We start from the raw sequence: 68,799 nt of genomic DNA on the forward strand, positions 1-68,799 counted from the left end.
GTCTAAAACCCATTATTTTCTGAAGACAAGACCTAAAAATGATTGAGTTATAAGTCAAGAAACCTGTATGATTAACTAATTGATTACTTGTATCATCAATGTACGATATTAAAAAGTAAAATAGTATACATGTATATACTTCAAAAGAATTCCTCGGAATAGTCTGCATATTATTTATTTTTTATTTTTCTTTTGTTTATGCTTATCTAAGTAAAGAGTGTTACGAATCACTTTTTGGAAGATATGATTCTTGTATGTTAGGATATTTTTATCCGACTTTTCTAAATTATTAAGCTGATAACGTGTAGATGCCTCGCTTTGGTTAATTGCCTTGTCAATAAATCTTCAACACGTGGTGTATCATTTTCATTTCTATATAAGCTTCCTTCTTTCTTGGCCTCTTCTCCTTCTTCTAAGAACCTGCATTGTTGCATGCAGCTCAAGTACCTTGAAGTTTGAGCAACTCAAAACACCTTGTTTTTTGTTTCTACCATTCTTGTTTCCTGTCAAAGTTTTGAGCATAATATTTGGAAAAGCTGAGAGAGATAAGGAAAGCTAAAGTAGTTGGTGGTGACTCAGTTTTGCTTTTCCTCTGCTTTTGATTAGTTGGTTGAGGTCGGTTTAGTTGAAACAGGAAAGTTGTAGAGAACGAGAGAATCCCAAGATTTCTTGAGGCTGAAATGAGTTGCCTCTGATCTAGGGAACTCAGGTTTCAGTGACTTTCCCTTCTGCTGGTTTTTCTGCATTTGTTTGTGTTTGGTTCATTTCATGTATTGGTTTCTCTGCTTTTCTCTTTCCTATGAATCACTGGGTTGGTGAAAAGGTAGAGAGATCACATAAAGAAGATTTTGGTTCTTATCCTATTCTGTTTCTGTGGGTGATAGAGAGTTGTAGAGGTTGAGAGTGATCTGGAGCTTTCTATTTATAGCATTTAGTTTCAGCATATTCTCTGATTTACCACTAAAGCATCAGATTCAACCTCCCATTTCCATTCAATTAGTACTTATAGGCATCTTAGTGCTTCCTATATGTGTCTCAGATAATAGGACATTGTTTTCTTACTGAAGAAAGAACTTGTTCTTTTTCATTGTCTTTGATTCTCTCTAGACTAATATATATTAGGGAGGGAGAAGTTAATTGAAGACTAATAGTTTTAAGAGGGTTTGGAAGGTTTAGGAAATCCATGGAAGACGTAGCTCAACCAGTTGCAGTTCCATATAGGCTAGGTAATTTGATTCATGAGGAATCAGCAGTGAAAACCCAAATGGAAATCACTGGTCTCAAGCTAATATCAAATACATCAACCTTGTTATCCAATACTTCTTCAAAACCAAGTCTGCCATGTGAGTCCATTTCTTGTGGAAATCAAAGTTACAGAAGCAAAAATCCACAGGACGAAAATAGAGATCTGATTTCTGGTGAAACCATTAATTGGGGAGGTAAGGAGTGCAAGTTCATGCCTTTATGCAATCGGGTTCTAGGTAGTTCATGCTTCCAATCTTTGGTTCATGATGAGGGTGAGATTTGCAATGGATCTAACACTTGTGATGCATCCACCACTTCGGTGAATCGGGCAAAGAAAATTTGTAGGACAAGCTCCAATGGGAAGGTTTTCGATTTGGATCGTGCACCCTTTTGGGGATACACCTCAATCCGTGGAGGGAGACCAGAGATGGAAGATGATGTTGCAGTTATTCCTAGACTTTTGCAGATTCCTATTCAAATGTTAGTGGATGATTCTGACATGAGCCAAAACCCAAGTCAATTAACTGCCCATTTCTTTGGAGTTTATGATGGACATGGGGGTTGTCAGGTACTTTGCTTATAATTTCTCTTGTTGTGTATTGATGAGTTTTTCAAGTTGGGTACTTTCTACTCAAAGTACTAATACTATTTCTCTAATAGGTTGCTAATTACTGTCGTGAACGAGTGCATTCAGCTTTGGTTGAAGAGATTGAAATTGCTAAAGCAGGCTTGAATGAAAACACTGGTGAGTCTTGGCAGGAGCAGTGGAAGGAGGCCTTCACCAATTGCTTCATAAAAGTTGATGCTGAGGTTGGAGGAGCTCCCAAAGGCACACATTCAAGCAACACTAGTGCTTCTGAGGATTCTCTTAAACCTATTGCTCCTGAAACTGTTGGTTCTACTGCTGTAGTCGTCGTTGTTTGTCCAACCCATATTATAGTAGCAAACTGTGGTGATTCGAGAGCAGTATTGTACCGCGGAAGAGTGGCGATGCCATTGTCAGTGGATCACAAAGTAAGGCCCTCACAATATGTCTATCTTTCCATTAAATCTTTATTTCTTTTTTTAAGCTCATAACTGATTGGCTTTGTTGTGGTGTTTTAGCCAGATAGAGAAGATGAATATGAAAGGATTGAGGCTGCTGGAGGCAAGGTCATACAGTGGGATGGTTCTCGTGTATTTGGTGTTCTTGCCATGTCACGGTCCATAGGTATGAGCTCCACTCTCACTGTTGCAATATATAGTTGTGTATTTGGTTTCATATCCAAAACTTTTGATGTACTCATGCTCATGAATATATTCAATCTATTTCTCAGGTGACAGATACTTGAAACCATCAATCATACCGGATCCAGAAATCATGTTTGTTTCTCGAGAGAAGGAAGACGATTGCCTAATCCTAGCCAGTGACGGCTTGTGGGATGTAATAACAAATGAGGAGGCCTGTGACATTGCGCGGAGGCGGATCCTTGTATGGCATAAGAAGTATGGTGATACAGTAGAACGGGGCGAGGGAGCTGATCCTGCAGCCGAAGCTGCAGCAGTGTACCTCTCAAGGCTTGCAATCCAAAAGGGGAGCAAAGACAACATAACTGTTGTAGTGGTAGACCTGAAAGCTTCAAGGAAGTTTAAGAAAAAAATTTAAACTCAAATTAAAGAGTGGAATTTACAGAGATATACTAGTATATTATTACATCATAAGATGATTATAAACACTAATTTGACTCACTCATCCCATTAGTTTTTCACATGGGTTTAGTGTGGTTCATGAATACTCTTTCTGCATAAAGAAAGTATAGCCTTACTAAGATTTTGGTTCACCTTTTGTTTATACAATATATTAATTTGTGCATAAATCAGAGAAGCTCTATAAATTTCACAAATGATAGATACTCTGCTCCTTTTGTAGTTCTTCTCCTTTGATTATCATCTGTCACCCCAAATTCTGATGTATAATCCCACTTAGAGATTCTAAGCTTGGCATAGCAACATACTATAAACAGCGATTTCTTTTGCTTTTAAGTCACAATGAGTCATCCAGTGGTTTTCTAGACTTCTGGTAGCTGTTAATCTTATATGCTACTTGTCCTTTTTAAGAAAAACGAAACTGTGTTTAAGGATAATAGAATTGAGAGAGATTGGTGAGAGAATTGTATATTCATTATTGAGAATAGGAGCCCTATATAGGGATTACAAAGTATATGTTCTAATGTTACAAGGAAAACTAATCCGAGTAGGACTAGGAATTCTAGAACATTCTCTCCTATTACAACCATGAAACTATTCCTAGTTTGATAAGGCACACTAAGTCGATTTTCCTTCAACACTCCCCCTTGTGCCGCTCAAACTTGGTGGTGACACTTCATCCGTTGCCTCGTTAAAAACCTTGCTCGAGTGAAAAACCCTGTGGGACAAAAATACACTCGAGGAGGAGAAAAAGAGTACAACACGTCCTCTACTCTTCGAGATCGAACATGTAGACATCATAACTCCCCCTGATGTCGATATCTCCCCCTGATTGCTACAATCGTGTGAGTTCGGATAACTTTCTCAATCCGATGCTCTTTACATGTTTCTCAAAGGTGGATTTAGGTAACGACTTAGTGAATAAGTCCGCTACATTATCCTCTGATCGGATTTGATTCACTTCAATCTTTAGAAGTGATTGTTGTTGCTGATTGTAAAAGAACTTAGGCGATATATGCTTGGTGTTGTCGCCCTTGATGAAACCTAACTTCATTTGTTCAATACAAGCTGCATTTCTCTCATAAATGCATGTAGGTTCATCTGTTGTAGACTTCAAACCACAACTTCCTTGAATATGTCTAATTACAGACTTTAGCCATATACATTCACGTACGGCTTCATGTAGAGCAATAATCTCTGCATGATTTGAGGAAGTAGCAACAAGGGTCTGTTTTGTAGACCTCCAAGATATCGCAGTGCTTCCCATGGTAAAGACATAACCCGTTTGGGAACGACCTTTGTGAGGGTCAGAGAGGTACCCTGCATCAGCAAAACCCATCAAAACATCATTGTCGTTTTGATGGAGGGGAGTAGGGAGACGCCGGCCACCATGGACAGCGCCGGCGACGGTAACATGGCCGGCGGTCAACTCTTGGACGGTGGCTTTTTGCCTTTTGGGGTCCGATCCTGAAATTCCGTCATTCCTTTTCTCTCTGTAGGGATAAAATAGGCCCATATCAATCGTACCTCTTAGGTATCGAAAGATTGTCTTTACACCAATCCAATGGCGGCGTGTTGGCGCAGAGCTATGTCGAGCTAACAAGTTCACTGCGAATGAGATGTTCGGTCTTGTGCATTGAGCTAAGTACAATAATGCGCCTATTGCACTTAAATAGGGCACTTCGGCCTCTAGTGATTCTTCGTCCTCATCCTTTGGGCGAAACAGATCTTTTCCGGGCTCAAGACTACGACCGATCGTGGGAGTACTCACAGGCTTTGCTTTATCTTCATTAAAGCGCCTTAGAATTTTCTGAGTATATGCAGACTGATGGATCAAAATTTCATCACTACGGTGCTCGAGTTCTAAACCGAGACAAAACCGTGTTTTCCCAAGATCTTTCATCTCAAATTTGGATTTCAAGTATTTAGCAGTTTCCTTTAACTCATCTACAGTTTCAATTAGATTCATGTCATCGACATAAACTGCTACGATTGCAAATCCGGAACTTGTTCTTTTAATGAACACTCATGGGCAGATTTCATTGTTAATATATCCCTTCCTAATCAAGTAGTCACTTAGACGGTTATACCACATCCGTCCGGATTGTTTTAATCCATATAGTGAGCGTTTTAATCTTATTGAAAACGCGCTCCGTGGTTTAGAGCCACTTGATTTGGGTAATTGAAGTCCATCTGGAACCTTCATATATATCTCTGAATCTAGATCCCCATAGAGATATGCTATAACCACATCCATAAGCTGCATGTCAAGTTTTTCGGAAACTACCAAACTGACAAGGTAGCGGAACGTTATAACGTCCATTACGGGAGAATATGTCTCCTCGTAGTCGATTTCAGGGCGTTGTGAGAAACCTTGCGCCACAAAGCGGGCTTTATATCTTACCACCTCATTTTTCTCATTACGCTTTCTAACAAAGACCCATTTATGGCCAACAGGTTTTACATCTGGGGGTGTCTGCGTTATAGGCCCAAATACCTGTCTCTTTGCTAGTGAATCCAATTCAGCCTGGATCGCATCTTTCCATTTAGGTCAATCCGCTCTTCGTTGACATTCTTCGACAGAGCGAGGTTCGATATCATCATATTCTATAATTCCTTTTGCAACGTGATATGCAAATGCATCATCAATTGCCATGGAATTTCTATCCATCATCTCATGTACACTAGTGTAATTCATGGAGATCTCTCTATTCTCTGGAGTTGGTTCTGACATTGGAGCGTCCCCCAATGATGTCTCTTTGACATAACCATAATCCGGAATATTCTCATGAGATGGATTATTTACATCGATGATTAATGGATTATTTTGTGCCAAACTCGCTTTCTTTCTTGGGCGAGAATCCATCGAACTTTGCATGTCATGAGAGATGATTTATGGGATTCTGACACATATAGCATTAGAAAAACATACAGCATATTTCGATATGATTAGTCCCCATACACATATTTATGGGATTTATGAGGTTACAATACCCTAGCTTTTGCGGTCATGCCCATGCAAAGTTGGGCAAATGGTCCCCATGCTCACTAACATTTATATGCAAGCAAGGATAAGGATGCCCCTGTGCACGCTCATGCAAGCGAGACTAACGGTGACATGCAAGTGAGACTAATCATATCGAAATATGCTGTATGTTTTTCTAATCTATTACTAATCCACCCCGGAGCTTTCGTGCTGATTACGTGTTTAAGGATAATAGAATTGAGAGAGATTGATGAGAGAATTGTATATTCATTATTGAGAATATGAACCCTATATATAGGGATTACAAAGTACATGTTCTAATGTTACAAGGAAAACTAATCCGAGTAGGATTAGGAATTCTAGAACCTTCTCTCCTATTACAACCATGAAACTATTCCTAGTTTGATAAGGCACACTAAGTCGATTTTCCTTCAACAAACTGATTGGTAATTAAAGAATACGAAACAGGGTACCCCGCCCCTTTTAACAGAGTTATCAGCCGTTGTTATATCTATAGTCCACAAGTGAGGCGCATGCTACTAACGGTGTCCAAATAAGTGAGGCTAAGCACATGGAAAATGCGATGACATCCCAGAATGATGTTCCAACTCAGTTGCAACCAATTTGGGAACTTTCTACCAAAAGAAAAAAAAAATTGCAAAATTATGATTTTCACCCAAAACCGTGGACTATAACATACATTTTTTTGACCAAAATCGAATGTTTTATTTTTTTTCACCAAAAACTTCTAATTCTTAAATTTTAAGCAATTCTATAACTGACGGAAATCAAAAATATTAACCCCACGAAAGCTCCGGGGTGGATTAGTAATAGATTAGAAAAACATACAGCATATTTCGATATGATTAGTCTCACTTGCATGTCACCGTTAGTCTCGCTTGCATGAGCGTGCACAGGGGCATCCTTATCCTTGCTTGCATATAAATGTTAGTGAGCATGGGGACCATTTGCCCAACTTTGCATGGGCATGACCGCAAAAGCTAGGGTATTGTAACCTCACTAGCCATAGATATCATAACCGTTAGAGCAAGTTCACCCGTTGAGGTCACTGGGTTAATACTATTTACTGCTTTTTGCCTTTCATTTCCACCATCTAAGTCGCTGGGTCAAATACTGTTCACAAAAGGTCACTCTGGGTCAATTTCGTGACCTGCAAACTGACATTCGGTGATCTTTGAGATCAGTATCTGACCCAGTGACCTAGATGTTGGAAAAGAAAAACAAAAAACAGTTAATAGTATCTGATCCAGTAACCTCAACAGGTGAACTTGCTCTTAGCCTCACTTACATAAATATTTTTAACCTCAATTGTTATTAGCATCATTGGCCTATCGGGGTTTCTTTGCAAAATGTGAAAAAGAATTGCATTTTTTTTCCGATCAATGAAGAGAATTGCTTTGTATTGTAGTATTTGTAAAAAACTATTACTCCAAACTGGCATAGTAGCTCAGCTGTCATCTAGAATCAGCTGCAAATGAAACTAGTTAACAAGTAGTGAAAAATCCAACATTCCAAGCATTAACAATAATTTGTCCATTACGGTATTCCCTCTCGCTACCAAAGGGAACTAACAATGAAAAGAAGTGATCAACAGCCTTCGGCAGCGCGTTTGATTTTCCGGCATTACCTTCTTGTCCCCAACACCTAGGCAGTCCCCATCCTGGAATAAGCAGCAAGAGAGCAGATGACTCCTATCATGATCCAATTATTCCCTGAATTTGCAAGGAAATAGAAGAATTTAGATATTGATGTACCCTGAAAGCAGATTTACTTGATGATATACACTGAAAGCAGTTGCACTTAATTTTTGTATTCCAAGTTCATATTTAGTCCAGGAATTGGAGTTAGCTCAACAATTGAACATACCAGATAGGTTTAAAAGGTTGCAAGTGGAGATCCTGCTTCAGTGAAGTAAGATGAAAGGTCGATATTCAAGTCGTCGTACATGCTGATAAAAGGATGCACCTGAATTCACACAAAGAGAAAGAAACAGTAAGAAAACCACATCAAGAAAGAAAATATCCACGATATCCTGCTAACTTGTACAATAAACGCTCAAAATGAAAAAGGATGTCATGGGCCTTACTAGGAGATCATGTGCTGACAATCTCTTTTTAGGATCTTTCTGTACACTGAGAAAAAGAAAAATTCCCCAAACTAGAATTAGTAACCTCAAACATTAATAAAACGAGAATAACCACTCGAGATAGGAAGAGACTACTCTCTTATGTGGACAAAGAAAAATTAGCCACCTCATCAACAGAGAATACAATAACATATAATATCAACCAGAGGCAGAGATAGATTGAATTAAAGGAAACTCAGTTCTTTTTATAATTCCAATCACTTTGGAATAGAAATGACCGATAAAACACATTGGATTAAGATAAAGTTCTATTTCAATATCAATAAAACCACAGGCAATGCAATGCACTACTATGTGTTTTTAAACAGAAGATGAGGACTCACAAGTATAAATGAAATTAAAAGTCAAGAACAACCTCACAGACAGATGCAGACCAAAAGCAAAGCATCACTAACTGGAGTCACTTAATCTATTCGAAATTTTGATAGTTGCACCAAGCAGTTCACATTTCAGAAGATCAATAACTTAGTATTGAAGCAGAAAGGTTAATCCTTACCATGCAGAAATAAATGAGCAGAACTCTGGAGAAAACTGATCGGAAGGTGCAGAAGGTGGTGGCAAGTCAACAACAGCACTCATAAGCTCAAAAAAGTTTTCCCATCCTTCACTTTGATCTGGTGGTGTATATGGGAATTTACCTGTTGCACACTCCAGTAGTACTAAGCCCAAGCTCCAAATGTCACTTTTGTAGCTATAGCTGTTACCTTGTATTCTCTCTGGCTACAAAACAAATTTAACATACTGTTAGTTCCCTGTTAGGGAAGAAAATACTTACAACCCAATAGCCATGAACAGGAGAGCACAAGATGTTTATTGAAGCAATATAATTAAGTTACTCACCGACATATAGTTGTATGTGCCAACAAAAGTATTTGCCTGTTCAGAGGTGTTTGCCTTTATTGCACTGACACCAAAGTCAGTTATCTTAATTTCTCCTCTATGATTTATTAACAAGTTCGAGGGTTTGAAGTCCCTGTGAATTATGTGTTTTTCATGATGAAGATACAACAAACCGCGCAGCACCTGCATCAATAACATGTTTTAATCAATATTTATCACAACGAACAACAGTTTCAAGGTTAATTTACACATTAATTTTTGGTGTGAAGGTGGTATGCATTAATGTTAGCCTTGTTAGGTAACTTACCTGCTTACACATAGCAGAAATATATGGCTCTGGAATTGATCTGACTTTTCTCAGAAGATCTGCTAAAGATCCACCATCCATGTACTCTAGGATAATTGAAATGCAACCATTATCATAGAAGGATTGGTAACATACAACAATATAGGGACATTGTGATGATTGATTAATTTTCAATTCTTGTGCAATCTGCTTGCGAATAGACTCCTGAATATTCATTTGGATTACCTGAATGTGGAAAAATGCAAAAGAAGTCACTGCTAAAGCAAAGGGAACAAGGAGTAAACAATAGATTATGCTAAGATATTCAACAACAGCATACTGTCAAAGAGCTCTAGACAAACAAGTCCAACCAGAAAACTAAATACCTGTTAATAGTTTAGATTTAAAACATGTAGTATTGAATCAAAGAAAATGCAAGTGAACTCTATTAACTTTGAGCATGGTATACAACTTAGATAGCTCTTAACAAGACCGTAACTAAACTCACCTCAACCACTTGAATTGCAACTTATAATGTAAGTTTTGAAAATCTATAAGAATTTGAGTGAAGGAAGAAGAAGATATTGCTCATAAGAGGACTACGAGAAGTCGATAAGGGCATGCAAACTTCTCAAGGAACTACACCATAAGCTATTTGACTAGAACAAATGAAGGGCAAATTATTCGAAGAGAAGGGACATGTATGATACCTTCAATGCAAAAAACTGGCCAGTCCATTTGTGCTGAACCAACTGCACAACCCCACCATTTCCTTTACCAATGACTTTAACCACGTAGAGATCTGCTAAAATCATCTGATTGTCTGCTGCTTGAATAGGGGCTGGCTGACCATTTCATTTCCATTTACAACAAAAACAGAACACTTCAAAACCCCTTCTTTTGACATGAAGCTTAAGATTTAAAGACTCGCAATGCATGAGCTTGAGTAACAATTCATAATCTTAACAATTCATATTCTATTGGAAACACTCAGTCTAGTTCACTTCCAAAATTCAATTTGAGACAAAAAATGAAACTAAATTTGCTGGAAACTTCGAAAATCTGACAGTTTATGAGTCAGAGACTCACAGTGCATGAGCTTGACTTATAAGTAAAACCCATTATCCTAATCTCAATAATGCTGAACCAATTCAATTCTAAATGGGATTTGCTGGAAAAATAAAAGGCTTCGAACTTTGAAACTCTTACAACTTCAACTTCTCTATGAGAGACGATCCGAACCCCTTCCCTATTCACCAGCAGATCCCCATCCATAAAGGTACCACTATGAGTCCTACAAAAAACCCATCACCAAACTCAAATAGAGACACAACACAAACACAAACACAAACACAAACACAAGCACATAAAGTAGATAGAAAACATAGAAAGAGATAAACTTACAGGAACTTCTTGATGGAATCTTCATCAGGAGGAGGAAGAGTAAGCTTGAGCTTAGAGCCTAAGCTTCCCTTGTTCATGATGATTGTTGGGTTTTGCTCTCTTTGCTCAAACAGCCCTTCAGAGTTGTTCACTTGTTTGTAGGCAGGAGCTCTTCCTTTATGGTCTTGCTATTGCTTTTGGTCCATAGTCGCTCGCAAAGGAAGGAAGTCTTTGGGATTTACCGAGTTTGATTCAATAATAGTAATTGGAGGTGGGACCTGACCAGTTGGACTAGTACTAGTGTTTGATGGGGAATTGGAGAAAACTTTAAAGAAGACGACTACTCAACCTTCTCAGAAATCAGGAGGAAGAAGATGGCACCGTTGAGTCGTTGACATTTCACTTATATAACCCCCATCTCACATCTTCTTCCTACAAATACATATACTTTTTTTTTTCGGCTCTTGACCAAAATTTAGATTTTTTTTTTTTTTTTTTTTTCCTGCAGCTACTACTCCATTTTTCTAATCGCGTTGGTGATTGACCCAGAAAAGAGACATGTCTATATAGCTAAGTAGCTAACCTAGCCATTCAAACAGGAATATATTTACATCCCATTTGGCAATATCCGTAATATTTGTAGAACAAAAGTCTAGAAAAAATCAAAGCACGTGAGAAAACGAAGGGCACTATTTCATCTCATATTCACACTTGGACTGTTTGCAATAGAAGGTGACAGATGTTCTTTCACACTTGCTGGTCATTTAGTTCAAGTTGATGAAGGAGAGCTGCTGTGAATATTATTATGCAAACTAAATGACGCAAGTTAGTGGCACCATCTGCAAATTTTTATGTCAAAATTTTCAACTAAATCGAATATCGCATGTGATTGAACTAATCAAAAATCTAACACGTCACGTTGTTCAAAACATAACGTAACTTTTGAGCATATACTACTTTTCAATTCCTAAACGAGAATTAAAGAGAAAAATCTAATGCCTTCACAGCAAGGAAAGCGAGAGTGGATAATGCTTGCCACAGTATATATGGACTTATTGTTTCTTCACTTCTTGTCTTGTTTCTTCATTACTAATTTCTGCAAATAATTGAATGGAAGAGAAAGAAAAAGCGCCATGGCCGCCATAACCCCACTTCCGATCCTGACATTGTTTTAATGGCCTCGACTTCTGGTAACCCTGATAGTGAGATCCAAGCCATCCAGATATCGTTTCTATATATGTCGGCAGATATGATATGAAGGTGACAAGAATTAATGACGGAACGTTATACGTATTGCTCCGACATATATACATATATATCTCTGTTTCAGTAAAAACAGTGATCTCCTCAACATATGTTGTCTTCTTTTGGATCATCAAATCAACTTAAAATTTCCTGAAAAAGTGTCAAATAAGTGCATGTTGTTGTCCAAATACTATTAAGAGAAGTTGATGTTAGTCAGAAAGATAAGCTAGATGTTTCCAATTGCGTTCCGGGACCATGTTAAAATTTTCCGCTGAGGAAATTTCATCGGTTATTGGATTTTCAATATAAACGACACTTTTACATATGAAATTTCTGTTGGAAAATTTAGTCAATGGATGCTACTTCCGTCACCAGATTTCACCTCATACAAGATCTCAAAAATATAATATATTAATAACAAATAATAATCATAATATTATTGTCATAATAGATTAAATAACAAGAATTATAGAACTGATCTCTTGGATAGGCTTTCGAATGACACATTACTCGAAAAGAATTTAAGGTTGAGGCGTGTAAACACTGCCCTTAAGAGAGTAGATTTCGCCCCTCGGAGACAATGTCTCGGTGTAGCAGGTTTGTGGCGCCCTACCCTCCAGGGTACAACAACCTCGATTCTTGTAGGTGTACACTCACAATACTCGGATCGTATCAAACAGCTTGAAACTTTCTTTTGGTGGAATAGATAAATTAAAGGAAACACATGAATACTTTGAGCTCGGAAAGGAAACAAAGGATATTGAATTTATGTTGTATTTTTTTGATCTGGAAAGCTAGAGATTATATAGGACAAAAATGATTAATGCAATAATAATTTGCTAATAGCAATTAAGCTTTGTAACTTATGTAACAGAAATGAATATAATTGTTTAAGTAAAATAGATTCGAGAGAGAATTGATGAGAGAATTGTAATCATATTATTGAGAATAGGAGCCCTATATATAGGGATTACAAATTACATGTTCTAATGTTACATGGAATACTAGTCCGATTAGAATTAGGAATTCTAGAACATTCTCTCCTATTACTATTCCTAGTTTGATAAGGCACACTAAGTCGATTTTCCTTCAACACTCCCCCTTGTGCCGCTCAAACTTGGTGGTGACGCTTCATCCGTTGCCTCGAGTGAAAAACCCTGCTCGAGTGAAAAACCCTGTGGGACAAAAATACGCTCGAGGAGGAGAAAAAGAGTACAACACATCCTCTATTCTTCGAGATCGAACATGTAGACATCATAACTCCCCCTGATGTCGATATCTCCCCCTGATTGCTACAATCATGGGAGTTCGGATAACTTTCTCAATCCGATGCTCTTCACATGTTTCTCGAAAGTGGATTTAGGTAACGACTTAGTGAATAAGTCCGCTACATTATCCTCTGATCCGATTTGATTCACTTCAATCTTTAGAAGTGATTGTTGTTGCTGATTGTAAAAGAACTTAGGCGATATGTGCTTGGTGTTGTCGCCTTTGATGAAACCTAACTTAATTTGTTTAATACAAGCTGCATTATCCTCATAAATGCATGTAGGTTCATCCGTGGTAGACTTCAAACCACAACTTCCTTGAATATGTCTAATGACAGACCTTAGCCATATGCATTCACGCACAGCTTCATGTAGAGCAATAATCTCTGCATGATTTGAGGAAGTAGCAACAAGGGTCTGCTTTGTAGACCTCCAAGATATCGCAGTGCTTCCCATGGTAAAGACATAACCCGTTTGGGAGCGACCTTTGTGAGGGTCAGAGAGGTACCCTGCATCAGCAAAACCCATCAAAACATCATTGTCGTTTTGATGGAGGGGGATAGGGTGAGGCCGGCCACCCTTGGTGGTGGTGGTGGCGTTGGCGGCAATATGGCCGGCCAAGTTGTCATGGTGGACGGTGGCTCCATGCCTAATGGGGTCTGATCCCATTCTTCCGTCATTCCTCTTCTCTCTGTAGGGATAAAATAGGTCCATATCAATCGTACCTCTTAGGTATCGAAAGATTGTCTTTACACCAATCCAATGGCGGCGTGTTGGCGCAGAGCTATGTCGATCTAACAAGTTCACTGCGAATGAGATATCCGGTCTTGTGCATTGAGCTAAGTACAATAATGCGCCTATTGCACTTAAATAGGGCACTTCGGCCTCTAATGGTTCTTCGTCCTCATCCTTTGGACGAAACGGATCTTTTCCGGGCTTAAGACTACGGCCGATCATGGGAGTATTCACAGGCTTTGCTTTATCTTCATTAAAGCGCCTTAAGATTTTCTGAGTATATGCAGACTGATGGATCAAAATCCCATCACTACGGTGCTCGAGTTCTAAACCAAGACAAAACCGTGTTTTCCCAAGATCTTTCATCTCAAATTCGGATTTCAAATATTTAGCAGTTTCCTTCAACTCATCTAGAATTCCAATTAGGTTCATGTCATCGACATAAACTGCTACGATTGCAAATCCGGAACTTGTTATTTTAATGAACAGGCATGGGCATATTTCATTATTAATATATCCCTTCCCAATCAAGTAGTCACTTAGACGGTTATACCACATCCGTCCAGATTGTTTTAATCCATATAGTGAGCATTTTAATCTTATTGAAAACGCGTTCCGTGGTTTAGAGCCACTTGATTTGGGTAATTTAAGTCCATCTGGAACCTTCATATATATCTCTGAATCTAGATCCCCATAGAGATATGCTGTAACCACATCCATAAGCTGCATGTCAAGTTTTTCGGAAACTACCAAACTGACAAGGTAGCGAAACGTTATAACGTCCATTACGGGAGAATATGTCTCCTCGTAGTCGATTTCAGGGCGTTGTGAGAAACCTTGCGCCACGAGGCGAGCTTTATATCTAACCACCTCATTTTTCTCATTACGCTTTCTAACAAAGACCCATTTATGGCCAACAGGTTTTACATCTGGGGGTGTCTGCGTTATAGGCCCAAATACCTGTCTCTTTGCTAGTGAATCCAATTCAGCCTGGATCGCATCTTTCCATTTAGGTCAATCCGCTCTTCGTTGACATTCTTCGACAGAGCGAGGTTCGATATCATCATATTCTATAATTCCTTTTGCAACGTGATATGCAAATGCATCATCAATTGCCATGGAATTTCTATCCATCATCTCATGTACACTAGTGTAATTCATGGAGATCTCTCTATTCTCTGGAGTTGGTTCTGACATTGGAGCGTCCCCCAATGATGTCTCTTTGACATAACCATAATCCGGAATATTCTCATGAGATGGATTATTTACATCGATGATTAATGGATTATTTTGTGCCAAACTCGCTTTCTTTCTTGGGCGAGAATCCATCGAACCTATAGGCCTCCCGCGCTTCCTGGCATGAGTCGTGGGCCTAGCCACAACGTCACCATCACTATGAGATGGGAAGTTGGCGCCATGCTCAATTGCCCTTGAGGTGGCGTCATGTCCTCTAATTTTAGGGACATCAATCATTCCAAGCACGTTTGCAGCAGGTATGTGTGATCTCATCACTTTAGCGATATCAGAAAACGCATCAGGCATCGATTCTGCTATGTTCTGAAGATCGAGAATTCTCCGCACTTCAATTTCGGACTGTGCGGTTCGGGGATCAAGATGAGACAGAGTGGGGATAGACCACGACAATTCCTGTCGTTCCTGTTGAACATTTGTGTTCCTATCTCCCCCTAACGACGGGAAGACTGTCTCATCGAAGTGACGATCCGCAAATCTAGCGGTAAAGAGATCGCCTGTCAAGGGTTCTATGTAGCGGATAATTGTTGGAGAATCATATCTAACATAAATGCCTAATCGTCGTTGATGACCTATTTTGGTGCGCTGTGGCGGCGCAATTGACACATAAACTGCACACCCAAATATGCTTAAGTGTGAGACATCAGGCTCATACCCAGTCACCATCTAGGACGCAGAAAAGGGTTGAGTGGCAGTGGGCCTCAGACGAATAAGCACAGCTGCATGCAATATTGCATATCCCCAAGCAGAAATAGGGAGATTGGTGCGCATTACCAATGCCCTAGCGACCATTTGTAGTCGTTTGATGGCGGCTTCTGCGAGACCATTTTGGGTGTGAACATGAGGAACTGGATGTTCAACTTCAATCCCAATGGACATGCAATAATCATCAAAAGTTTTTGATGTAAACTCCCCAGCATTGTCTAATCTTATAGACTTAATAGGATGATCAGGGTGTTGAGCCCTTAACTTAATAATCTGGGCTAGGACTTTAGCAAATGCAGCGTTCCTAGTGGACAATAGCATGACATGTGACCAACGTGTCGATGCATCAACCAACACCATAAAATATCTAAATGGTCTGCATGGTGGTTGAATAGGTCCACAAATATCACCTTGGATTCTTTGCAAGAATGGTATATTTTTTTTAGTGTCCTTTGCATAGGATGGTCTCGATCCTAATTTTTCTAAAGAGCAGGCTTTGCAGAACGAATAATGGGCTTTAGAAACAACCAATGAGGATTTTGGTTGAGCCACGAAGTCACAGTGACTTGAGAAGTAGAAATTGGAGTCATGGGAGCAGAGGTGGCGTCAAAGCCACCCTTGGGCCGCAGGGGGATGGCGGCGCCGGCTTGTAATGGCTGGACTTGAAGGGGAAAGGCGCCGTGAGGCGTAGGTGCTCCTCCTTGATCCAAATTTCGAGTTTTACTTCTTTTCATTCTGAAAAATGGATGTCCGTGCGAAGTCTTTAATATACGGATCATCATGTCACAACCTGGGTGTCTCAAACGGTCATGCCAAAGCTTGTATGTGTCAGAATCCCATAAATCATCTCTCATAACATGATTAGATTCAATGCCTCGAATAGTGGTTGCATACAACCCACTAGAGTGACACATAAGTTTCTCTAATACTCGTTTATGTCCGTAGTCATTAGAGGTGATGCAAATGAACTCTTGTCCATTCTCACAATGTGTTTCCACATGAAAACCATTGGCTCTTATATCTTTGAAGTAATAAAGTTCGAAAAATATGTCTACGACATGAGATAAAATAAATCGATACTTTATTAATAATAGCCAATGATTACATCAAAGTTTCGTGACCAAAGTCTAATCTAAAATAAAAATCAAATCGTAGACAAATCGTAGTCACTCTATCCGTTTGGTAACTCCAATCAAATATGACCAGGGAAGTAGAGAGAGATGTCGGTGGAGCGAAGCTCTCTTAAGTACCACTAATCTCAATTACTTTCCTAGACATCATAATTCATTGGATGTGCCACATGAGAAAGAGTTAATACAAAATGTCATTTATTGACTAAGGCATATTGCCATTACATAATTCTTGGAAATAATAAAGACTATTCTAAATAAAAATCTGCGGCATGTTGTCTTCATCGCCAGATTTAAAGTCTTTGTGAACTCGATGTCTGGATCACCATGATGCGACTACCTTCGTAGGTACATTGCAAATTCAGGTCCATTGATCAGACGTTCCATATCAGAAATAGACACCATAAAGAGGATTCTCCCTTGATTGAGGCGCATTGGTGCAATATGCATAGTCCCTAGGACTAGTGGCGTTGGAAAGTGGTGCCCATGGCCAACGTTGGCTCCATGGTTTCCAACCCTACGTCCCTCAAAATCACGCCTCCTACGGTTGTGTGATTGTCGCCTTGAGCGATTACCTTCTTGAGCATTTCGATCGTATGGATCATTACGTGGATGGCGACTTCCTCTAGCCATAGGACGATGCTCTTGATGGCTATCTTGAAGCCTATCAATTTCTCTTTTCACAAGTTCATTGCCATGTCTTTCAGCAGTGGCCATAGCTTCAAGAAGCTGTTGAAAACTTGTGATCCATCTAGTATTTACATGAGTCCGAAATAAATTAGAGGACCTCATAGCATGGACGAGGAAGGTATTGAGGGTTTTCTCAATCAATTGGTATTCTGTGATTGTTTTTCCACATAGACGCATCGTTGTTTTGATGCGATGGGCTTCCGAATAAAATTGCATGACAGTGTCAAATTCAAAGAAGCGAAGATCATTCCATTCTGCTTCTAAATTCGGAGGATGGAGTCACGAACATTGTCATATCGTTCGCGAAGCGCTTGCCAAAGCTTTATGGCGCTATCCTCATTTATGAACTCAAACTATAGGTCACTATCCATGTGACGTTTCATGAAAGCAAGTGCCTTAGAATTATCTTTCTCAGTTTGAGGGTCTGGAGCTATTTCTATAGGACAAAGCTCTTGGATTGTATGCAATAAATCTTAGGCAGTAAGGTGGGTCTCAATGTTAATAGCCCATAGCCCAGTCTAGATATCCTTTGCCTGCATAATCCAATGGAACAAAATCGAGTTTGTTCATGTTTGACATCCTGAAAGATGAAACAAGAACAAGTTAGTTTCGGAGTCAATGCTTCCACGAAAACTAAAATAGGATTTCCGTGCTATGCTACCAAGAAATCGATTTCCAAGAATAATTGGATTAGACCGAAACAATGATGTTTATATGGTCATAAATCAATGCTTGCGGACGCTCTTAGTCCGAAGTCTTACGAATGCTCTTAGTTCGTTAATAGCGTGAATCCCCACGATTCCGCTTTTCAAGAATCGAACCCACGTTATAAGAAAGGTGGGATGTAGCAGAAGGGAGTTTGCAAGTCCCCGAAGAAAAAGAAGAAGAAATTTAAATTTCGGAAAGCAGGAACTTTAATTTAAAACTTACTTGTTGAAATTCGGATCAGATTCTCTTCTGAACAGCTTTCACTTTGATTGGTTTACAGGTCTCAAAATAATTCCAATAAGGCTGAAATTCGGAGGTCAGATGGAAGAGACAGAGACGAACAACATTTATGAAGAAAAGTTTTTGATCTGAGGTTCCAAACTAGACGTTTCGAGGCTTGCAAGTAGACAGACGTGCACAAGAAAGGAGAAGGATGCAGTTGGTGTGTGTTGGTGCTGCAGGGGCAGCAGGGATGCGTGCGCAGGGGCACGTAGGTGAGGCTAGCGTGGGCTAGGAGCTGCGGTGATGAAGAAGATTTTCGGGTTTTTGGTTTTTGGTTTGTGGTTAGAGCTCGTGCTGATAACGTGTTCAAGTAAAATAGATTCGAGAGAGAATTGTAATCATATTATTGAGAATAGAAGCCCTATATATAGGGATTACAAAGTACATGTTCTAATGTTACATGGAATACTAATCCGAGTAGGATTAGGAATTCTAGAACCTTTTCTCCTATTACTATTCCTAGTTTGATAAGACACACTAAGTCGATTTTCCTTCAACAATAATGACATTGATTAGGAAGAATCAAAACGGAAGGTATCAAATAAGGAATGAACCAATATAACTGCAGAGTTAATTTGACGAAATGAATAATCCAAACCGATGAAATCTTTATATCAATCACAATCAAAGAGAGTTAATGACACAAAAAGAATTAATGGCTATTACTATCTGCAAATAACGGTTCAAAGGAGATTTCAAAAATAACAGGTAAGAAAACTAAATTCCAACAATTTCATCACTAATGGTGTTGTCAATATATAATATCTCTTTCACTGATGAATAAGTTGTCATCAAAAGTATTTATAATTTATCGATGAATTTGTCAGTAATGGTGTTCTCAATTATAAATTATAACACATAAGTCGTACCCAATGTATAACACTTTCGCCGATGAATCAATGAGTTTTCGGTCACCAATGTTGTTCCAAACTTTAAGCATAAAAGTATTTCATACTTTTATTAACGCTAAAAAATATTCTTAAAATATGTATTGATAATACTGTCTTACAGAAACGAAACAATTACTGACATTTCATCGAACACATTAGCCTTCTATGTCAAAGACATAGGCTGCAAACCAAAAGAAATTAGATTATCATAAGTTCATAACCCACCTATTCCCGCCAACGCTCCATTTTCTGGTTTCAAATTTTAACCACCATATGATCAACCCTTGCCGTGAGGCCCAACGGAGGGTGCTCCGGCTCCTCCACGGCCCCAAAACCCGAACCCAACTCGGCCAAATCCACGCCCACCTCCTCCGCCACGGCCTCGACCAACTCAACCAGCTCATCTCCCGCTTCGTCTCCGTCTGCTACTCCCTCAACAAAATGCACTACGCCAATCTCATCTTTCAACACACCCACAACCCCAACATCCTCCTCTTCAACGCCATGATCAAGGGCTTCTCGCTCTGCCACCCCTTCGAAAAATCCCTCCACATTTTCTCCGATATGAAACGACGCGGCGTTTGGCCCGACGAGTACACCTTTGCGCCTCTGCTCAAGTCCTGCTCCAACATTTGTCATTATAGTTTGGGCCGGTGTGTGCATGGAGAGGTTTTGAGAATGGGGTTTGAGTGGTTTGGTTCGATTCGGGTTGGGATTCTTGAGCTCTATGTGACTTGTGGGAGGATGGGGGATGCACAGCACGTGTTCGATGAAATGTCTCAGAGAGATGTGATTGTTTGGAATTTGATGATTCGTGGGTTTTGCAAGAGTGGTAATGTCGATACTGGGTTGTGTTTGTTTAGGCAGATGGGTGAGAGGAATGTTGTCTCTTGGAACTCGATGATTTCGTGCTTAGCGCACTGTGGGAGGGACAGTGAAGCTTTGGGGGTTTTTAATGAGATGAGGGAGGAGAGTTTTGAACCGGACGAGGCTACTGTGGTGTCGGTTTTGCCTGCCTGCGCTCGGTTAGGGGATGTTGATGTTGGGAAATGGATACACTCTTATGCAGATTCTAAAGGACTTCTGCAAGAAGTTGTATCTGTGGGGAACTCGCTTGTGAGTTTTTACTGTAAATGTGGAGATTTGGATGCTGCGTCTAGTGTTTTTGACCGAATGGCGCACAAAAATGTTGTTTCCTGGAACTCTTTGATTTCGGGGTATGCTTTTAATGGGAGAGGAGAACTTGGGATCAACTTGTTCGAGGAGATGATGAACACAGATGAGAAACCAAACGATGCCACGTTTGTTGGGGCATTAACATGCTGTGCGCATGCAGGCTTGGTTGAAAAGGGAAGGGATTTGTTTGCTTCAATGACTGAAACTCACCGAATTGAGCCGAAACTAGAGCATTACGGATGCATGGTTGATGTTCTTGGCAGAAGTGGATGTCTGAAGGAGGCTCATGACTTGATCAAGAGCATGCCTATGAAACCAAATGCTGCCTTATGGGGTGCACTGCTTGGTGCGTGCTCTACTCACGGTGAAGTAAAGCTTGCGGAACTTGCGGCTAAAGAGCTTATTGATGTTGAAACGTGGAATTCTGGAAATTACGTGTTGTTATCCAATATTTACGCCGAAGAAGGCCGGTGGGATGAAGTTGAGAAAGTCAGGGACTTGATGAAGGAAAACTGCATCACAAAAGCACCCGGACAGAGTGCCATTGGAAAGGATGTTTATGATGAGGAAAAGCAGAGCTATCGACTTAAGCAAGCCTGAATCCCAGGTCATGTTCTTCTATTTCCATTTTGAAAATTCAGAATGGTTATAGGGGATGCCCTGTTCTTCTCTTCCAATCCTTCAAGAGAACCGATTGTAGTGTTGCACAGTTGTACTGCTGAGTTGCTTTGAAACATGTTTGATCTCTACAGAAGAACATGGCTTCATTTTGTTATTGGATTAACTTCATACTACAGCTTTTCTTTTAATGATTTTGAGAATAATTTATTCGAGTTGTTTAACAAGATTCAAAAATACTTTTAGTTGGAGAGAGAAAGGGTTGCTGCAATACAGTGACCAGGAAAATTCATCCCAAACAGAAGAAGCATAATGTATATTGCTGTCTTCAAAACTACAGTCACATTGTTGTTTACATCACTGTTCTGTAAACGAAAAAGCCTAAAATATATACATTATGCAAACCAACGTCAAAATTCCCAGAGAATTAGATGCCCTGTTATTGCTACAAACCACACTGCACACTCTGTAATAGTAATCGATATGATCTCAAGCTTCTATAATGTTGAAGGTGAAATCTGATAGCAGCTCTGGAACACCAGAGATAATAGGTCCATACGTCTACAAGCATGAAACAATCACAAACAGTTACCACTAGACTGATTCTGTCTTCATTACTACATCACTCATAAACAAATACCGCACAATTATGAAGTTCATGAATTACCTCGCGATTTTTGTTGATCTGGCACAATGGAATAGCCAGCAATTTTAGGTTTTTGGGTACAATGAACTTGCGACTTTCTGGCAACTTTACAAGAAAGAGTTTCGTGCACTCCTGCACAATTGCACAAACATAAGGATTTATGCTTCTTGGAAACCCAGTTGGGGCAGAGTAACCATGCCTAATCAATTTTTTTGACCATATCAGCTTATAGCAGTTGGAAGTGTACTTATTACCCTAACACCTAAAGAATCTAAGGTGAATGAATATTGTATGATTTCCTTCGCATTACTGACACAAAGACCAGATTAGCTACCTTTGGGTTTTTATCTGTAGACGGCAAGTCTCGACAAGGCAATGTTTCGAATTCAGGCCTCCACCATACATCAAGGCATTCCCCCACCTAAACATTGAAGCAATTCGTAATAATTAACAACCTTTCAATGGAATTTCACATGATCATTAACCTAATTTTTAACACATTGTACTGTACCTCCCAAGCAATCCCATCAGCATCAGCATTGACACAAAGCTTCCTCGACAGTTTTCTTTTCAAGCCATCAATCTCTGAGAGTTAAAAGAAATCCCCATTTATAAAAGAAGCCATTTTGAAAGTACCTTCGCCAAGTTCTACAAGCAGATGACTTTACCTAATTCACCAGGTCTTAAGCGACCACCAGGAAGCTTAAAGATGCAATTTCTTACTTGCAAGAGTAGTATATGAGGATGTTTGAACAACTCGACCTGAGTTAAAAGACAGTTTCATAAACAAGTACCTACCATTCAAGAAATTACTATTCATGGAAATCCAAAAAACAAGTTGTTAGAATATCTACACAAGATTGAATGAATTCGTTCCTCGTGATAGAAAAGTTAGCAATAAATAAAAAATAAAAAATAAAAAATAAATTGAATGATGACAGAGAACCAACCAAAATAACTGCTTCTACACAAGTCCTCAATCCATGAGCAGCATAGCTACCATATAAACAATCACACAAGAACAGAAAAAGTTAACATTTAGAAGCAAAACAGGTAAAAGTAAATGAAAATAGAAGGAACCCAATTGAGAAAAAAACGAAAGAAAAAAAGTTACTTGGAGTTCAATCTCTGAACACGATCAGCTAAAGTCTCATCCTTGAAAGGAATGGCTTCCTTGGATCCAAAGTAGTAGCAACTGAGAGGGTATATGTCCAGTTGACGGCTCAGATCATCGTTGTGAGTATGATCAACAACGTTACTGTCTGACACGCGTACAGGACCCCCTTCTTCCCCCATCTTCAAAGTTTCGTGAAGCTCCCAAACTCACCTGAGAAAGACCAGTCCAGACCAGAGACACAGAAAGATCGAGCAGAGAATAGTTGGAATATATATAGGTGGGACTGGGATACGTGGCTCTGTGTCGCAGTGGGTGTGTGTTTGTCTGTGATTGACCGACTGGTCTGGAACAAAGTAGTAGGATTTAGTCTTGAACGTGGCGTTCTAGAGAGACCTGGTCATGGAGTCGTGAGCAAGATGACCGGTAAATATATATATGGGCCTCATTCGCTTGCTCTACAATCATACATGGCCCGATGTAGATTTTCAGTGCCCCACAGAATTCAAGATTAAAACCTATGGACAGTAATTAGGTTCATGCTGGTCTACACTGATTTTAGAGATAGGTTTTGAGAAATTATATGAGAAAGTGAATTTGAAGGTTAATGTTTATTTATCTCTCGTAATCACTTAAAATTGATATTTAGGTGAGTCGGAATAGATATCATTTAGTCATTTAACTTTATCAAATAAACAGGTTGTTTTAATAATAATGAAAATCTACATTATGTAATGTTCATATTTTTATTTTACATTGATGAATTAGAAATGATGTTCTACAAGATGAATACCTCTAATTGTAAAATCTGCATGGACGCAATAATTACAATTGAGGTGAACAATCAAGTTTACTGTTACATATCATCTATATCTTAGTTGACTTCAAAGTGCTATGCTTATACAACTTGATCCTCTAGACTAGATCACCGACAATCAAGTTGCAAGCTTCAAATATGAAGAGGAGATGACTAGGAAAAGCTTAAGCTACCTTGCAAGTAAAGTAACTTGGAGGATTAAACAAGCCTTGCTTTAAGAAAATTGCATGAATTTGTTGATCAATCAAAAAGTCAGGTAAAAGGTTAAGAGTTGCTAATGACTCATTACATGCAACACCAACCAAAACCAAAACCAGGCCATGCCAACCACTGTTACCCAAATTGGCACCCTACTTTTCCCATTGATTCAAGTTTACTGCTAATGCAGTAATGCATTCTTATTTTATATATGTTAAGTGGTAGGGATAAAGCATATATAGAGTGGTTGAAATGTCTTAAAAACATCTATTACCATAAGAATAAAATAAGAAAAAGAATAGAGAGAAAAAAAGGGTTGTTATTCCTAACTTAGAAACGAAATAATCCAATGAAAACCAACATTTATTCAATCATGGATTCATAGGTGGATCCCTGATACTGATAAGACTCTGGTTGTTCACAACTTCACATGGTGTGTGAGCCTCTTCAATCATTTATGCAAATTAATTTACCCAAAATCTTCAATCCAAACAAAAAAAAAGAAAAATACCAAAATAAATAAAGAAGTAAAACAAAAAGGAAAAAAGTTTCCGTTGCCGGGACTTGAACCCGGGTCTTTCGGGTGAGAGCCGAATATCCTGACCAACTAGACTACAACGGATTTGATGATATGTATCTGTTTGAATTTTTATATACCAAAGGCTGTAGCTATATGCATTTGGCCAATTTTGAGATAATCTGAAATACAGCTATAAACCAACTTAAGTGTCAAACTTTCACTTACGGAAGTATGAGGATTGTTTTCCGCATGATGAAGATTACAGATATAATTTTATATATTGATTATAATTCCCAAAAGTACAAACACCTTAAAAAAAAAATAAAAAAATTTCTACCCAGTGATTGCCGGCGCAAGGCGGTTGAGTCCCTCACCAATAAGAACTCACGGCTCGGCAGAAAAACCAGAGTCAAAGCAAGGGCTTAGTTGTCTTTTTGATCCATCAACCAATCATATTCGATGATTCCTCCACCTACCATTTCTGCAAATAATTTTAACACCTACCCAATAATTAAAGCAAAGAATTAAGAATGTCATAAATTCCTTTAATTTCTTTTTCTCATAAAATAAGAGACAGAGACAAGGAGGGAGTCAATTTGCTTGAGCTCTCAGTGGTTTAATGTTGAAGGAAGCCTTGCTTGACATGTAGAAGACCCTTTCTGATTCTTCCTTTGCGCCTTCTACTTTGATCTGTGTAGAAAACCCATTAGAATTTTCAAATCACAGGTAAAGCTCCTCCTTCTCTTCCATTTGTTTTGGCTGTGATTGTTATTGTTCTTGATTTCTTTGTTTGGATATCTGGTTTTTATGTTCTGGGATTCGTGGAATGTGAATAAAGATTGGTGCTTTTGGAAAAGTTTTTGTTGATTCTTGATGGGTATTCAAGAGCTATGGTTTTGTATGTTATACTTTTGAATGATTTATGAACTCAATTGGGATTGTGCTGAAAATGCTGTAAGTTGTGGTTTGATTTGGAATTGTGGTGTACAACTTAAAGAATGAAACTTTTTGAGGACCTAAGAATTAATGGGATTGATCAAATTTTTTTTTTTTTTGATATATGGATTAATCAACTTTTTGAGGAACCAAGAACTACGATTTTGATTCCCCCATTCACTTTTCCTGTTAATTTCTTCCTCGGCTGGAGCATAGCAATGCTACTGGGTTTCTCTGCAGTATGCTTTAATTTGTTATGAATGAATTTGATTCTGAGTAGTTTCTGACATAGTAAGTGGAGGGCTTGTTGAGCCATAAAGAATTGCAAATTGATAGTTTAAGCTTGAAGATTTTCGTTTGTTGTTTCTGGTAGGTCTGCAAGTTCGGTAAAGATGAATGGTTTCTCATATATCATGAGCAAAAGGGTTTCTGAATATGTTGGATCTGAAGTGAAATTATAATATTTGTGGAACAGGTATATTGAGGTGTGGCAACAAAAGTCGGGACTTTTGACTCTTCAAGTTCATCTGCTCTACCAGATATGGATCAAAGTACTCAAACTTCTTTTCATTACTTGGGCTTACACATCACTATATAATATTTAAATTAACATAATGAGTCTCATAGGTTCATCTGTGAACTAACTCTGATACAGAATTTATTGGTGCTGCAGAGGGTTTGTCAGAAGATTTGAGAAACGACGTTGAGTTAGTGAAATCATCCTCTGAAAAGCAACTTTTGAGACCATCAGCTCGACATTATTCAGTATTTAAAGGTAGATATTGTATGGAGTCTTTTAGGGGCAAATGACAAAAATCAGTTACGACTGGAATTTGGACTTTGATGTTTATCTCTCTCTATATCTTGAGTCTTGACAAATTGCGACTGGAATTTAGTATAACCAAGAAAGGACATTTTAGTTTTATATTGTATCCTTGTACATGTTAAGAGCATAATCAAGTTGTTCACACTAATAGAGGGATACAGATGTCTATGTTTGGATTTCAATGTAATTGTTAGCATGCTATAATTGATGTTTGTGCTATCCCAATTATTAGACATGCAACCAGTTGGAACTAAACAATGCTCAAGAATCTGATTTGATTTCAAATACACACACACACACACACACAACATCTTTATAGAAACTGGATCTTTTATTATCAAGTGTTTATCCAGACAAGTGAGAGGTATTATGGTCATGGTAGGGCAAGCAACAGATGCGGATCCTGAAAAAGGAAGATATACGCTTATTAAAGATGCAGAGGACTTTCCATCAGGAATATATGAGAAACAGCTTCCATGCTTTGGCTGTGGGATAGGATGGTTTTCGTGAGTATCTTTAATTCCTTTTCCCTCTCTTTTTTTTAATTTTTTTTCTCCTTTTTTCATTCTTATTTGCATTGCAGATTTCTTTTAGGCTTTGTCTTCCCATTGATGTGGTACTATGCCACAGTTCTCTACTTTGGAAACTACTATCGCAAAGATCCTAGGGAGCGAGCTGGACTGGCAGCCTCTGCAATTTGTGTAATTCTCTCTCTCTCTCTCTCTCTCTCCCTCTTTCTATTTGTAGATATTTACATTTTAACCCTTGACATAATTATCATAACTATGCAATTTGTTTGCAGGCACTGGTTTGTTCTGCTGTGTTGGTGGTCATAGTACTGTTTCTGATATTCTAGCCTTGGGTAATCCAATTCAAAGTGTCTTCTGACTTCTTTGCAAGCATGAAGAAAGCATTGTTGGATTGGAAAGGAGTGTATAGACATGGAGGCTAAAACATTTGCAGTAGAAAGGAAGGAAAGAAACAGGTGAAAAGTACTTCAGTCTGATACTTGGCAATTGTTCAGACGTCCTACAAGCTTAAAGGATCAACCATATTCATATTTGTTTGTGTTTTATCAAGTGGATGAAGAGAAATTATGTTTATAAACATTGTAATTAACACATAGTTTTATAGTGGTAATACAGAGCTGTGGAATGTTGAGACCTGGCCTTTTGTTAACTGTGTGTTTATCGATGAATTGAGTTGGCTCTGCTGAATATGTACCATCTTTAAACTCATTTCCAATGCTTCATTTTACAGCACTCTGTTGTTATGCATACCGATACTTCTGGCCTCTGGGCTTGCAGCCATTTTAGTTCATATAGTAGCTGTTATCAGTACCAAGACCAGGGCCACACCACATATTACCAACCAAAATCTGTCGAAAGTTTTTCACGTTTGTTAGGTTACGATGATGAGCACATCTCATGTTTATACAATGCCTTGCATCAAGGCTGATGATAAACCTAACTTCATGATGCTGTTGGAATATGATCATATTGGTGTTGATGCAATTCTACCTTGCAAGTAACCCAGTGCCACCCAGCCACGATCAGCATCTTAAACTAGTTTCAAGTCATTAGCAGACAGCAACTTAATCTCTAAAGTATACATTTTCAGAGGCCTAACCAAAAATGAAGTTTAACAAGAAACCTTCATTACCTAAGAGGAAAAACAACCAAAGGGGGCAGTTAAGAATGGATATTCTGTAACTTCTGTTATGAGACAATCGTCACAATGTCTGAATCTGAGAAAATACAAAAATGACACGAGACATTTCTTCTGAAAACTTGTTGAACACTAGAACAGACAAAAAAGTCTCGGATAACATAAGCTCCTCCAAATCCTAGACTCCCTAACTCTGCATACAACAAGAGGACCAGCCGACCATCTGGATTTAATTTTGAATTTGAATGGTGATAGATGAAGGCGAGCAATGCAACATCATGCTAGAACTCTCAGTTACTCTGCTACCAACTGTAGTTTAATCCTTGGCCACCAAGTGAACATACTTGTTCTCAACTCTAAATCTGGAGCTTGAATTGACCTGTTACCAAACAAAAAAGTATCATAAAGAAATACTTTAAAGGTGAAGTCAATAAAATGAACAGAGATTAGTTGCCTAACCTTATCCTCAAAGGTCGTACTCAGTTTTCCTTCATCTTCTGTTATGCCAGATTCCGCAATAGCATTCAGAACAAGTTTCTTCAGTTTTCTCATCTTCAGAACTCCATCTTTCTGCACCATTCAATGTAAAATGTCAATTAAGTATACACTTAAAAACTGGCAATCATATAATACAGATGGGAAGTCATTATATAAAAACAAAACAGCTGTATTCTTTTATCATGGTTTCCATCCTGCAGAATGAAAAATTTTCTCATGCCAACAAAGTTCATATCCTAAATGGTGCTGTATTATTTTCTTTTTCTCTATGTTCTTAAAATGTGTGCCAACAAAGCATTGCAACAATTAGTGAGATTTATATTGTCAGAATACTAACCGATTTTAATGTTGATGTAATCAACTTCTTCCACTTAATTTTTTTCTCGGAGTCTTCTGTATCTTTCTTCAACTTGGTCTCTTTTCCATTTGCTTCTGCTTTCCCATTCTGAATCACTTTCTCATTGCCTACTTCCCCTGATGTAGTATCCTTAGTCTTTTTTCTTGATTCATCATTCTTGGACTCTTCTAGTTTTCTCTTTTTCTTTGACAGCAAATTTCCATTCTCTGCTTCAGAAATTTTATGGACAGTATCGACTCCTGATGCATCTTGCAATTTAGGTTCTTCTATTCCTTTTGGAGCTTCCTCAGGTTGGGGTTTTGTATCTGGAGCAGATTCTTGTGGCTGCATAGCCTTTTGCTTGGCAGCATGAATAGCTCGAGCCTTTCCCCTGTGCTTCTTTCCTTCAGCATGGAGCATCAGTGTCTGCCTACTGGTCGCATTCGTATTGCAAAGACTGCAAAACACAAGGGATTTGACCAAAAAATTATGATCAGATCCCAATCATGAAAAACTCCAAGCAGAACCAGCGAAATTATATATCGTTCATTATCCTATATTAGTATAACATAATTTGGCCACTCTTCCATACAGATGATGGCATTTATTCAAAACAAACTAATTTAGCAGTTTGCACCATTGCTCACAATGGGCAACATCACCACGAATGCAACCAAGAGATTCTACGCCTAAACAAGCATGCATACGAAACATTACCAATGAAACCAGAGAGTGAATATACCTACAAAACCAGGGCGGGCGCTCAGATAACCCAACAGTTATATCAAAATCGGCTTGCTGCTTCGAATCCTTGTTGGCCTTGGCTCCCCCACCATTCACAGCTTTCGCTTGTCCCTTAGGACCATATTTTTCCTGAAACCAACACCAAAATAAATGCTATAAACCAAACCATATAACCAATATAAAACAACAATCCGAACAACAACGGTACCCAATACTTACTGGTCCAATGCCATCGCATAATATTAGTAGCATTGTACTTGGTAAATAGGGAACCCAATTCATCAAGTAATACAAGGCATTTCAGTAACCCAATTCATAAAAATGATCACCAAATCCTAAACCAACCAATAAGAACTTATAAACATAGGCAGAGCATAAGAGACTCACCGCTTCAGTAATACACTGTGTGTGACCCTGAACAGTTTCTCTCCCAAACATCTCACCACAATCGATACACGAAAGCTGTAAAAATCAAAACCAACAGAGTTACTTACTAACCCAATACGAATGCGTAAGAATCAGAACGAAAAGTTGAGAGACTAAAATTTAGTGAGACCTTGCGAGCAGAGCAGGTGTTGAAGTGGTGAGGCAACTTGGGTTTCTTGAGATTGTCTCCACAGTCCTCGCATTGAAACCACACCATTTCTGGTTCTGTGTGTGTAAATTTACAGACCCAGAAATAGAGAGAGAGAGAGAGACCAGGGAGGTGATCTTGTCTGGGATTGGGGGGTTTAAGGCTTAAGGCATTTACAGGAAGCTAGGGTTTTTTTTGTTTCGGATTTAAAAAGGGAACCAAAGTAGGCCGCGCCATTTCATTTTTAGCTGAATAAATGACCCATTTCGGCCCAATAGAAGTCCAAGATAGTTCTCTAAACATCTAAACCAAAGCCCAAGCTTTGTGAGTTTTTACCATTAAAGGATTTTTCCGGAGTTTTTTTTTTTAAATTTTTTTTTTTAATACCATAAGTGCTCCAGGTCATATGCATAGAGAATGATTTTTAGAACGTGTTACAATTGACGGAACACCAAAACCTCGAACTAATTTTTTTTATATGAATTTTATTCTTTTCTGACTTTGAAAAATCGTAAAAAATAATTGTGTAGTGATTTTGTAGTTCTGTCAGTTCGAGACATGTTTAAAAATCAATAATTGAGTGTGCAAAATTTTTGGTACGAAAATAAGAATATGAAATTTTGACCAAAAATCGTATGTTATAGTTCACATTTTGGGCAAAACTAGAGTATTAGAGGGTTTTTTTTTTTAATTATTATTTATTACTTTTTTGTTTACCATAAGCTTATCATTCTTAGAACATGATTTTTAGAACTAGGTATGAGTTCAACGTTTAAGCATTTACATGAACAAGAGTTTTTTGTTTAAGACCGAAATTAGGCCGAGCCATTTCATTTAGTTGAATACATTACGTCCCATTCTAGTTTAAGTAAAGCTAGAGATAGCTTTCTAAAACAAGCCCATTATTTAAAGGTTGACGCGGTTCCCCCTCTACCCACTTCATACAAATACAATTATGACACAATAAAACACTTTCATCATTTACCATTTTTCCACTTTCAAATCACATAAACTTGATATTTCCTTACCGAGTCATTAGATCAAGAATCAGTTCTTCCTTCTTTGCACCTCTATATGTCACATTTCTTCTTCACTACCAAAATAAAAACCAAAAAGTTAGGGAGTCTAAAAAAGAAAGAGAAAAATTCAGGTATCGTCCCCAAACTATGCTGCCAAGGCCAATTTGATACCCGAACTCTCAAAAGTATCAATGTGATACCCAAAGACCTAAATTGACATCAACGTGATACTTCCGTCCAAAATTTCTGACGATGTCGTCTGTTTGCTGACGTGGCAAGCACGTGGGTCCTAAAAAAAAGTGAAATGACCAATTTACCCTTTTTTTTTAATTCATTTTTTTTCCTTTTCTTTTCATTTCTTTTTCTTCCTTCTTCGTTTTCATTTCTTTTTCTTCCTTCTTTTTTTTTTTTTTTTTTTTGTTTTTTTTAGCTCAAATGTGGAAAAACCAAAACAAGTCGTGGTGAAAGAACTACAACATATAATGTCAAGTTCCATGTTGAGCCAAACTTCGGGACTCTAGGAGCTTTGATCATCAGAAATCCAAAGAACAACAGATTCTTCCTCAAATATGCAGCTGGATATATATGTTCCCCCGGATGAGAGGTTCAGCCCCAAGAAAATATCTGAGTTCATATCCAATTCAATCCAGGCAGCTCTGCATTTCCTCATCCTTGAGGGAAAGGGTTCCAAGCATCTTGAGTCATTTGATGAGATACACGCCATGTTTTCTCTAGTGTACTAGCAAATACCACTAAAAACTTCATTCATGGAGTCACTTCTTAGTTGGGGGTCAAACCCACCAGCAACTCATGCTTTTATTCAGTTCCAGCCCACCATGGCTTGAATTCAACACCATCATTCTCCTCCTGAAGTTTCAATTGCTGAAGCTCCCAATCGAACCCAAATCCGCCCCCCTCCCCTCTTAGGATTTTTTTTTTCTCTTGCCCAGATCGGCCCCCCTCTTTAGACCGGCCTCTGCAGACAGCCATCTCACACAGCCGGACCGGCCTCGTCCTTCGTCCCCGCCAGCCCACACGGGCCTCCAGTCCAACCCAGCGAATTGCAGCACCGCCGCAGCCTTGCACCAGAGTCTCACCTGCTCCCCTTCACCGGAGCCTCACCTGCTCCCCTTCACCGGAGCCTCACCTACTCCCCTTCACGGGAGCCTCAACCGCCTGCACCGATCCCCCCCCCCCCCGCGTTGCTGCCCGATACCGGTCGAAGAACCTGGTGCCGAGATCATCAACGACTCGTCGGCGTAAATTGGGGCCGCCGAGTTGTTGAGCGAGACGAGTGGAAATTGCAGGCGTAGCTTACTAATTTGGGTCTAAGGACTGGAGCTTGCGGACGGTGGGGTTAGTGATGGTTTGGGTGGTGGAGAAGGAGAGGAGAGAGAGGAGGTGGAGAGAGAAGAAGAAGAAGAGTCAGGTTGAAGAAGAAGAAGAAGAAGAAGAAGAAAAAGAAATGAATTAAAAAAAAAAGAGGGTAAAAAGTCTATTTTGCCCTTTTTTTTTTGTCCACGTGCTTACTAATTTGGGTTTAGGACTGGAGCTTGCGGACGGTGGGGTTAGTGATGGTTTGGGTGGTGGAGAAGGAGAGGAGAGAGAGGAGGTGGAGAGAGAAGAAGAAGAAGAGTCAGGTTGAAGAAGAAGAAGAAGAAGAAGAAGAAATGAATTAAAAAAAAAAGAGGGTAAAAAGTCTATTTTGCCCTTTTTTTTGTCCACGTGCTTGCCACGTGCAAACAAACGGAGCCGTTAGATTTTTTTGACGGAAGTATCACGTTGATGCCAATATAGGTCTTTGGGTATCACATTGATACTTTTGAGAATTTGGGTATCAAATTGGCCTTGGCAGCATAGTTTGGGGACGATACCTGAATTTTTCTCAAAAAGAAAACCATTCAAAATAAAGGACTCTTCCCAGAAATTTCTCAAAATTGCGGGAAAACTCCCCACTATAAAACCACCCCCAAATCTCACTGTCCCTTAAATCCTAGGGCTCCGTCGTCAAAATGGGAAGAAGAAAGAAGACTCCCTCCATTTCCACCATACCAGAAGAGAAGAGCTGCCTGGATTCCAATTCCAATTCCAATTCCGGTGAAGCAAAATCGAAGAGCTCCTTAGAGCAATTGGAATCTCAGATCCATGAGCTTCAGATCTCCACACTCTCCATATCCACCAAGCAAACCGAGCTCCAGACCTCACAGTCTCACCTCCACAAGCTCATCGCCCTCGACAACCTCCCCGTATTCCACGGCCGCGCCGGCAACCAGAATGCCGTCGACTGGCTCACCGCCACCGAGCGCCACTTCGCCTACCTCGACATCCCCGCCGCCGACCGAGTCAAGATCGCCGCGACTCGCTTGCGCGGCGACGCGAGCCCCTGGATGTGCTGGTACGAGTCTCGGTACCCGGCGAGTGCGCCGTGGTCGATTTTCCGGCACGAGTTTCTGAGGTTTTTCCGGCCGGAGACGCTCATCGCCGCCGTGTGTAATTTGGAGCAGAAGAGGTCGGTGAAGGAGTATGAGGTGGAGTTTCTGAGGCTGGCTGCCGGAGGTGGGGATCCGTCGCCGGAGTGGAGCGATGAGGAGTTGATGAGGCATTTTGTTGGTGGATTGAAGGAGGAGATACGGCGGAAGGTGGAGTCGTTTCGGCCCAAAACCCTAGCTGACGCCATGGATTTTGCTCGCAATGTGGAGGCTGAAAGTGCATAATGGTATTACTCTTAGGCTCTTAGCTCGTAAAGACTAATAGATTTGGGTAGTTAGCTCAGCTCTGATTCGGCTAATTGCAGTTTATATATGAACTAGTATATTCTTATAGTAGTACTTGGTAGCTCTGGCTAAGTAGCTAGCAACCTTTTGGGTATAATTGAAGTTGGATTGTGGAGCCATATTGAGGGAGAGGCATAGACTCGTAATTCCATAGTGATGAGACAGCTAGGAATATATGATATTTCATTGTCAAGAACAGCTTACAGCTATGAATATAGTATGAGGAAATGTTGCGACGGTTTACAATATCAATATTAGTCAAATTGCATGTTTCTTTTCTTTCATTTATTTCCTTTGTCTTCTTTTTGTTCATACTCTGATTCTATCATGACTCTGATTCATCAGCATATGTGTGGCATTCATCCTTTTTGTTCCATGAGGCAATTCAAGTATTTAAAAGGAAAGTTTCTACTATGTGTTGTGATGTGCAATATGTATGGTCCTTTTTGCAATATTAACTAACTTGTATATCGTATAAGCCATATCGACTTTAGCTGGAACTCCAGAGAGTTCAGTTTGATCTTAATGAACAAAGAAGGCAAATATGGTTAGGCATGTGGTTCACATGGATAATAAAATTATGGTCAAGTTTAAGCATAGAGTCAAATGCAGTTCATAGCATATGGTGTAGTATATGATGGTTATTTTCTTTGAATTTCATATTCCACTTCATGAGCATTGAGGTGGAATAACCACCTCCTCGAGTTAGTAGGGTGAGCTATGGGTGGGGGAAGGTAACTTTAGACGACATTCTTCATTTTAGGCTGTTGGAGGATTTGCAGACTCACTGAGAAGAACTTATGGTACCTGATTATAAGAACATCCTGGATTTAAAGACCTGGGGAATCTAGGAGATGCCTCACACTCGCAGGCCAGCCTAAGTCAAACAGCTATAGTTGCATCATATGACATTGATTAGTTTCTTTAATTGTAGCAACAGAAGTAATGAAGAAGGAAAGCCTTCTTGTATGTGTTGTAATGTGCAATATGTATGGTTTTTTTGGCAATGTTAACTAGCTAGGTTATACAGTATACTATGGCTTCACTATAGCTGGAACTCCAGAGAGTCAATATGATGTTAATGAACAAAGAAGGACCAGAGACTAACTGAGGTGATGTTCTGAAGCCAAAAGTTAGGGTGTTCAAACTACCCTGCCCTACTAAAAGTCCCTTTTCCGGCCATACTGTAAATACTAACCTTTTCCCATTCATGGTGAGTGGTTATCAGTGCCTAATAGCCTTATAATACCATAAGAAAAGTGAAACTTGAGTCGGGACACATGCATCTGATGTTGCCAGAGAAATTGAGTGCTATGATTGATCAACATTGAGCCTTGAACATAGTTCAATTCCTCGAACAACAGCCAATGCATTACACTTGGTTGAGTCTTAAGTCTTAGCCTTGTCCAAAATAGATCTCGTCCAAACTCTCTCTTTCTTTCTTTCGTTGTTTTTCTTCCTTGTGGAGAAAGAAAGAAAGAGAGAGTTTGGAGGACTTCTATATGGATCTCTTCCTTCAAGCATAAAGATACAAAAACTGATATTTTGGTGGTAGATAAGTACATTACCGTAGGATTAAACTAAAAAAGGATCTCGTTTTCTCTTCTTTTCCCATGTAGTTCTCAAGATGGAAAGTACATGGCTTGAGAACTACATGGGGAAAGGAGAAACTTCAGAACTTACCTGCTAATTAAACTAGAGAGATGAGAGAGTGAATGAATGATGATTGAGATGGAATGGGGCTACTCTAAATGGTCTTATGTAGAAGAGTTCGAGATTACGAATAAATAGATGAATCACATGTTCACATGTTCCTAGTGTGAGTTTCTTGCTAGTACATGGTTTGTTGCTAGCTACATCCATGGTGTGTGACTGTGTTGTACTACTGCATCAGCAGCATGCACTTCCTGCTCTCTTTACCAGAGGCAACAAGTAACATGCATATTAACCTAAAATTTGGGCACATGCCATATAATTTGGTTTCATCATACTAATTAGATTATAAGAGTCAAGTACTTAAAAGTTCAACAAATCAAAAGCGAATTGCAAATTGGTCCCCAAAATTAAGAAGAAGATACAGTGAATTGCAATAAGCTAGAGCTCTCAAGGGTCAGCTAAACTCCTTTTCTTTTTCCACAGTTAATACAAGCATACAACATGTATCCAAAAGGTGCATGTACCACAGCGTTACTCGAAGAGAAAAGTGCACGTACATTCTTACTAATACATTCTTAGGTGTGTAAATTTGAGTGGTAAAATCGTACATTTTTAGAGAAAGGTACATGTACCGGTACCACAACCCTTTTTTGATAAAGCTACCGCAACCTTTTTTTTAACTAGTAAACAAATTCGTGTGATGCTGCAGGATAAAACTCAATGCCAAAATTGTAACTCATATCATTGTATATAAATATTGTACAGTAACGAAGATTTATCAAATTGACAACTTATCAGTTCGATTACAACCTTTCTTGCACACGCACATACACATCCATGTTTGTTCATAAATGTCAGCTTAATTTACACTATATGCTTCATAATTATTTGATCCTTGGTTAAACAAACACATTCAAAAGAGCTTGCTAATTCCACCTGAATTTCCTTGCGAAGAGTTGTTGATATCTATCGATATTTTTTGTCCATTTCCCAAATACTTGAAATATAAACAAAAACAAAAGGATAATAATACTACCGAAACTTGCCACGAACTAGTAAGCATGTTTTGGTGCATGATCAAGCACATTCTATCGTAGGATACAATTGAAGTGCAAAAGCATATGTCCTTTTGGTTTAGGTCTTTCCATTCCAAACCATAGACTTGAACATTCACTCAGTATAGTATCGTAGCCAAAAATTTTATCTATGAGGATCAAAACTTTAAAAAAAAAAAAAACACACTAAAATTACTAATCTAAAACTATATTATATAACTTATTATATATAAGTAAAATTTATATTAAAAAAGTGAGTAAAATTGAATGAGTTGTCGCCCACCTTGCAAACGAGAAGAACTCAAGAAGTAAAGCAAAAGAAATTTTAATATATCAGTTTCTCGTTGTGTACTTTTGTTGGCTTCTGGAAGGCCTAGCTGTCCTTGTGTAACAGTTTCTCTTTAATATATCAGTTTCTCGTTGTTTACAAAAAAAAAAAAGTAAAGCAAAAGAAAAAGAAACGGCTGAGAAGAGAGGAATAAGGGGACAAAAAAAAAATATAAGATCAAAGAATCTTCTAAAATATTTTTTTTATTGATTAATAGAATGTACAAAATTTTGTTGAAAACATTTAGTTCTACGTGGATTCTTAATTCATATTGAGGAGATTTTGTTTTTTAGACCGGTTACAATCAAATTAAACTTGAATTTAAAGAGTCTTGTTAGCTGCCATTTTTACAAAGAACAAACTTTTATCCCTTATATTTTGTTGGCTTGTTTTGATATCTTGTGTTAAAAACATTGTGGGTGAGTGAATTTGTCGAAGTATATATCAGATCATTCTAATTTCTAAATCAGAGGGTTCTTGCTATATAGTTCATCACTATTCCATTCTAGCTTGAACCCAAACTAGGCCTAAAATCTGATTTGTTGTGACGGTTTACAATATCAATATCAGTTTAAGAAGGAAAGTCTTCTACTATGGTCTTTTTGCAATATTAACTAACTTGCATACAGTAAAAGCCATATTGGCTAGCTATAGATTAAAATGTTCTTACACGAAAAAAGGAAATCATGAAGTCAAAGGATATATAGGAGAAAGATATCATCAATTACCATGGATTCATTAATGTACAGACACAGTAAACAAAGGATGGAACTAAATTTCGGTGAACAAAAGAGAAAAAATAAATCAACGCTAACTAATTTTGTTTCAATCAAAACACTTTAATTGGAAATTATTCTATGCACTAACGCTGCAAATGAAACAATATTTATAAGATAATCTCAATCATTTATGTACTGAATCCTCCCACCCCCACTTCAATTCCTCTGACATTTGCCTGTGTTTGGTCCTTTGTTTTGTCTGTTCTTTGTCCAGAGAAGAAGTTCTCAAAACTTTCTCTTTCTTCCTTTGTTTTGCTGTCAGTGTTTGTGGATCTCTTCCTTCTGGCCTGAAATTTTTTTCCCTGCTCTTTTGATTCTTTTCGATCGTAGACTGATATAGTTCTCCACCCACATTGTTGTTTCTATAAGGGTTGAACTCAAAAAAGTTCTGGAGTTTGTCTTCCTTGGCCATGTAGTTTTCAAACTCATTCCCTAGCAGACTCCTCAAATAATCGAATTGAATCCACTGATACCATGACGGTAATACCAGTTCTTTTTCACAAAGAGGTATACGTGCTCCCGGGAAATCAAGAGTCTTGAAATACTTCACAACATGTGGGTTCATGTTTAGACTGCTCAATTTCTTCAAAATCATCTCCCTGAGTGTTTCTCTCAACTGCGAATATGACAAGCTTGAATCATTTGCTCCATTCCAGAATTTGTCAAGGCTATCAATCTCGAAAATCAATGCTAGTGCTTCACATGCTGCCGCATGAACTGTGTCATCATAGTTGTCCAACAGGTTCATGAAGAAGGAAATTGCCCCTGTCCAATAGTGCAATCCCCCTTTTTCCATGCTAGTAAGAAGAAACAGCCAAGAATATATTGCAGCAACTAGGATCTCCGAAGAATGCTTCTTTCGGTTATTTACATCATCACTACCGGATTCCGATTTGAAATTCATCATGAAGTCCCAAATAACCTTCATTGCAGCTTGAGTCTCCTCTGCATTAATTCCACCGAAAAAGGTAACAACTCCCAAACATTCCAACATCTTTGTTGTGTTGGTTCCAGCCTTCTTTAGACAAGCAGTGGTGGAAGATACAGCAAGAAACTCCCTGTAAATTTCAGACATCTTGTCTTGACAATCGACGATGATTGAGAGCAAGCCGATAACTTTCAATGAATACTGAACCTCTTTGGTGGAACCCTTCTTTACACCGCACAAGCATCGGTAGAAAAGCTCTACAACATAACTCTTTTTCAAGTCTTCATGATCCAACTCTTGGTTTAGCAGTGCAATTACTCCGGCCAACGCCTTGGCTCGCTCCGGTCCACGTTTGTCATACAACTTGTCAATTAACCAAGGAGAGGCTTTTGCAGGTTGAGGTGCTACTTGAGGTGTGTTTTCCACAATCACAGCAGTCGCAGCATCATCATCTTGATCATGTTGTCTAGTTTCTATTTCGCGTTTAATCTCGCGCTTTATTGACCCTGGTGTTTCTGTGTCCTGGAGCTTTTTTCTAAGTGTTTGAGTGTCGATCCTGTGAATGTCTTGCATGAGAGCGGGGAGAACGTCTCTTTTTCTTGGTGGAGCAACCTTTTGTCTAGATGCCTTGAAGTTCGAAGACGCAGAACTTGTTCTCCTGACGCAGTTTGAAGGGCCAGAAGAAGAACGATTGTAGTTACCTCTCATCATCCTGCCCATTTCGAATGACCCCTTGAGAATTCAAAAGGTTGAGGTGAGAGCAAATGCCAAATTTGGTGTTGAAATTGGGATGGAAGTGATGGTGGCGATAGGTGATGTATATAAAGGGTTTTGTTTTGCGTTCCTATTCCCACCTGGTTACAGAATCCTCCTCCAACACGGATTAGGAATTTCCTATCTCCTACTTGAATTTAAGTCCTATTGGTTACCTCTTCCTAATTCTTTGGTTTACCCCTTTCCTATTAGGAAATGGTAATGAACGGTCTTTTAGTCAATATTCCTTTTTCAATTGTTTAATTATAATATTTCAATTGTTTAATTATATAAGATATCTCAAAAAGGAAATTTATTTTAATATTTTTCTTTTAGGTAAAATACGTAAATAGGTAGATAGGTTTAAAGATGATTAACAAAAAAAATGTCTCGCAATTAATCCCAGCAAGGCAGCAAGTAAAGGATTGGTTACTAACTAATTAAAGTCTTGCAATTGTTGCACTTTGCAACAAATTAACAATGCAATTCATGTGTTAATTGACAAATACAAAAGAAAAAGTGAAAGAGAAGGGTCTGCTAAATTGGACGCTACCCTTTGTACAGACTTGGACGACACTTGGTCTTTGTGGGATGTCCTATCTTTCTCAACCTGTCTGCGACAAAAAGCCAGAGTCCCTACACCGGAAAATTTCAATCACACACAATGTTGAAACCAATGACAGACTAAAAGTTCAGTCTCTAACCATCGAAATGGAATAGTATTGTGTAGGTCGGATGTACATGTGCTATTGGGTCAAAAAAATCTTACTACGTTTCATTAGTGGGTCGGACGTGCATCTTGGAACCACCTATCTATCACTACACAGAGAGTGCTGCTGCTACTTGCAGCCATGGGACCTCTCTCTCTTTCATCTACAGCAGTATCACTATTTGAATTTGTAGCCTCAAGGACAAGCGTGGAACTTTGGATAAGCTAAAAGCACTAGGATTCAAATTATAGCTTTTCCCACAAACATGGCTTGGTGCTTCTCCCTCTGTGATATTTTATTAACTACTATTATTAGTTGTCACGATCAGAGCTTTTCCAAGTTTTATTTCCACAGACCAAACATTAATGGTTCTGGGTTGGCATTCATCACATTTCAAAAGTCACTCTTTGAACATGCCGTTCAAAGCCCCCTTTGCAATCGGAACCCAACAGTTTCAGAAATATTTGCAACAAATGTTCCCCTCAACTCTAGAGACGGATAATCAACACACTTCAAATGTTAAACAACTACTAACCTAAAAAATTTAAGCTGTAATTCGAAAAAGAAAACACGAACTCGGATTTATCTTTGTGTAAAGAAAGAAAATTAAGGAGCTGCGTTATCAACAGTAAATCCATTGGATACTAAAAATACATAGTAAAGCAATAATATATATGATAAAGAAGGGTTTTTTTTTTTTTTTGAGAATATGATAAAGAAGGGGTTGGGGTCTTTTTAAACATGCCGGTTTTGACAGAGTGTGACCTAAAGGCACATTGTTGGTGTTTTATGGTAAAGGATATAGAAATCAATGATTGCAACCACGCTCCAATCATTCAAATAATGGAGAAGGAGAAGAAGATGAAATGGTTGAGGGCTTCTCTGGCGTATAGGACTACACGTGCAATAAGCAATATGAGTTGCTTGCCTTAAAAAAAAAACTTTAAAACGAGTTCATATATATATGTACGTATCTTTTGGGGATCATTATTTGGATTAAAGACTCGTATATACTTGAAGGTTTTCAGAAGAGTTTCTATTTTGGCATTGCATTATTGTTTATTAGGAAACACTTTGGTTGAGGGATTACACTCAACAATCAACTATATAATAAAACCAAACCCTTTTATTTGTATTAATGTACCATAGTGCATGATTGAGTTTTGATTATAATATCCATATGTTTCATTCTTAAGTAAATGACATAACCACATGATTCACACCCCAATTGAAATTGTATTCTTTCAACAGTTTCTTGTAAGATATATTTATCTTGAATATCCTATTGGTGTGAATAAGTCGGTGTTTTGGCTGGAATTGCCAATCAAAATGACTTGCTGGATTAGAAGAATTGAGAAATTACGACCGACATCTTTAATGATAATTGATTAATCGCTAATTTAATATTTAGAATCAAGCTAGCATTTAATGATGACGAAAGAAAATAACGATGATTGGGTGCAAGGTGCATCTAGCTAGCCACTACACTCGCCCAACTGGCTAGTTTACGAAGAAGAAGAGAATTAATCGATTATATCGTGAGTCTTCCAAAAAACTCAAAACTATACAATATATATCAAGTTTAAGTCGTAACGAAGCTGTTTTCGTGTTTTTTGATGTAATATGCAAACCCCAGTGAAAGATGACCAAATATTTGAGAAATTGAGTACTTAAATGAAATCACAGATCAAGTTGTAATGACATTAACTTGTGATCGATGTTACAAGCTTTGTTGTTAGAGAGAGGTTACGAAATTTAATAACAAGAAACAACAAACGTATAAGCCAGACCCTAATATTATTTCATTTCAAGTCTTGCACAGTATCTCTGTCTTCCTAAAAAGCCAACTCCTTTCCCGGCTAAGTTTTTTCTAGCTTATTCTCTTTCTCCACAAGCAAAACCCTACCCAACTCAAAACCTTTATACAAATGCAACCATACCACCACTGATAGACCCACCACAACCACCATGCCTCGCCGTCACCAATCACCCTCTCCGCTCCTCTCTCTGCCGGTTCTCATCATCCTCCTCCCCACCATCATCTTACTCTTCCTCATCTACACCATCCCTCCACTTGTATCCCTCACCTCCCAACTCCTCCAGCCCACCGTCTCCGTCAAGAAAAGCTGGGACTCCCTCAACGTCTTCCTCGTCATCTTCGCCATTCTCTGCGGCGTCTTCGCTAGAAAAAACGACGACGGCTTGCCTGATCCCGACGACGATCACGTCCATATTCACAATGCTTCCGACCCTTTACTTGGTTCGGCCATTAACAGAACCACCTCATCTCCACAATCAGAACCAGCACTTCATATTCCGCAGCAGCAATGGTTTGGATACTCGGAGACAACTTCCAAGATGTATGACACTCCGGTTAGGACCCCGGAAAACGTCGGCGGAGGCCGGTTGAGGAGGAGAAGCTCGTACCCGGATCTGAGGCAAGCCGAGTCTCTGTGGCAAACTGTAGATGATGATCAAAGTAAGTCTCAGTTTCGTTTCTTTGATGACTTCGAAATCAGCAACTATAGAACTCACCGACAACACAGAGAGAGCAGCTCCGATGATGTTAAGGAGATTCCAGTGGATACTTTCGTACTTCAATCTTCTTCGCCGGCTCCAAAGCCTCCGGCACCATCGCCTCCGCCTCCTCCGCCGCGTCATGAGAAACAAAGGACGTATGAGACGGTTGGTCGACGTAAAGTGGAAGATGTGAAAGTCGAGGAAGTTCGATCTACGCCACCTCCGCCGCCACCGCCTCCACGGCCAGTAGCTCCGCCGTCGCCAATGCGGGTTAGATCGGACCAGAAACACGGGAGGCTTGAACGGAGGAAGAGTAACGTGAAGAAGGAGATAGCGATGGTATGGAATTCAGTCGTTCTTTCCAATCAGAGAAAGAGAAAGAGGAGGCAGAAGGCTACAAGAAACAACATTTACGATACTGCCACTCCGGAACCTCCGCCGGAACAACCGCAACCGCCGCCTCCTCCACCTCCGCCGCCGCCCTCTTCTGTTTTTCATAATTTATTCAAGAAGGGAAGCAAAACTAAAAAGGTACATTCGGTCTCAACCACAGCAGCACCACCACCACCTCCACCGCCGCCGCCGCCGACAGTTTCAGCACGAAAACATCAGACCCGGAGCTCTAATCAGCCACCGGCACCGGCACCGACAACCCCGCCGCGTCCACCGCCCGCAGCACACTCCCGGCGCCGGCCGCCATTGCCGACAAAACCAAGCACCTCCTACGAGGACAATGTGAACAGCGGCTGCCAGAGCCCGCTGATTCCGATTCCGCCGCCGCAGCCGCCTTTCAAAATGCCGGAGCTGAAGTTTTTCGTGAAGGGAGACTTTGTTAAGATACGGAGCGGCCAGAGCTCACGGTGTGGGTCCCCTGAACCGGAGGAGGAAGATGATGCAATGCCAGGTGGCAAGGGAGAGTCACAGTCATCGACAGTGAAGATAACCGACGGTGCTGGTCGCGGGTCGCCGTCGGTGTTCTGCCCCAGCCCTGATGTCAACACGAAAGCTGACAACTTCATTGCGAGGCTTAGAGATGAGTGGAGGCTCGAGAAGATGAACTCACTCAGGGAAAAGAAGATGAAATGATCGAAATAACCGCAGTACTGGTTAATTTTTACCATTTTTTTACTGGGTTGCATACACAGATTTACAGTCAAGTTAACACATTACAGTATGGTACAGAGAGTATGGTGGTAAAGGAAAACATGGGAAGGCAAGCAAACTAGGGCTCTGATTGTGGTTTTTTGTTCATCTTTTGGAGCACCACCGTTTGGATTCTTGGTCTGATGATATGATATGAGTAATGAGTGTGTATAATCATATATTACTTTGGGGCAATGGGTTTCCGGGTGTGATCTTATTTTTTTTCCTCACGTCTCGGAGCTCATTGTCGAAATATGGAGTTTGGATTTCAGATTTCGGGTGTATTGTTGATACTGGTATTGTACAAGATATGTTCTTGAGTTATGAAATTGACCTATTTGATTAGAGAGCAGAGTAGGTCTCTGAAATCTCATGGTGCTTTAATTTTACCTCTTCTTGTTTGCATTTAGTCTCATCGACTATACTACAGGGAGGAGATTGAAGAGTAGAGAAGCGTGTGAATCATTGGGTCAACATACTAATGAGCTGTGAGGATGGATGGGGTCATTTGCTTTATGTCAAATTTAAAGAAAATGGGGCAAGCTAGGTGGGGAACTGGGGTGGTTTAAAGTAAAAGAGAAGTCACTGATGAAACAGAATCCGGGACAGGAAATGATTGCAACTCAGACCAAAAAAAAGAAATGATTGCAACAACTTAAATTCAAGAATGGTATGAGCCCTATTAGGCAAGTTAAGGAGTGTGGAGTACTCTAAAATGGGGACCGGAACCTCTGTACAGATATCTCTTTCGGGACGAGCCTTAACCATCTCCGGTACTGATCAAGCTAATTGATAACTAGCATTGAATCAACAAAAGTTTTTGAAATGTGGTTTTACCCCCAAAGTGCATTTAGGAACAAAAAGAGAAGCACATCAAATCCAGCTACCATAAGCATCCTTTTTGGCAATTTAAGTAAGCCTAGCAGGCCCCATTGCTGCACCAATCAAGCACTTGAATACAAAGCGAATGGACAGAGTAGCTTTTGCTCAAGGGGGTCCAAAGTAGTTGTGCATGGCCGGTGGCATAAATTCGGTACATAGGTTGGGCTACAAATGGGACAGTTTCAATGCCAGCCTAAATCCCTAGTTTTTAACCCTTTGGATAGGGTAGAGGAAATAAATTTTGGGCAAATTTATGACAAATCAAGGGTCATGCGGTGGATGATGGCACCATTTTCTTCAAGTTCGGTGATAAAGTGTAATGGCACCATTTATCGCATGATCCTCTATTTTATTTTAGTTTTTTATTAAATCTCTTGTCAATCAGATTCAGATTGACCTAAATCCTTCGAGTTCATAGGGGTAAAGGTCTTATTACATCCAGGAAGAACAACTCTTACCAATATTAAGGACAATGGATTAGACAGTCCCACAGGGGGGGGGGGGGGGTAAAAGTTCACTGTAGGTTCTATATAACATTGCAAACGAAAAGTGAGATCAGATCTCAATCCAAAACCCTTATCAACTAAACCCGAAATGGGAAGCCAAAGTTGATGCAAGAGAAAACATATAAAACAAAGTCCAATAAATATATAACCTGTATTGTTGTTATACATGAGGTTCCATCTACTTTTAGAATAAAGAAAAAAAGAATATTACACCACTTAATTACAAATTGCTCCCACAACCACAAAATAACGACCCCTAACAAAATGCTTTCACTCAAAAACCAGTAGACGACCTTCCTTTAAACCCGAAAAACAAGAAGCTACTGGGCACCAACAATGCCTGTTACCAGGCATTTCATCACATAAATTGTGATATGACTAACTAACAAATGCCCTCCTGTTGATAAAACTTGAGGGAAAAGAATGAACTCGCCCGGCCATCCATCAAACCAAGATAGAAGCCATGAGCTGATAAAACAAGCACTATTCACATGGATGAGTACAAACGATGAGACTGTATGCACAGGTTTCAGCACATCAATTGATGTACTTCTGCGTCTCGGATATAACGATGAGGACTGATTTGAACATCAGAGACTATGACCATCAACATCACTCTGAGCGGGGGAGTAAGAACCCAAATCCTGAGTGTTCACGGATCAACGGTGGAGGTTCAATGTCGGTTATATCTACTTGTTGCATTGTCTTAGAGATATCGTCCACCGAGAATGGTATGCTGGATTTAAAGTTCATAAAACATAAGCAACAGAAGGGGAAAAAAAATTGAGCTATCAATCCCACTGTGATTCAGAAACATGGATTATTACCTTGAGTCGTCGTCTAGTAGGAAAGAGCTGCTTACAGCATTGTTGGAATCCTCGGTCATCATGACTCTCATGCTTGATATAACCTGTATAATCCAGAAGAGTTTATTTAAAATGTTTTTAAGAAGAGAAACAGGGTCTGGAAAACCAAAATCCAAGGACAAAGGTAACAAACTAAACACTATATAATGGATAGCATAGATTATTAAATCTAGCGCCTTTTGAACTTACATCTGAAGACACACTATGTGTGCCATATTTGTCATCCCAGTACATTGTACTGATCCTGTACAGCTGCTGTATGCTAAGCACAGGACAGAGTTCTTTGGTTATTTCGTTCAAGGTCTTCTTCGGCTTTTGATGTATGACCTGAATGGTGAAGAAACGTAACAAGTCAGCTAATTCTGCAATACTAATAATAACCAGTTATTGCAATTAAAAGATTATGGCCATGAATTTTACCAGGAATCCAACGGCCTGCCTGATATGCTTCAACTCATCCCAAGCTGAGCCTGCATACTGTAGACAAAATATTTCAGGTAAGAGTCTAAGACATAAGAATGCTGAATATAATTGAAGCTTAGAGCCCAAGATATAAGAATGCAGCACAAAAAGTCATTCATAGGAGTGCTGCATGGCTCTTACTTCCTCACTTGCCCCATAGCACCACTGTTCCAACTCAGCTAATCCGGCTTTTACAAACTCCCCATTACTGAATGAACAACACTCCCGCCGCAAAAGAAGACTGCAAAACATAATTGAATAGAAGCCATGTAAGATATAGAGAAAGCGACCACTGTTACAGAAAACTGATTAAAAGCACGACAGAAGGATGATATATATATTAGAGAGAGACAGAGAGAGGACTGATTGGATCTACCTATTGAATAACTGAACATTGATGAAGGAGAATATCTGAGTGAACACCTTGCGGACCAAGAAGGGAGGCACCTGCATAAAAGCCAAATAATATAAGAGAGTACTTTACTAATCACTAATTTCAACATCTACGGGAACTATAGAACTCACATAATTTGCTTTCATTATCTTCAAGTAATTGTCTAAGCTTTTCACAATGCTTTGCCAGTGAGCAATTAAAGCTTGCTGAGCAACGGCATTAGCTTGGGCCCGTCCTTTCACTAAACTAGCCCGTGATGTCCGCGGTGCCTGCATTGTATGAAAAAAGAAACAAAGGTAAATTTCTTGCTGTCCAAGTTCATAATGAGGAGATATCCACAACTCTGACACACTGGTTATCCAAAGTCTTTATGTGTCTGCCACACATGATGTGCGTGTAAGAATTACAAACTATTTCAGGGCAAGGACAGAGTTGTCAATTTCTTTATTGTTAGCAAGACTTCTTTCGGTTTATTGTAAACAGTTTCTTAAATTTACAATTTTATAGATATGGATGCTATAGATTACCACAAAGGGATATTTAGAATTTCTTGTCAGAAACTTATAAGATATGATGGCTTCTTTCTCTATTTATTTACATTAAAGCCAACTGTAGCAGTTCCACAAAATATTAAGCTAACCCACCTGGATACATAATCCGAGTAATGGTGAGATCTCTTTCTTTAAGTTGTCTCTCATCATTCCATATATCTTCTCAAGGAAAGCAGTCAGCTGCTGCTTAAACAATAACGCAGGGTACTTGGCCTCAACTTGCCGTAAGTCATCCAGCCTACCAAGTCCTCCTCGACCATTAAGAAATGAGAGTCCCGCACTTTGTGGAGAGGCCCGTAAACCCTAAGATTGAGGGTAACAATGAATAGTGGGGTGAAAAGTAGGATAAGAAACGATATGATCCAACAGAATATTAAAGGTGCACAAATGTTTAACTGCCTCGAACCTGAGACATCCTTCCAAAAAGAGAGGCTGATGATGTTCTCCGCCGTTGTGGTGTCAAGCTAGCTGCTCCACTTGCTTTAAGTGTATGTTGGAGTAGCAACAATAAAGTTGAGGTATTAGATAACCAATAGGCTAATGTGTCATTATTGTCCTGAACCTGTAATGAGGAAATTTTACGAGCACAATTATTTGTAAAGAGTATTCAACATATGTTCGAACTGATGAGATTAAGAAACTGTGGCCAAGTATCAGGCTTGGATCTCTTAAAACCACTAAAGCTACTAACCTCTATGGCTGAAGCTATTGTTTGAATTACACGGTCGAAAATGCCAGTCCTTTCCACTTCAAATGACCTCCAGTGAAGAAGACATTTGTATATGACACAAGCAGCAATTGGTCTGCCCCCGAAAAAACCCAAATCTTGTGATATGCACTTGATCAGCAACTCCTGGTTCTCCTGAAAATAGAAAGTAGATATGTGATAACATATTCGAAAGGGGAAGTGAAAACTAAGATAAGAGTGCACGAAATAGCCCCTTACCTGCTGCTTTTCATTGAGAGATTTTTGCGGTTTTTCCTCTGACTCAGCCTCACGTGCATTTGATACGGAAAGAGTCATATCCTGAAGCATATATCAAACAATAAGCAATACAAGTAAAAAGAAAATCAACCATCCCCTAAAAGTTTGTTTTCATTTATAGAAGCAAAGGCATTCACTTACGGATGTGACCTTGGACTCTCCATTTAGAATATTCCCATTCTCTGGTGTTCTCTGCAAAGTTCAAGAAACACCCATCCATGAGCTTACATGATAATGCAAATGAAAGAACAATGAATGAGGATCCTGAATACAATAGATACCTGAATAATCACCGTCTTTGGTCTTGAAGACACAGCTTTCGGTGACATGGTCAGTGCTTGTTGACGAAGTACTTGATTCTCCGCCTCTGTGCTGGAAAGTTTCTCCTCTAGCCTGAATTATGGAAAACAATCAACTGAGTGAACATGACTTCACAGCAAAAAAGAGACTGAGAGTGAGAGAGAAAGTAAATCTCGAGTCAGTCAGGCATGAACTAACTGCCTCTGGCTTCCATAGAAAGTGTTAACGAACCTCTGTACAGATTCCTGAAGCTGATCAACCTTTCTGCCAGCATCGTCAAGTTGTCTGGCCAACTCTGCACTTTTAGCTTCAGCATCATTATAAGCCTTCCTGGCCTCTTCGGCTGCCTGTCTTTCTGACAGTAGCATGGTCTGTACGTTTGGAACGCCCCATCAAGTCAGCATACCCATGAGCTCAGTTTTAAGGTAAATCATCAATTATGTGCTCCACATGTCATACAAACATTGATAGCTATTTTAAGGCTACAACCAACCCCAACTACGACTGTTGATCAGTGCTAAGGCTGGGAACATTCCCAGCTCAGTACAAAATAGTTGAGCCTGAGCTCACCCACCCGACATTTGGGTCAGAACTCCTAACCCAAAACCCGCACAACCAATTGGGTAAATCTCATTGTCTCTTATGTCAGCATTAGAGACATGACCTCTACTAAATAGAGAAATCACTGAGATCTATCATTATTTATCTGGCTTAGTTGAAAAATGCATTAGTATTCTTGTTAAAACTTTACAAGTGCTACTATGACAAACTGGTAGAACTCAGAGAAGAAGATATTTCATTGACAGAGAACGAGCAAATCCAAGTTATAGTGCACACCTTCAAATTCTCCACCTCAGCTGATAATGAATCAATCTTTTCAGTGTCTTGAATTAATACAGGAGTCTCCTGAACGACAGGAGGAGCATCTTCAATTGCCTTCTGAGCTGCTTCTCGTTCTCTAATTGCTCTTGCATTTGCTTCTTCCAGTTGTATTTGCATTGCATGCAAAGCTTCTTGCAACTTAGCAGCTTCTTGGGCTTTTTCCTCTTCCAAATCAGTCTGCATTTCAACTCAACAAAAATTAATTTACAGTGCAACTAAGATTGTTTCCACTTTCCCTCCTAGGACACTCTGTATTAAGTTTAAAAATAGAATTACCCTTAATCGCTTCTCAAGTTGCACACGATATGTAAGTTCTTCCACACGCTTTTCTAATTTGTCTTTAGCTTCCTTCAGGGCCCCTGTTTCTCTTGCAGCCTAAATCGATTTAAATAGTTAGTGGAATTACAAAACTATTACATCTTCCTACAAAAACAAAATTACATCAAGGAGTCTGATTCCAAACCATTTTGAGATTTCGGAGCTCTCTCCGGGCAACCCTACACCTCCACCCACACTGCGTAACTATTGCAGCCTTCTGGAGACTCCTATAATATGAATATGCTATGTGGCAACGCAAATGAGCCTGCAAGCAACCAACAAAATGACCGCTTGACATTATTTCTCTTGAACAACTTACATGAAAAGAAGCATTATTGTTCTTGCTGTCATCATGCAAACTAAATTAGCAACATTCATCTAAAAGTTCCCAAACTTTCTTTTCTAAATTTTAAGACAACTCAATCAGGAGATGAATGAAAATAGGACCTGGACAAGAATTGCAGCCTTAGTTTGCTTTCTGAATCTGAACTCATTTCGAGCAGTCATTGCTCTCAACCCTGTCTGTAATGTGATTGCAGACGACCGAACTGTCAAGTAGGATTTCCTCGCAATGTATCTCCGCAAACCTTTCTGTATCTTGACAGCTGCTGCTTCTTGCCGCAGCTGCTCAAATATTTCACGTGAAGAAATACCTACATACCAAGAATACAGTTATAATCTGGAGGATATAAGAATCAATTAATAGAATAGCATACATTCCAGCGCAAGGGATATCTCATCTACTTTTCTGAATTCAGTGTGATTGAGAAAGTTTCATTTGGTATGAAATAATAGCTTTATGATACTTTTAAATTATTATACCCCATTTTACTCATTATCATATCCCAATGATCATTCCCATTAATAAATATTAGAGTTTCATGATTTAAAGTTCAACATCCTCACAATGTCGACTAATAATTGGCTTTGTGCCACAGCAAAATAAATGCCATTCAATTAAAAGCAAAAGGTATCAAGGAAGCACTATTTAAGTGGAATTTAAGAAGATACCTCGCACATAGGATTGTAATTGAATAGCAGCTTTACGTATTGCAATGAACTCTTTGCGTGCCATATGGGTACGAATTTGCCTCTGTATGGTTCTCGCTGCATTTCCAAGTACCTCTGCTCTTCTAGCATCCAACTCGGCCATCTGACCAGCTCTTAGGAAGACCTTTGTCTTGCCTATCTGCCAAGGCATGTTTGAAAAAATAAAATTAGAAAACAACAACATTGAAAAAATGTTTGGCAAATTGTGACAGTCCAAGTAAAATACACTTGGAAACTTCAAACGACACAACTTAAGCAGCATCTATAGAATAGGGTTTAGCAGTATGCACAAGGAAACACAAAGAAATGACAGATAGCTATTAGCGATAGCAATAGGTATGGACAGTCAGGTTTAGATAAAATTCATGAGAGGGCCACAGTCGGGGTTGGTGCACTGATGGCCTCACCTTAAGAGCTAACAAACAACAGATAAGCTCATGTATAAAAAACATAAGGTATATAAGGGCCACACTATTCCAACAGCCATAGATAAGTAACATCATCAAGATGATATATACATGGCAATTTGAATCACCTGATAACCAGTCAATCCCATCTTATCAAGGATCATTTGACATGCAACCTTGTCGTCAGAGCTGTTTAGGAAAAAGTTAAAAACAGTTAGTAATTCTTCTGATATATATATATATGCATCCCACAAGAAGAATCAGTGCCCATATTTTATAAAGCATAAGAAATAGTGAAGTCAAAAATAAATACTTACTTTCCTTCCAAAACATCAGGAGCAAGAACCCCAAAGCGGTTAAGAAACTCATAAAATGTACGTCTGGTAGGATATCCAGCACAGCTGATCCTAATCGCCTCAAGAACACCCTGTAACATATATTAATGACTTATATAAAGCTACCCACATAACAGGATTCCAAATGATAATTTTTCGAAGATAATACAGCATGAATGAAGCACAAGATAAATGTATGGGCAGCTCATACTCACACCACAACGTAATTGTTGTATTATGTTGAAGTTCTCAAAAATAGCAGGCTTGAGGACATTGTTTGGCTTCACACATCTGATATAGTGAGGTTCCGTTGAGCTCAAGGTCTCCATCAAAGATTGAAGTTGTAACTGCATTTTTGAGAAAAAAGAAACTCAACTGTTGTTCCATAACTTTATTTTTCTTGATATTGAAAAATGGAACCAACCATATGGAGACTAAAACTCAGCAAAATAAGTTAGTTAATATGTTTAATCCAATTTAAAGAGCTCATAAAAAATATCTGAGAGTGACACCTTGAAGCGTGATCCAATGGATGAAAATTTTGAAGACTTGGATGATTCCTCTGGAAGTGGAGGAAATAGCCCTGCCACAAAAGGGCATTTGGAGGCTGTCAATAGATCCTGGTGTTCCGCCACCACATAATCTTTGTTTTTATCAATGAACTGATCAGCTAGATAAGTCACCTGAAATAAAATGGCGATCTGTTAGTACAAAATTATAGATTACAAGAATGTTACAGAGTAACAGGGCATGTGTAATGGTCCAAACATCTATACCTCTCCTGCGTAGTGAGAGATGGTAAAACTAGTTCGAGAAAGCTTAGGTTTGATAAACCGCTTGTTGTTTTTGAATGTCTGGTATAACTTCTGAGCGAACGTCTCATGTGTGGATTTAGGAAACATACTGTGCCAAGCAATGAACCAACATGAGTCCAACCAAAAGGAAGAATATAAATATGCAAGCATGAGTAGAAGAGTTCGTGAACAGCACATTGTAAAATAGAGGATAGCAGTATACATCCAAAGCTAGAGCGAGTAATATCTTGCAAAGACATCAAACATATTAGGGGGAGAAAATGCAGGAGTAAAATATTAGCCACATACCAGGCTTCATCCAAGAGGGAAATTACTCCTCCAGGTTTCTGAAAAATTAAAACAACTCAAGTTAATATAAATAGGAAATAACTAGAAATTGTGTTTTCTGTCATTTAAAGAAAATAAACATTATGAGTTTGTAATCATGTAGAACATCTTAGCCATGTTGGATAGTCAGAAAAAGGTTACAGCAACCAACAATATATCACCTTTTCAATCAAATCCAGCACATCTTGGTTATCAACAAACTCAATGTAGCTCCAATTGATTTCTTCTTTCGTGTATTCTTCCTGTTCCATCTTAAAGACATGCTGCAGGATGCAATTGCAAAAGAGTTTGATTACAACTGACCAAGTATTTGTATTAAAGAGTAAGAGAGACCTGTGCCAAAAGTTACCAACCTGATTGAAATGTTGTTGCAGCTTCTCATTTGTAAAGTTGATACAAAACTGCTCAAAACTATTCAAAAGAAACCATGTCAACTAAAAGACCACATCTTACAATGCAAAAGAGAATATCTAAAGCTGACATTTTACCTATTGAACTTAAAGCTCTCAAACCCATAAATATCAAGAACTCCAATTAATGATTTTGAGTTTGGATCTTGACCAATTGAGAAGTTAATCTTCTCCACAAGCCTGTATAGATTAAGGAAAACTATATTAGAACTGGTTGGAATAAATGTGGATAGGCTTAAAGTCTATACTATATTCTATAATATTACAATAGTAATGTGGATAGGCTGCATATGCATGGACACAAGTACATACAGACAGTGGTAAGGAAGTCACATTACCAGTCAAACAAACGTGAATAAATAGTTTTAGCCAAGGCATCTCTGCTAGCCAATGCAGACACCGGGTCAAGAGTCCTCGTGATGACCTCTTCTGGTGTTACCATTACACGTTTAATCAGAGCATCTTCCAAGCTCTTGGGATCACACCTACAATAAAGCACAAATGAAGTCTGGCATTAACAATCATATTATTGGAAATGCATCCAACACAGTAAAGGTCAAATAGGGCATACTTAAGCAGCTCAGCTGTCGTACTAAGATGGAATCTAGACTTCTCATCCTTAATGACAGAAGAATCAACATCCTCTCCTTTTGCAAATTCAACATTTCCAAGATGCAGAATTGCAGCTACCACCATAAAAATTGCATCCTGAAAAGAATAATTATAAATTAATAAATTAAAGGGAGAATAGTCACTTTGGTCACTCAACTATGACTCATTCGACACTTTGGTCACTCAAGTTTCAAATATATCACTTTGGTCACTCAAGTATTACACTGTCATTCACAAAAGTCACTTTGTTGTGAGAAAAAATGCCCCTTGGGTGACTTTTGTGAATGACAGTGTAATACTTGAGTGACCAAAGTGATATATTTGAAACTTGAGTGACCAAAGTGTCGAATGAGTCGTAGTTGAGTGACCATTTGTGGAATTCTCCCTAAATTAAAAAAAAACTCTTATTATCGAACTAAATGTAAACACCACATACAAACTATATTGTAGAACTTCTGGAAACACCAACCTGCTCTTCGTCACTGATCCCAACTACATCCATAGCCCTTCGCGTTGCAGCATATTCTTCGCCATCATCTATTCCATCAAGCACATAGCAACTAGATTGATTCAAGTAATGGTAATCTTTAGGGTTTCCCAACTTAAATTTCTCTCTATCCTGAAAAGTTATAAGAATCAAAGTATATTATCGCTTACCATCGTGGGTACAGGCAGCATAACATATGATTCAGGTGGTGCAGAACAGATTATACATACCTCAGGTGGTGCAGAACAAAGAAGGTAAAAGCAGTGATAATTTCTTTCAGGATCTGAAATTTGGCAAACACGAGACCTTTCAAGCAAATAAGTTCGTATAGCTGCCCCAGAGATCCTCCCACTCTTGTCGAACTGGATCTCCACAAATTTACCAAAACGACTGCATTGTGTAAACAGAACAGAGATTGAGAAATTAAAAATGTACACCAACTTCCTGTTCGTGATATTTTCTACAGATTACAATAAATCATAATGGCGGGTACTGAAGACCCAGAGTTCCCACAACTAGAGAAAAGCAGCCTCAACTCTTTTCTTTATTAGGATTAGCAAACATTTCCAGACTGTTGAGCGTGTATCCTATTACTTTCTTTCATTTCATATTGAATGTATTCCATAATTCATTTAAAAATTTGCACAACAATCCCAGAGTTAACAAATACTCACCTAGAGTTGTTATTTCTGACAGTTTTGGCATTGCCAAAAGCTTCAAGAACTGGATTGGACTGTAAACAATCAACCAGAAAAAACCATTCAGGTAACGGTAAACATCCTAAACTGAATTGGACTGTAAACTATTCTAACTTTTAAAGAAATATATTGAGAAAGAATATTAAATTTTAACTATAGGCCGAGGAAAGAATATAGTTTCATCATACTTCTAGAACTTGCTGTTCAACTGTCCGTCCTTCTACACCAGATCGCCCTCCAAGGTATGCAAGATATCGCATAAGCATCTTTGTTGTCTCTGTCTTACCAGCACCACTCTCCCCACTGACCAGAATTGAATTGCTCTTTCCCTCGTTGATCATTGCTCTGTTACACAGTACTGAAGTAGTAAGAAGATGACCAGGAGAAAGCGTGGTGGGTGAATCGAGAAAATATATATCACATTTGACAAGACATATTTAAGTACCTGTATGCAACGTCCGCAATTGCAAAAACATGAGGACTTAACTCCCCAAATCCAGCTCCTTTATATTGTTCCATCATATGTGTGTCATACATATGTGGTAATCTTTGAAATGGGTTTACTGCAATCAATATATTGCCAGTGTATGTCTGGAAAGATATACAATGAATAAGCAAACAAAAACTTCTACTATAGAAAATTTCTTCAGCGCAGGAAAAAGGAGAAATGTGTGTATCTTACATAAATTTCATTAAGTTCATATCTGGCAGCCAAATTATGCAGAACTCCTGGCTCATGCAAATATGAGAGCTTTGTCATGTCATCTACACCACCAGGAGGAGCTTCAGTATCTTCAGGAAAAACTTTTGAGATATGTGTAACAACCTGCAATCAGATTTACAGTTAGTAAAAGTTACAAGACCTCAGAGTTCAAAGTGATCATATGTACAATGAAATTCAGGATTACTTAAACAGTTAAACATCAAATTTCCACTTTAAATTACTAAATGAATGTTGATATAAGTTCAAAGCAGATAATATCTTAATCACATGAAAAGCTCTACATTGGAGCAACTGAAGTTTCTAATCAACAAAATTTTATTCTCCCATCACTAAATACAAAGTTGACACAGATATTGCATTAAATATGACTCACTGTTTTCCCATTTTTGGTTTGGACGTGAACTTCTTCACCATTAATTCGGGACACTTCTCCACCAACCCATGCCTCCTTTGGATCTTCAACCCAGACGTGAGAGCCTACAATAATGTTAACTGGCGGAGCCTGAAAACACAACCACATAAAAATTGGAAACAGTTAAATCAAACTACAAGAAACTATAATTGTCACAATGCACAAATTACTGAAACACAAGATTCAAATATTCACACATTAGCATACAAATATAAAAAGCAAGCAATATCAATTAACAGGATCACCAAATTATTTGGATTATCTAAAATGAATGAAGCATTTAGCAACAACCAGTCTCTATCATACTAAAGCAAAGCTCATAGAACAGCAAAGATGCAATACTTAAAATTAAAAATAAAAAAAATTAAAAATAAAAGTTGAAACAAGAGGAAGAAAACTGAAAAGGAATTAATATCAAGAGCCAACCCGATATAAGTTAGTACATAATCAGCCTATTGTTTAGAAAAGAGCTATCCAAAGCATTTCATTGCAAATTTTAGCAAGCGTCTTGAGAAGTAGAATTGATACTATATGCCTATAAAAATTGTCAAAAGACAGAAACATATCGGTGGGGTTCTATGCACACTCATTGCAAAAGCTACATTCTAACAAACAACATCATGCATAGAAATTGCCATGGCAGTGAGCAACCAAAATTAAAAATCCTTCTTAATTAACAAAGCCAATCAAAAATACAATCTCCACAGTCTTCATCAATTTCAGACTTTACGTTGCTACCCTAGGTATAATTTTTGGTAAGAACATTATTCAGTATGTGACATCTACTCCAACAAATCACATAACTACCCCGTAAATGCAATCGAATTGGTGAGTCGTCCATTAAAACTTTATTGCTTTCACCACGTACAATGCTTCAGACTTCAGCACTAGCATCTAAATCAATACTTAAATCCGTTCATTCGTTCTTCTTCTCACCCTAATACCTACCTATTCATATTCTCTGAATTCAGCGCTACCAAATATACCGCATACAAACCAAATTTGAAAAACAAGAAACTAAAATCCTCATGTATTACCATTGCAACATAATTATAGCTACAGACTTAAAATTAACCAAAAAATCATACATATCAAACATCCTAATCTCTTCAAATTTTCGCAATCAAAAACTAAATCCGAGCAAAACTCATACAATCAAAGAAATCATCTAAAACAAAAACCTCTCTTCCAAATTTACCATATCGATTTTGCTCGGCGATCGCCTCCGCTAGCTCATCCGATACGCGACCGAGTCAGATCGGAGAGCAAACCGACCGGTGAGCTCCGGAGGAGCTTCCACCGGAGAAACCGAAATTTGAATTTCGAGCTGGAGGAAGAAGACGATAAAAGCAACCGAACAAGTTTTTAATTTCTTTTGGAATTTTTCTCTGTTACGAAATTGAGGTATGGAAGCTTATATACGGAAAAGCTAAGCAACAGGCTTCTCTCGTTGTTTCTCTCTCTAGGATTTTTTTTTTAGCTGCTTGAGTTGGTGTGAGAGTTTCTCTCTCTAGAAAATAGTTTTCTGCTTCTTTTTTACTGCTCTGGTCAGCTCTGGGGTCCTTTTGAAAGAGAGAGAGAGAGAGAAGAGGGCTCTTTCGTGACCTCCACAAACAGTGGCTTTCGGCTCTAAATCCGACAATGTTGAGAGAGAGGTATTTAAGCCCCACCGAAAATGAAAATACCAAGCATTTCGGCCAGGTAGTTCCCCTTATTTACCGAAACGCCCTTCCATTTTCGACTGCCTTTTTCATCTCTTTTTGACTCCACTCTCCATTTAAGCATCCTGGACGGCGGATTGAAAGTGTTATTTGAGCTCCTCGTAAGTTTTTGTTTGAATATTTTAGACCTCGGATGTGAACTTTTTGTGCTATGTCGAGGAGATTTAGAGAAGAATGGAAGGAGATTTCTTTGGTCAGACAGTGTGTGTGGGTGATTTGAGGATTGTGGAGCGTCAGACATGTGCAGCGCCGTGTCGGAAAGTATAAACATTTTGCGTCAAATGATAATATACTCCTTCTTTAGAAATGACCTCGTAAAGAAAAGTTGTCTCTCCTTTATACTTTCGAGAGGCACATATTTATAGTGTTTGCATTTTTTAATTCAGATAAGTTCGAACATCATACTTCGTTTGTTTTGTGGTTGGTGGGACTTGTAATCACTATTCTGTCAATTTTTTTCTTAACTAATATGCACAATCCTATTAAATTGATACACTTAGACACCAACTTGCCAAAACTCCTTGATGGAAAATTGTGCAACCCTAATCTTATCTAAGATGGCTATCCTTATATAAATCTTTGCTATCCATAAAAGATTGGGAACCAATTTGGTAAACCCATTTTGAAATTTGGGTACGTGAACCATATCTGAGCCAATTAAATTCACCCTTCCTTTAGGGGTAACCTGGTAATTCTATGAAACAATAAAGGTAAAAATTTGAAAAGTAATTAAATATGATTTCCGACAAAAATATAGAATTACGTTTTACGACATGACAATCTGATTTGTGCTTACAATTCGCTGGCGCCTGAATCTTTTATACCTATATTTTTTGGGGTCCGAGAAAAGTTGAGGTATAGATCGCTGACACCGTAGTTTGGTGTGTGTGGGTTTGCCAACTTGGCCGCCATTACACGATCAAAAGCAAATTATAAAAATTAGACCAATAATAACTACACGATCTATATACCTCACAAACAAACTAGGATTATATTTCATGTGGGTGGGGGCCAAATCCAAATGGAATGAAGGAAAGACCTTTTCAAGTGAGGATGTAAATGGGCCGGGTTTGGATGGGCTAGCCCAATTACCAAATACTGTAACTAAAAACCTCATTCATTCTAGGCAAAAAAGTCAAATTACCCCTGAACTTTTCTCATGACTGCTGATTTACCCCATAACATTTCAATTTTGATCATTTACGCCCTCACTTTTCTAAATGTTGCCAATTTACACCCTATAGTTAAATTTTAGACTTTCCATCCAATTTTTCCGTTAATTTGGTTAGTATGTGAGGGGTCTTTTCGTCTCTGCAATTGTCACTCAAAAAAAAATCAAGAAAAAAATACAAAATTACTTTGTTAAAAATTAAAAAATAAAATACTGCTATTCGTCTCCCACAATTGTTTTTTTTTTTCCCCTCTGCCTTTCATCTTCTTCTCTATCTATCTCTCAATTATCTTCTTCTCAGCATGACCTCTTACTCTATGTTCCTTTTATCAAGATCAATATAAAGGGAGTGAAGAAGAAGAAGAGATGAACAAGGAAGAAGCGACAAAGGGGTAAGTTTTTTTTTTTCTTCCTTTTTTAACGAAGAACAGTTTTGTACTTTTTTTTATTTCTTTGACAATGTGTTGGTTTGTTTAAATTTTTTTTTGGGTGATAGTTGAAAAGACGAAAAAGCCCCTCACGTGCTAACCAAATTAACGGAAAATTGGATGGAAAGTCTAAAAAATAACGATAGGGTGTAAATCGGCAACAATTAGAAAAGTAAGGGTGTAGATAATCAAAATTGAAATGTTAGGGGGTAAATCGGCAGTCATGAGAAAAGTCAGGGAGTAATTTGGCTTTTTTGCCTTCATTTTATAAAAAGAAATGAAATGTGATTAATTAAGCTCAAAACTCATTTGAAATAACGATGTTTCCAACCTTTTATTTACACTTTCGACTAAAATTAATGAAATATAAGATCGAGACTTAGTTTTGGGTTTTGAGCTCATGGCTTGATTGGATTTGGTTAGGTTATCAATGGTCCTCTCCCAATAGACTAATTGAGCTTCGGCTTTGGATGCGGGCTTTATTGGGTTCAAGCCAATTTGGATCGGGTTTTCTTTGAGCAAGTTAGTCGGACTAATTCACTAAGTTTTAAAAATTTTGACGGAAAATACTCTAGAAGATTAAAAAACTTTGAGGATAAACGTACAAGTCAAAAAGAACGCGTCGCGCATGCGCCTGTGCTATACAGTGAGAATTATACCTTGTCTGACGGCACGCCCTCGCGGTGTCGTCGTCGGACAGGCCAGAGAGGACCTCGTGTCCTGTTAGGGGTGGTCCCGGAGTAAGCTCGGTCGGAGTAAGGGCTATGTGGAGACGGCTTCATTGTCTAGATTGCTTGGAGGTTGCGTCGGGGAAGGCTGGGGACGGGGCTGCTGAGGCGCTGGCCTAAATTGAAGCGCCAACCTGGTGGGAGGAAGGCGAGGACGGAATCTGGTGTGACCGGATCGGAACCCGATCTGGTTTGGTCTATCTGATCTGGGAAGGGGAGGAGCGTCTTGCTCGCGTGCTAGAGATGTTGAAGGCATGGAGGGCAGGCGCGACTGGCCTGTGATCGCCCAGCGCATAGCAGATGTCGGCGGAGGCGCCGCCGGTGGTGGGACGGCGAGCGAGGTGCAATCGGGATGGTGGTGTCGTGGCCTATGCAGTCTACAACTTGGGCTTGGGCTTGATGGTGTTTGGGCTTGGGCTTTGGCTTTGGGCCCATGTTGCTTTTACTTTTATTTTATGCTTTATTATTATTATTATTATTATTATTATTTTAAATAAGGGTTGTGCGGTTGCCCTCAGGCCTTTACTAATGAAACGGATGAATACATAGGGGGGGACATGATGCCTAAACCCCTCATTACAATACATATCAAGAGAAACTCCGAAATAATACCAGCAGCCTCTACAACTACAATGTATTCAAACATGCACCTGATAGCAAAGAGTGTCATACCGACTGCTCCATTTGCTTTACAATGACGGTGGCATATTGGAAAGTTAAAGCAGTGTCATAATACCAATAAATTAGTAGCTTTCCCAATATGCTTTATTATTTTTTACTTGTAGTAATTTGTGGCTTCTTGCCGGTAATAAGTCTCTACCATTATTTGGTAGGGCGACGTGGGAGTTGTCCCGGTATGCACACTCTGTGTGCCTTGTCTAGCCTAGCGAGGAGGTGAGCTGTTTGCTTGATCAAATGGACACAACCTCCTAGTGGCAGGATGAAACGAAGTGCCGCCAGATTTATCTCTGTGCGGCAACATAGTGGGAAAACTGTATTATTTGTAATAATGCTTCTCCGTGATAAAGTTATCTTTCAGGTATGTCACCGCTATGTCAAAGCAAATGGAATAGTCATTTGTGCACTCTTTGCTAATCGGTGCTTGTTAGAATACATAGATTTTGTGGAGACTCTTGGTATTATTTCACAAGAGAACCTCTTGATGCTTATTGTAATATGGGGTTCAGGCTTTACATCCCCCCCTTGTATTCTGCAGTTTCATTAATCAAGGCTTGAGGGTAGCTGCACTAGCCCCTTTCAAAAAAAAAAAATTCAGTAAGTTTTTTCTTTCTTTCTTTCTGAATAGACTCATTCACTAAGTTAAGATGTCAAAAATGTGTGTCAAATTTGTTAATTCTAAATATCATTCTTACGAATGTGTTCCACGTTTTGAAAAGAACAAAAATGAAATGGACGATAGTAATGTTTTGAAAATAATATTAATTGTCAATAACAATGGAACCGAACCAAACTATCCTAGATATGAGACTACCGACTGGCATTATCAACTTATCCAAATTGCTCAGGTGGCCTCTCCAGAAATGTAAAGCCAAGGCTATTGTAGCGATGGACCACAAACCATCCAATTTGACATTTAGATTTTTGGCCAATACCTTAGAATGTGACTACAGTTTTAATTTGAGGGTTTGGGCACATAGCAGTGTGAGTTGGGGAAGCTGGGCTGTCAATCTCTTACGATCTTGATCGTAATAGCCCCTCATTCAAGTATTCAACGAGACCATGTTCAAGCAAACCATAGCTATGAACTTGGATAGAACTCTATGAGATTTGCTTACTCAATTTGTTGGGTTTGAGCTCAAATAAGTGAAATAACACAATCAACCCACAAACTCAGTCTACAAAGTTTTTTTTTTTTTTTTTTTTTTGGGTAAATTGTGTGATTTTATTGAGCAATAAAGACCTAGTAATGACCCTATGTTATGAGTTTGGAAGTCATTATTGATCTCTTGTGAGGGTGTAGAGGAAGTGATTCTAAGATTTTTATTGATAGCGTAATGAGAAAATATAAAGCTTTTTTTTAGTGTTCATACGTTTGTTTTACGAACCAAGTTTTTAATGTCATTCTTGTATAGTGGTTTGTTTTTTTTTCTTTGGAATCGAAGGAGGTCAACCATTTATTGAAAATAAAGATTACAGCGATACGATGTCAAAAAAAGACATCAATAAGGAAATAAAACAGTGCGAAAAGAAAATTACATAAGAAATATAAAAACTTAAAAATGCAAGAGCAGCAACGTCGAGACGCAACGCTGATTTTACATTACGGATTGCAGCCGTGTAGTGAATTGAGTAGTCGGTGGTCTGACTTCCCATGCAATTCCAACACACAAATTGACAAAAGTCAACTTGGCGACGGAATGAGGGCACTCTTCCACTTAAAGATCGAAGTCGGCCAAGGGTGTCAGAACATGGTCATGTTGACATACGATCTTTCACGAACAGATACCAAAGACTTGGGTCCCGAATCCAATACTAATAACGCATAGGAGCCCCAACCCATTTTAGAAAACGAGCAACAGTCCAACAAAAATAGTGGGACGCAGCCCAAGCCCAACCCCCTCCTGGATCCTAGATCCGAATCCCTTTGCAAATCCAACCCGGATCCCAGATCCAGGTCCTTCTGACGCCGAGAGTAGTCGGTAGTTAGTTTATTGTTATGGTTATGCAAATATTGGTTATATTAATTAGGCCTTGAAAAACTTTGGATGCATTGTCTTCACGTTGAGTTGTCTATTATGATATTATCATCAAAATGTTCTCTTGCAATTTTTCTTGACACCAAAAACTTTCAATAGTCAAAAAGCTATTATTTGAATCTTCGGCCAAGAAAAAATGACGTGCATGATAGGATAAACCTAAGCACTAATAAAACTCTACCCAATTGGCGAAGATGGAATGAGTTCCACTCAACTATAAACTTTCTGACTATATTCATTCAACATAAAGACAATCTGTGTTATTTCTCAAACCATATTGTCGCAAATGGAAAACTCAAACTAGTTCGAGTCACATCATGAGTGACTTGATTACAACAACCTCAACACAAATTTTAGGTGCAAAAACCACTTAAATCTATTTGTCACAAATGGAAAATTCGAACTAGTTCAAGTCACATCATCTGTGACCTAATTACGATAACCTTAATACAAACTCTAGTTACGATAATCTTAATGCAAACTCTAGTTGTTAGTTAAACTACGCTGTCGCAAATGAAAAACTCAAAATAGGTTTGAGTCGCATCACGGCACGGGCGACTTAATTACAAAGTGTAAGTGCAAAAAAAAACCGCTTCAAAAAATATATAAATCACACAATAAAACTTGAATTTCTTCAAGTAATTTTCAATTTTCTCGTAAAACATTGAAAATTAAATATTTTTAATTTTTATGAACAATTCAGTACTGAAAAGTGAAAAGTAAAGTTTGATTATTAAAAAAAAAAAAAAAAAGTAAAGTTTGATACATAATTAATGGGGGTCTTAATTCTCATTCTATTGGATGATTTGGGTCAAACACTCAAACTTTCGGATTTTTTATTTTTTTTGAAACGTCAAACTTTCGGATTATTATCACTCCAAAAAAAGAAAAAGAAAAAACCTTTTCATAATTTTGCCATTAATATCAGAATTAAAACTTGGACATCTGGACACGTGTCATAATAGACGGCCCACTCTCTCCGCCTCTCTCTCTCTCAAGACCACCACCACCACCACTCACTCCCTAAACCCAAACCCAAACCCAACTAAGCGCCGCACACTTTTTCTCAAAACAATGGCTTCCTCTTCCTTACTCCACCCTTCTCTCTCCTCCCTCTCCCCAAAACGCACCGTTTTATACCCAACGCCGGACCCCAAACGCTCACTCTCCGTAACCTGCACCTCCTCCACATTCGATCCCACCTCCGCCGCCGCCAACAACAACTCCCCTCCAGCTCAGCCGCCGCCTCTCCGTACCCGCGCCGCCGATGAGAACATTCGCGACGAGGCCCGGCGCCACCGCCCCACACCACACAACTTCTCAGCCAAGTACGTCCCCTTCAACTCGGTCGCCGGGGCCGCCTCGCCGGAGTCGTACTCGCTCGACGAGATCGTCTACCGCAGCCGGTCCGGCGGGCTGCTCGACGTCCAGCACGACATGGACGCCCTCGCCAAGTTCGACGGCGCGTACTGGCGCCGCCTGTTCGACTCGCGCGTCGGCCGCACCACCTGGCCCTACGGCTCCGGCGTCTGGAGCAAGAAGGAGTGGGTCCTCCCGGAGATCGACGACGACGACATCGTCAGCGCCTTCGAGGGAAACTCGAACCTGTTCTGGGCCGAGCGCTTCGGCAAGCAGTTCCTGGGCATGAACGATCTCTGGGTCAAGCACTGCGGGATTTCCCACACCGGAAGCTTCAAAGACCTAGGCATGACCGTCCTCATCAGCCAGGTCAATCGTCTCCGCAAGCTCAAACGACCTGTCGTCGGAGTCGGCTGCGCCTCCACAGGCGACACGTCGGCGGCTCTATCCGCCTACTGCGCCTCCGCGGGCATCCCGTCTATTGTGTTTCTTCCGGCGAATAAGATCTCCATGGCGCAATTGGTCCAGCCGATTGCGAACGGGGCTTTCGTGCTGAGCATTGACACTGACTTCGACGGCTGTATGAAGCTGATTAGGGAAGTCACGGCGGAATTGCCGATTTACTTGGCCAATTCGCTCAACAGTTTGAGGCTGGAGGGGCAGAAGACGGCGGCGATTGAGATATTGCAGCAGTTTGATTGGGAAGTTCCGGATTGGGTCATTGTTCCGGGTGGGAATTTGGGGAATATATATGCGTTTTACAAGGGGTTTAAAATGTGCCAGGAATTGGGGCTGGTGGATAGGGTTCCGAGGCTTGTTTGTGCTCAGGCGGCCAATGCCAACCCGCTTTACTTGTATTACAAGTCAGGGTGGAAGGATTTCAAGGCGGTGAGGGCGAACACCACGTTTGCTTCGGCTATACAGATTGGTGACCCTGTTTCGATTGATAGAGCTGTGTATGCTCTCAAGAATAGCGATGGGATTGTGGAGGAAGCTACTGAGGAGGAGCTGATGGATGCAATGGCGCAAGCTGATTCTACTGGGATGTTTATATGCCCTCACACAGGGGTGGCTCTAACGGCATTGAATAAGCTTAGGAAGAGCGGGGTTATTGGGGCTGGTGATCGGACCGTGGTGGTCAGCACTGCTCATGGTTTGAAGTTTACACAGTCTAAGGTTGATTATCACTCCAAGGCCATACCGGAGATGGCTTGCCGGTTTGCCAATCCACCCACGGAGGTCAAGGCGGAGTTTGGGGCAGTCATGGATGTTCTTCAGGAGTTTTTGAAGTCTAAGAAGTCGAAATGAGCCGAGTTTTTTTTTGTATCAATGTAGCGCTTTTCTTTATGCTTTTTGTTTTGCCTTTTGAATTTTGGTGTTCAACAGGTTGCTTATAATTTTCAGGGAAGTTCGTTTCGTTTATGTTCTATACTTTATATATGCTTGGTGATTTTAGAGTAAAACCATAGGTAGAATAAGCTTTTGTAAGCGAGGAGGTAGAATAAGCTTTATTCACCATCAAGTGTAACAGGGATGTAACTATATTGCTTGTCTTATCTCTCATACTGTTTACTCTAATTCGTGTCTCGACCATGCAAGAATTTTCCCACATGCTTGGAGTCGCAATGATTGTGTTGAGCCCCCCGTGGTGCTGTCATGTCATGATTTTAGTTTTCAATTCTATCTTGATTTATTCTTATTGAGTGCATGAACAAAATTTGGTGGTGCTCAGGAACATTTTCGGATGATGGCGTCAAGTCATGAAGTTTAAGCATCTTACTCATCAGAGTGGTGTCGAGTGGATATGATGTAAAAGAAACTATAACCTGATCACTTTCAGATCAAATTTGACGTGATCAAAGGTAAATGCAAGTATTTTTGACGATTTTGATCTATTGAACCGAGAAATCTAATTTTGGGACAATGGACAATTGATTCAACTCGAAATGAGTCTCAGACAGGTAAGTTGAAGAATTTATCACAAGAGATACCAGATCCCTCTAGTTAAATCAACTAGATACCTACATAAAGTTTTAAAAACCAATCAACTTGATACCTCAGTTTATTCTTTTTAACTTCTTTGTTAAATCAAATGCAAAATCAAGCCCAAAAATTGAAGTGATTTGTGGTCAAAGGGCCATCAATCATCTATAACTCAATCTTCTTCTTCTATAGAATTAAAAAAAATCTTCAATTCAATTTCAATTCTACTATCGATCGTAGAAACAAATAAAGTTCGGATGTTTCCCAACTCCTAAAGAAACAAAGAAAAATGGGAAGAGAGAGAGAGGTAGAGATAGAAGAAGAAGAGAATTAACAAAGAAAAATAAAAAATAATTGAAAAATAGTTTTTTATATAAAATATTATTATAACCCCATAAAACACTGCACCACACGTGATCAATTTTAACAAAAAGTTATAAAAAATTAAACCGAGGTATCAAATTGATTTGTTTTTAAAACTTTAAGTACTATTTTAGGGTTTTTGTCCATTTACCCCATTTCTAGGGATTTTTTTCCCACTTACCCCATTAAGTTTTTTTAATTCCCTCTTACCCAATACACTCTAAGGGACTCTTCCCTAATACCCCATTAAGATTTTTTTTTTGTTTTTAATTTTTTTTTAATACCATTTTACTCCTCACCCCTTTGTTACTTAGAGAGAGAGAGAGAAACCATATGAGACTTCGCCGGAGCCCGTCACCGGCCGCCGGAATCCGGTCACCGGCCGCAGGATTCCGGCCAACTTTCGCCGGATTCCGATCACCGATCGCCGGATTCCGGCCAACTTTCCCCTAATAGACGTCTATTGCCCTCCAATAGACGTCTATCAGCCATGTATTGCCCCTAAATAGACGTCTATTGCCCCCCAATAGACGTCTATCAGCCATGTATTGCCCTCCAATAGGCGTCTATTGCCCCCAATAGACGTCTATTGCCCCCCAATAGACGTTTCGATTATCAAAATGGGAACTAATCTTCCTATAATTAGACAAATAAAGCTTTGATTGAAGAAAAAAAAGAGGAGATTACATCAATTTAAAACGTGTATTGCCCCCCAATAGATGTGTATTGACCCCCAATAGACCTTTAACAAACGTCTATTGCCCTCCAATAGTCTTTTTCTTTTTCTTTTTTCTTTCCTTCTATTCTTTTGCCCTCATTTTATCCAAAAAAAGAAGAAACAGAGCATGTATGCCCACAATTTCACAAAAGCAAAAGAGATGACCAATTAACTTCAAATTTCTTAGCCCTCAGCAACCTTTTCATGCTCCATTTTTATTTTTTTTTGGACAATAGAACCATTACAACAGAAGAAGAAACAGAGTATGTTTTCCTCCTCAAAAAAAAAAAAAAAAAAATCCTACGCTTTTGAAACAGAGAGAAGCAAGATGCCCGAACCCGAAACAATTCGGAACCTTACTGCTGGAATCGAAACGCTCAGTTCATGGTTCAGACGCCGGTGATTCCTACGCCCAGTTCATGTGTTCACCGTTCCAGGTAGACCTGCTGGACTCAAGGACGTGGTTCAGACGCTGGTGAAGTCTCCGATGGGGAGGCCGGCACGATCGCGATCTGGGGAGGAAGTTAGGAACTGAGGCCGCGCCATGAACTTCTCGAGCAAAATCTTAGATGCAGATTTGGAGGTGACGTAGATGCAAATCGTCGTCCAAGGCAGATCGAGGAAGAAGAGAGAGAGAGAGAGATTGATGATGAGAGAAGAGGGCCGAGGCGGAAGAAAAGCAGATCGAGGATCAACTAACCGAGATTTGCCGGAAGCCGGCTGAGGCAGCAGTTCTGCAGAGAGAGAGAGATAGAGGAGAGAGAAAGAGAGAGGGCGAGAGGGAGACGGCGAGGGAGATAGAGTGGGATGTAGTTTTCAATTTTATGGAAGGCCAAAATCGTCATTTAGCTATTAAATGGGGTTAGTGGGAACAAAATTCTCTTGATGGTGTAAGTGGACTACTTTTAAGTCATTTTGGTGCTATGGGTCAAGGTCCCATTATTTTAATCACTTTTGAAAGTTGGATATCAAGTTGATTTGTTTTTAAAAATTTAGGTATCATTTTGATCACTTTTAAAAGTTGGGTATCATTTTGTCCGATGCAAGAAAGTTTTGACCCTAGTGGTGATAAAAACTCGTTTATGGCAGTAAATATAAAGAAGCAGCTATATTGTCATGATGTCATCAATCCTCTAGTCTTACGGTCTTACCCATTCAACAAACAAAAACAAAGGATTGTCTTGCACGATACCACAAAAGAGTACAATTCAAGAGTCCTGATGATGTTCTGTACTCCGAAGAAAGAAAAACAATTTAAATTTGTAAACAAAACAATCCTTCCTATCGGTCTGTAAAACAAACGTAAATTTCTACAAGCGAGCTACCACTAGGAATACAGCATGTATAACAAAAA

The 68,799-nt window shown here is 39.2% G+C and overlaps 10 protein-coding genes and 1 non-coding gene across 13 annotated transcripts in view; 5 read left to right on the forward strand and 6 right to left on the reverse strand.

Annotated features, from left to right (window-relative positions):
- The first annotated feature begins 395 nt into the window (after positions 1–395).
- LOC133713525 (protein phosphatase 2C 77) lies at positions 396–3,053 on the forward strand. Its single transcript, XM_062139570.1, has 4 exons — positions 396–1,813; positions 1,906–2,259; positions 2,350–2,455; positions 2,562–3,053. The coding sequence occupies exons 1-4, from the start codon at positions 1,184–1,186 to the stop codon at positions 2,888–2,890; spliced, it is 1,419 nt and encodes a 472-aa protein (XP_061995554.1). The 5' UTR covers positions 396–1,183; the 3' UTR covers positions 2,891–3,053.
- Positions 3,054–7,321: 4,268 nt separating this feature from the next.
- LOC133713534 (mitogen-activated protein kinase kinase SIPKK-like) lies at positions 7,322–11,024 on the reverse strand. Of its 2 annotated transcripts, XM_062139579.1 has the most exons (9): positions 10,615–11,017; positions 10,420–10,504; positions 9,921–10,055; positions 9,232–9,456; positions 8,925–9,107; positions 8,581–8,804; positions 8,025–8,070; positions 7,805–7,903; positions 7,322–7,650 (listed from the first exon to the last, which is right to left on the reverse strand). In XM_062139579.1, the coding sequence occupies exons 1-8, from the start codon at positions 10,689–10,691 to the stop codon at positions 7,814–7,816; spliced, it is 1,065 nt and encodes a 354-aa protein (XP_061995563.1). In that variant the 5' UTR covers positions 10,692–11,017; the 3' UTR covers positions 7,322–7,650; positions 7,805–7,813. The 2 variants fall into 2 exon arrangements, with proteins under 2 accessions (XP_061995563.1, XP_061995569.1); XM_062139585.1 differs by lacking the exon at positions 9,921–10,055 and having other exon boundaries at positions 10,615–11,024.
- An 8,608-nt stretch (positions 11,025–19,632) lies between these two features.
- On the forward strand, positions 19,633–21,482 carry LOC133713549 (pentatricopeptide repeat-containing protein At1g09190). Its single transcript, XM_062139593.1, has one exon. It carries the CDS (start codon positions 19,771–19,773, stop codon positions 21,271–21,273), a length of 1,503 nt encoding a protein of 500 aa, XP_061995577.1. The 5' UTR covers positions 19,633–19,770; the 3' UTR covers positions 21,274–21,482.
- Positions 21,483–21,579: 97 nt separating this feature from the next.
- Positions 21,580–23,498, reverse strand: LOC133713560 (pre-mRNA cleavage factor Im 25 kDa subunit 1). The gene is made up of 7 exons (XM_062139601.1): positions 23,052–23,498; positions 22,888–22,933; positions 22,606–22,699; positions 22,449–22,522; positions 22,272–22,358; positions 21,959–22,069; positions 21,580–21,852 (listed from the first exon to the last, which is right to left on the reverse strand). Exons 1-7 carry the CDS (start codon positions 23,231–23,233, stop codon positions 21,781–21,783), a joined length of 666 nt encoding a protein of 221 aa, XP_061995585.1. The 5' UTR covers positions 23,234–23,498; the 3' UTR covers positions 21,580–21,780.
- A 1,117-nt stretch (positions 23,499–24,615) lies between these two features.
- TRNAE-CUC (transfer RNA glutamic acid (anticodon CUC)) lies at positions 24,616–24,688 on the reverse strand. The gene has a single exon. It is a non-coding gene; the product is annotated as a tRNA-Glu (tRNA).
- A 440-nt stretch (positions 24,689–25,128) lies between these two features.
- On the forward strand, positions 25,129–27,586 carry LOC133713575 (uncharacterized). 2 transcript variants are annotated; one of them, XM_062139610.1, is made up of 6 exons: positions 25,129–25,312; positions 25,998–26,073; positions 26,178–26,297; positions 26,731–26,854; positions 26,932–27,049; positions 27,151–27,586. In XM_062139610.1, the coding sequence occupies exons 2-6, from the start codon at positions 26,064–26,066 to the stop codon at positions 27,202–27,204; spliced, it is 426 nt and encodes a 141-aa protein (XP_061995594.1). In that variant the 5' UTR covers positions 25,129–25,312; positions 25,998–26,063; the 3' UTR covers positions 27,205–27,586. The 2 variants fall into 2 exon arrangements, with proteins under 2 accessions (XP_061995594.1, XP_061995599.1); XM_062139615.1 differs by having other exon boundaries at positions 25,130–25,312; positions 26,196–26,297.
- Positions 27,587–28,039: 453 nt separating this feature from the next.
- LOC133713569 (UBP1-associated proteins 1C) lies at positions 28,040–30,361 on the reverse strand. Its single transcript, XM_062139605.1, has 6 exons — positions 30,152–30,361; positions 29,983–30,057; positions 29,594–29,724; positions 28,852–29,308; positions 28,476–28,586; positions 28,040–28,395 (listed from the first exon to the last, which is right to left on the reverse strand). Exons 1-6 carry the CDS (start codon positions 30,236–30,238, stop codon positions 28,333–28,335), a joined length of 924 nt encoding a protein of 307 aa, XP_061995589.1. The 5' UTR covers positions 30,239–30,361; the 3' UTR covers positions 28,040–28,332.
- An 11,778-nt stretch (positions 30,362–42,139) lies between these two features.
- Positions 42,140–43,777, forward strand: LOC133734782 (uncharacterized). The gene has a single exon (XM_062162422.1). The coding sequence runs from the start codon at positions 42,140–42,142 to the stop codon at positions 43,775–43,777; it is 1,638 nt and encodes a 545-aa protein (XP_062018406.1).
- A 1,565-nt stretch (positions 43,778–45,342) lies between these two features.
- Positions 45,343–57,779, reverse strand: LOC133713585 (myosin-17-like). Its single transcript, XM_062139623.1, has 38 exons — positions 57,456–57,779; positions 56,219–56,347; positions 55,804–55,947; positions 55,567–55,712; positions 55,310–55,466; positions 55,098–55,156; positions 54,654–54,813; positions 54,406–54,555; positions 53,896–54,032; positions 53,663–53,809; positions 53,403–53,504; positions 53,268–53,325; positions 53,076–53,177; positions 52,876–52,913; positions 52,549–52,675; positions 52,285–52,455; positions 51,988–52,119; positions 51,755–51,864; positions 51,566–51,626; positions 50,992–51,169; positions 50,428–50,633; positions 50,126–50,245; positions 49,939–50,037; positions 49,618–49,839; positions 49,012–49,151; positions 48,762–48,873; positions 48,622–48,672; positions 48,442–48,522; positions 48,187–48,357; positions 47,902–48,057; positions 47,589–47,798; positions 47,076–47,213; positions 46,927–46,997; positions 46,692–46,791; positions 46,509–46,565; positions 46,278–46,415; positions 46,050–46,132; positions 45,343–45,958 (listed from the first exon to the last, which is right to left on the reverse strand). The coding sequence occupies exons 1-38, from the start codon at positions 57,456–57,458 to the stop codon at positions 45,835–45,837; spliced, it is 4,590 nt and encodes a 1,529-aa protein (XP_061995607.1). The 5' UTR covers positions 57,459–57,779; the 3' UTR covers positions 45,343–45,834.
- Positions 57,780–63,991: 6,212 nt separating this feature from the next.
- Positions 63,992–65,990, forward strand: LOC133713593 (threonine synthase 1, chloroplastic-like). The gene has a single exon (XM_062139630.1). The coding sequence runs from the start codon at positions 64,097–64,099 to the stop codon at positions 65,687–65,689; it is 1,593 nt and encodes a 530-aa protein (XP_061995614.1). The 5' UTR covers positions 63,992–64,096; the 3' UTR covers positions 65,690–65,990.
- A 2,609-nt stretch (positions 65,991–68,599) lies between these two features.
- Positions 68,600–68,799, reverse strand: part of LOC133727095 (glycerophosphocholine acyltransferase 1) — a 3,114-nt gene continuing 2,914 nt past the window's right edge. The window contains exon 8 of the mRNA XM_062154723.1: positions 68,600–68,799. This exon is cut by the window's right edge and continues 448 nt beyond it. The gene's annotated coding sequence lies outside the window, so the exon portion shown is untranslated.

The sequence above is a fragment of the Rosa rugosa genome, chromosome 1, assembly GCF_958449725.1.
Source record: "Rosa rugosa chromosome 1, drRosRugo1.1, whole genome shotgun sequence".
In the NCBI taxonomy this organism is placed as follows: Eukaryota; Viridiplantae; Streptophyta; class Magnoliopsida; order Rosales; family Rosaceae; genus Rosa; species Rosa rugosa.

Bases quoted from the DNA above. Each gene is read 5' to 3' on its own strand.
- LOC133713525 (XM_062139570.1), top strand. From the start codon at position 1,184: ATGGAAGACGTAGCTCAACCAGTTGCAGTTCCATATAGGCTAGGTAAT. The intron at 1,814-1,905 runs GTACTTTGCTTA...TTTCTCTAATAG, and splicing joins ATGGACATGGGGGTTGTCAG to GTTGCTAATTACTGTCGTGA. The intron at 2,456-2,561 runs GTATGAGCTCCA...TCTATTTCTCAG, and splicing joins TGCCATGTCACGGTCCATAG to GTGACAGATACTTGAAACCA.
- LOC133713534 (XM_062139579.1), bottom strand. From the start codon at position 10,691: ATGAACAAGGGAAGCTTAGGCTCTAAGCTCAAGCTTACTCTTCCTCCT. The intron at 10,056-10,419 runs GTAAGAGTTTCA...TGAAATGGTCAG, and splicing joins CTCATAGAGAAGTTGAAGTT to CCAGCCCCTATTCAAGCAGC. The intron at 9,457-9,920 runs GTATCATACATG...TTCCACATTCAG, and splicing joins GCCAGTTTTTTGCATTGAAG to GTAATCCAAATGAATATTCA.
- LOC133713549 (XM_062139593.1), top strand. From the start codon at position 19,771: ATGATCAACCCTTGCCGTGAGGCCCAACGGAGGGTGCTCCGGCTCCTC.
- LOC133713560 (XM_062139601.1), bottom strand. From the start codon at position 23,233: ATGGGGGAAGAAGGGGGTCCTGTACGCGTGTCAGACAGTAACGTTGTT. The intron at 22,523-22,605 runs GTAAAGTCATCT...TTTAACTCTCAG, and splicing joins CTTAAGACCTGGTGAATTAG to AGATTGATGGCTTGAAAAGA. The intron at 22,070-22,271 runs GTAGCTAATCTG...GCAATTGTGCAG, and splicing joins CTACAGATAAAAACCCAAAG to GAGTGCACGAAACTCTTTCT.
- LOC133713575 (XM_062139610.1), top strand. The intron at 26,298-26,730 runs GTAGATATTGTA...TGGTCATGGTAG, and splicing joins ACATTATTCAGTATTTAAAG to GGCAAGCAACAGATGCGGAT. The intron at 27,050-27,150 runs GTAATTCTCTCT...ATTTGTTTGCAG, and splicing joins TGGCAGCCTCTGCAATTTGT to GCACTGGTTTGTTCTGCTGT.
- LOC133713569 (XM_062139605.1), bottom strand. From the start codon at position 30,238: ATGGTGTGGTTTCAATGCGAGGACTGTGGAGACAATCTCAAGAAACCC. The intron at 29,725-29,982 runs GTGAGTCTCTTA...TGTTGGTTTCAG, and splicing joins CACAGTGTATTACTGAAGCG to GAAAAATATGGTCCTAAGGG. The intron at 28,396-28,475 runs GTTAGGCAACTA...GTTTGGTAACAG, and splicing joins GTACGACCTTTGAGGATAAG to GTCAATTCAAGCTCCAGATT.
- LOC133734782 (XM_062162422.1), top strand. From the start codon at position 42,140: ATGCCTCGCCGTCACCAATCACCCTCTCCGCTCCTCTCTCTGCCGGTT.
- LOC133713585 (XM_062139623.1), bottom strand. The intron at 47,799-47,901 runs GTTCGAGGCAGT...CCTCAATCTTAG, and splicing joins TTTTTGGAAGGATGTCTCAG to GGTTTACGGGCCTCTCCACA. The intron at 46,998-47,075 runs GTGAGTTCTATA...GCTTTTATGCAG, and splicing joins AGATAATGAAAGCAAATTAT to GTGCCTCCCTTCTTGGTCCG.
- LOC133713593 (XM_062139630.1), top strand. From the start codon at position 64,097: ATGGCTTCCTCTTCCTTACTCCACCCTTCTCTCTCCTCCCTCTCCCCA.